Source organism: Geotrypetes seraphini, chromosome 2 (assembly GCF_902459505.1).
Source record: "Geotrypetes seraphini chromosome 2, aGeoSer1.1, whole genome shotgun sequence".
Classification (NCBI taxonomy): domain Eukaryota; kingdom Metazoa; phylum Chordata; class Amphibia; order Gymnophiona; family Dermophiidae; genus Geotrypetes; species Geotrypetes seraphini.
Window position 1 is genome coordinate 29,085,257 of NC_047085.1, and position 72,089 is coordinate 29,157,345.

Consider the following 72,089-nt stretch of genomic DNA (forward strand, 5'->3'; position numbering starts at 1 on the left):
CAGATGTATGAGAAGAAGGGAGAAGATAGTGAAAAGCAGAAAATGGAAATTAGATCTTGAAAAAGGACTCAGGAGAAACCCAACAAGAAGATGTATTAAACCAGGGGTGTCAAAGTCCTTCCTCGAGGGCTGTAATCCAGTCGGGTTTCCCCAATGAATATGTATGAGATCTATTTACACGCACTGCTTTCATTGTATGCTAATAGATCTCATGCATATTCATTGGGGAAATCCTGAAAACCCGACTGGATTGCGGCCCTCGAGGAGGGACTTTGACACCCCTGTATTAAACTTAAAGAGAGACCAGGACCAACCCCAGTAGTAAAAGAAAGGGCCCTTTTTATCAAGCTGCGCTGGTGGATTTTAGCGCAAGCTAGCGTGGCAAAAGCTTCAACGCTCATAGAATTGCTATGAGTAGCAGCTCACTTACCTGGCCGGCCTGTACTAAAACCCTTGATAAACAGGGGAAGGAAATGTTCAGACAACAAAGGCACATCAAATTTGATTTTTTTTTTTTTTTTTTTTTATTCTATTTATCATTTTAAAAATTTAACAAAATCAAAACATTTTGTACAGAAAGATTGTCAGATTGAACACAAAATAATAAGTAAATCATTAACATAATAAGAACTAAATTCTAATCGGACAATCTCAAGTCCTCAATAATTATGTGATCCAAGATATATATGAGAGTGAACTTTTAAGGAAATCAATTATAAATTCTATATAATAAAGAACAGTATCATGTGTCTGACTTGAGGAATTATTCTATTACCAAGTCCAACAATTACATAGTTGTTATTGTGGTAGTTGTTGTTATACCCTCTTTTTCCAGACGTTTCAGTGTCAGAAAAGCTGTAAGTTGAGATGGCTCAAAAAACACATACTTATTATCTCGATATCTTACTATACATTTACATGGGAAACGTAAAAAGAAAATGCCACCCAGCTGTGTAACTCCTGCTTTCAACAAAAGAAACTGACGTCTACGATTCTGAGTTTCTCTACTAACATCTGGAAACATTTGAATTTTCAAACCCAGAAACTCCTTACTCTTGTTCCTAAAAAACAATTTCAAAATCCAATCTTTATCCGGCAACAAAGCCACAGATAGTAAAAGAGTTGCTGGTTTAACCAAATCTTTATCTGATGTTTCCAAAATTGCTGTCAAATTTTGTTGAAGGTCTTGTATGTCTTGTATTTCCTGTCTCTTATCCTCCAAATGTTGGCCCCTTACGTTCATAGGCAAATAATATACTCGAGTGAGAGGAGGCAATGATTCCTCAGGAATATTAAATATCTCCATAAAGTACCTTTTTATCATCTCTCTCGGGTTTACAGATAGGATTTTAGGAAAATTCAACAGTCGTAGGTTATTAGTCCGATAGTTATTTTCCATAATTTCCAATTTTTTTCTAATACTTTGATTATCTTTTATTATTGTAGATTGAACTTGTTTAATCATTTTCACTTCATTTTCAATACCTCCCAATTTTTCTTTGACATTAGAAATTTCCTGTTTATTTTCCTCTATTGTCTGTTTTTGAATTTTTATATTCTTTTCACCTTCTTTAATTTGTTTAGTTAGTGAGTCTCCCAGTTTGGAAATTAAGTCCCAAATTGAATCAAGAGTCACTTCAGCTGGTTTCTCATATTTAAAGAAAGTCTCATGTAAAGTTGGGGAAGACTCACCTTGGCTGCCTTCTGTCTGTTGGTCTGGATTTTTTCCTCCTTCTGCTCTATCCGTTGGAACCATCTCTGGACTTAACAAAGCCATAGAGACTTCACCTTGCTGGCTCCCTGATGTTACAGCCTCATGATCAGAGAGTGCTGCTACTTCTGGCCCACTCCTTTCACATGGGGAACTCGCACTCAGCGGTGGGGAAGGTGGACTCCTCTGGTCGGGGCTCAGCGTGGTATCCAGCCCAAGGACTTCCGATCCGGCGTCACTCCACGTCGCAGAGTCCAGCGGGCGATTCCCCGAACCTACTGACTCCCTCTGAAGACGCTGAAGAAAATGTTCAATTGAAGCGAGAGGGGGGTGTTCAAGACGTCGCGAGGCTGCAGCGGCGCTCTTACCCCGTCTCTTCGGCATCGCGACTGACAAATAGTCTGATCGCTGTTGAAATATAAACAATCGTACCCTCAGCGTCTCACCAGGCACTGGTACAAATCAAATCATATATCCTGGATCTGGAGATCTCCTGTATTCGTTCCTATATTCCAATAGGCAAATCAATAATCTCCAACTCCCTGGCCCCTTCGGCCACGCCCTGCGGCCGCACGGCTGCGGCCGCAACCGCGGCGGCGTTCTGTTTTGAATTGTTGGAGACGGACCCGGGTGACGTCAGGGGTCCGTCTCTGAAGATGCCTGCTAGGAACAAGTGGTAAGAAGCAGAACTGCTGCTGCAGGAAGCCAGGGAGAGAGGCACAATCCTCTCTGATAAACTCCTCCGATGCAGGAGATCTCCCTCAAATTTGATTTTTAATATTTAGAGAAATGAGATGTCAGCTTTGAAAATGTGGAATTTTTTTTTTTTTCCTTTGCATTTTGTTCAGTACAGGAAGAAATGTCTGTTTCTCTTTGTTCCTTGCTCCACCGCTCACAGTCTGACTGCTTGAGTTTTCAATTTAATTTTTGTCTAGGTATTTATTTATAAGCTGTAGTCTCTTTTTTAAAGTTTTTTTTTTGACAGTTTCTAGTTTCCTTTTGTAATCAGAGTATTCTTTTAACACGAAAGGTAGATTCTTTGTACAGTTGTTCTGTTTTTCCTCAGCACAGATAGTGTTAGGGCCAGGGCAGGATTAACCAATAGGCCAAGTAGGCAGGTGCCTAGGGCCCGAAATGGTCAGGGGGGCCCGATAAAGGAAGGCATCAACATTGTTTTTTCCAAACGGCGATAGGCCCCTCCAGCATCGATCGTCAACGCAGACCCCCCCCCCCCCGATCGGCAACACGGGCCGCCCCCGATCAGCAATGCGGCCCCCGCCCACATCGACGGAAAGTAAGACAAGCAAGCAACGCGGGTAAGAAAGGCAACGGGAACTGTAATTGTGCAAGCGGTGCTGCTTGCCCAAAGCTTCCCTCTGACGCAGCTTCCTGTTTTCGCCTGGGCGCATGGTGGGGCGGGGCGGGGCAGGGGGCCCAGCGTACTTGGGTGCCTAGGGGCCCTCGGCGAATTAATCTTGCCCTGGTTAGGGCTCCTTTTACTAAGCTGCGGTAGTGTTTTTAGCGCACGCTGCAGATTAGCGCACGTTAACCCCCGCACTATGCGGAAAAACTAACGCCAGCTCAATGGAGGCGTTAGCGTCTAGCGCGCATGCCTGCTAAAACCGCTAGCGCAGCTTAGTAAAAGGAGCCCTTTGTATGGTTTGAGTGTCAATTTACAAGGTTTTGTGTTGCTTCTCAGTGACTGGTAGTGAAGGAGTTTAGAAACATAGAAACATAGAAATCGACGGCAGATAAGGGCCAAGGCCCATCCAGTCTGCCCACCCTAATGACCCTCCCCTGCCTTTACTTTGCGAATAGAACCCACGTGTCGATCCCATTTGGCCTTAAAATCAGGCACGCTGTTGGCCTCAATCACCTGAAGTGGAAGATCATTCCAGCGATCCACCACCCTTTCGGTGAAAAAGAATTTCCTGGTGTCACCGTGCAGTTTCCCGCCTCTGATTTTCCACGGGTGTCCTCTTGTTGCCGTGGGACCCCTGAAAAAGAAGATATCTTCTTCTACCTCGATGCGGCCCGTGAGATACTTGAACGTCTCGATCATGTCTCCCCTCTCCCTGAGTTTGTGTTGGTCTCACTGATGATTTTGTAATTGTAATTCTGTCCTGTACCTGTTGCTGGAAGTTTTATTAGTTGATTTGAGAATGTTCCATGTGAATGATTAATTGTACTCTGGGTTATTGGTTCTCAAACCTGTCCGGTGGTGTTTGGTCAGGGCCTTCACCCTACCTCCTAAAGGCCCTGAGGGCACTACTCTGAATTCTATTGGTTGAGCAGGCAACAGGCAGATGCTCAGCCAATCAAATTCAGAGCAGTACTGTCAGTGCCTTCAGTGGGGTTCGGAGAATCCCCAGCCCAAGAGTCCAGCTTTTTTGTTGTTGTTGATTTGTTTCCCTTTTTTTTTTTAATGCAGTTTGACTGGTTGAGCAGCCGAAAAATCCAACTCTTTTATTTCTTTTAACACGAAATGGTCGGCTCTACAGTCACATGACCTAATGCCTATTCTAATTCTTTCTGGAGATGTATGCATCTCTTATTTCTGTTCACAGTTGTTTGTTTATATTGTATTTTATTGTTGGTTTAAATAAACTGACACTTAAAAAAAAAAAAAAAAAAATCAAAAACTGTCAGAAATAATTGCTGCTTTTTATGGGGACAGGTAACTTTTAGGGGGGGATGGGCGGGGACAGAGGAGATTCCTCGCGGAGTCGGGTGGGACGGAGGGGATTCTGGTGGGGAAGGGCGGGATTTCTGTGCTCGCGCAACTCTCTAGAGAGGAACTCCAATTATTGAAAGGAAAGATACACACTGCATGCATATAACACAAAAGAACAGAGATAAGGAAAAAGACAGAGGTCTCTGCAGAAGTACCGTATTTTCACTCATATACCGCGCACCTGTGTAAAACGCGCACACGGGTATAGCGCGCGGGAAACTGTAATTTCTGTAAATAAATTTTTATATACCGCGCACACCCGTATACCGCGCATGCCGCCCCGACTCTCCCGTCGCAGCCCGACTCTCCTTTCGCCCGCCCCGACTCTCCTCTGGCCACCCTTTCGTCTGACCCTCTGATGTCAGAGAAAGGGCGGGACCGCCGGAAGAGGAAGCAGCGCATACGCAGGGCTCACAGAAGGGCCGGGACCGCCGGCAGAGGAAGCAGCAGGACAACGGTAGGAGCTTTTACATGATGGGGGGGGGGGGTCGGGAGGCTGTGGGGGTGCGGGTGCGTGCGAGCGGTCCTTCGAGGTGGGGGTGCGAGCGGTCCTGCGGGGTGAATCGGACGTCAGGGGGGGGGAACTATGTAAAAAAAAAGTTGTAAAACGCACTCACAAGTATAGCGCGCATGGTTATGCACGGTTTGTAAAATAGTGTATAACGCGCGCGCTATATGCGTGAAAATACGGTAACCGCTCCGTGAAACTCTACAAGGCTGGAGCAATCTAGAAAGCTTGCGCAAAAAAAGCCAACTCTTTACAGCTACCTTGAAATCTTTAATTGACGTGATGCTGGGTGTTGAGATGGGCAAGTTTTTCCACGTAAACAGGACCGTGAAGAAAAATGCTCTTCGTCTAGTTCTTTCAAAGTGGGCCTGCTTTGAGCTAGGGAGAACTAATTGGTGATCGTTTAGAGTAATGTATCGCAAACTGTGTGCCGTGGCACAACTAGTATGCCCCGAGATGCCAGCGAGGAGGAGAGTCGCCAGCTGACTGCAATGCTAAAGTAAGATGACACTCCATGAGTGAAAACAAATCGGAGAAAGATTTTTTTTTTTTTTTTTCACAGCACACAGTAAAGCTTGGAGTCAAGAACAAGGCAAGATTTACATATAAACTAGGTAAGCTTCAGCTGAGGGCCTTAAAAACATAAGACCAGCCTTACTGGGTCAGACCAATGATCCATCAAGCCCAGTAGCCCGTTCTCACGGTGGCCAATCCAGGTCACTAGTACCTGGCTAAACCCCAAAGACTAGCAACATTCCAGCATCTCAAAGAATAGCAAGATTCCGGAACCCCAATGAGAGCAACATTCCAGAGCTGAGATTGTGATGTCATAATGCCTAATTCCACAGTGCCTCAGAGTCATCCTCATCAGTGATGTTACAATGACTTGATTGTCCTATACTTTGCACATGTAAGAGCATAAGAACAGCCTTACTGGGTCAGACCAATGATCCATCAAGCCCAGTAGCCCGTTCTCACGGTGGCCAATCCAGGTCACTAGTACCTGGCCAAAACCCAAGGTGTAGCAATATTCCATGCTACCGATCCAGGGCAAGCAGTGGCTTCCACAACGAATATCGACCTCACAGGTTAGGGTTCGATCACAGAATGGCACAAGAGCCCTTGAAGTGTCCACATGTACGATTGTTCTCTTTGGGCTCAAATTTTGGCCTTCTGATTAAATGTAGCTAATATGCTTACTGCTGTATAGACTGTTGTCTTTTTTCAAAATATTTAAATAAAGACTGAAAACAGTATATATTTCTTTTTTACTTATCCTTTAATGCAGTATCTCTAGCATGCTCTAGAGCAGAGAGGACGCTGAGATAAGAGCTCCTCTGTGAACCCTTCAGAAAGCCCCTGTGAGCGAAATGGGTCCCATCGGGGCATGCTAGAGACACTGCATTAAAGGATAAGTAAAAAAGAAATATATACTGTTTTCAGTCTTTATTTAAATATTTTGAAAAAAAGACAACAGTCTATACTGCAGTAAGCATATTAGCTACATTTAACCAGAAGGCCAAGATTTGAGCCCAAAGAGAACAATCGTAGATGTGGACACTTTAAGGGCTCTTGTGCCATTCTGTGATCGAACCCTAACCTGTGAGGTCGATATTCGTTGTGGGAGTTTCCAAGTTGCCTCACTTATTCATCTTCAATATTCCTCAAGCAGTGGCTTCCCCCATGTCTTTCTCAATAACAGACTAGGGACTTTTCCTCCAGGAACTTGTCCAAACCTTTCTTAAAACCAGCTACGCTATCCGCTCTTACCACATCCTCTGGCAACGCGTTCCAGAGTTTAACTATTCTCTGAGTGAAAAAAAATCTCCTCCTATTGGTTTTAAAAGTATTTCCCTGTAACTTCAAGTGTCCCCTAGCCTTACATTACAAGGGCCCTCAAATATTACTTAATACTTAATATTATGTATGTTATTGTGTACACTACTTAGATTTTAAGTGGTTTATGAAACTTTTTAAAATAAATACTTTACCAACAATGAATAAAAATATTTGTATGTAATGGAGCATTTTATGCATACTCTCTCACAAGCATGGGAATCTGTTAAACCTAAAATTCACTTCCTACTTACAGTAATCATGAGAGACCTCTTAAATGTTATGACTTAAGAGCCACAGTAGGCTTAAATCCAGCCCTGGTGAAGCCAGATAACCCCCCCCCCTCACCTTATACAAAACCATAGCGTGGTTTTAGCGCCAGCCGTGGCGATAACAGCTTTGACGCTCAAAGGAATTCTATAAGCATCGGAGCTGTTACTTTTGCAACCAGTGCTACATACTGTGCTGCGATCTTTGTGTGTTGTACATGTATCTGCCGGGTTTATCACGCTGTTGCTTAAGTTTCTTTCAATGCTTTGTTGTTGCTGTATTGCTCGTACCTTGTTTCAAGTTGCTATAAATAAAGTTTTTAAAAAAACCTGTGCTACAGGGCAGTGAAGTTCAAAAGAACTGTGGCCAAGTTCCTGGAAGAAAAGTCCATAAATGTTTAGCCCAGAAGACTTGAGAAACTAACCTTTTACCCCTGCAGTACTGAATTAAATCCCTTCCTGTTTGAAGGTCAAAAAAAAGTGCATCCATTTTTCTTTTCCCTTTCCTTAAGCGACATGCCGGATAATAATTTTCCTCCAGTAACTGTTCCTAGCGGCTGACCCCTTCAACTCCTTCAGTGAGGCAGCCAGACTAACCCATCTCTGTTAATGTTTGGTTCAGTTATCAAACAAATCAGAGAATTGTTTAACCTGGGCCTCATTTCTATAAAATACTAGAATAATTAACCTGTCAGGGAGCGAGAGACTGTACTCTTTAGTAAATGAATCAGTAAATAACTGCATTCAAATTCTTAATGAGACATAACATTCAGAAAGATCCTTGTTAAAGAAAGTCATTGTTAATTAAAGAACTCATTCTCTGATCAAAAGTACGTGGAAACAAAAGAAAGCTTTGTTCTATTTTTTTTTTAAATTTAATATATACGACAACTTGGCTGCGCTATGGAACATTATTTGAAAACTTTAACAATGCACTTTCAAAGTATCCCAGGAACATGCCAGTTCTTTGCATAAACATACTGAAAGGATCAAATTGATATTCCTACAAACTATTTATTTAGTCAGTTTTCTATACTGTTCTCCCAGGAGAGCTCAGAATGGTTTCAGCATGTTTCCCTGTCTGGCTCACAATCTATCTAATGTACCTGGGGCAATGGGGGATTAAGTGACTTGCCAGGGTCACAAGGAGCAGTGTGGGATTTGAACCCACACTGGGTGCTGAGGCTGTAGCTTTAACCACTGTGCCACTCCAGAAATCAGAAATGTAGTAAAAGTGAGCTGAGTATAGGACAATCAAGCCATTGTGACATCACTAATGAGGTTGGCTCTTAGGCATTGGTGGAATGAGGCATTATGATGTCACAATACCAACTCTGGTTATCAAAGACTGAAGCTTTACACGCTGTTTATATATTCAGTTTTCTCTATTGTTCCCTTAGGAGAATTCAGAACAGTTTCTTATTTGGATAGTCAAGCATTTTTCCCTGTCTGTCCTGGTGGGCTCACAATCTATCTAATGTACCTGGGATAATTGGGGGATTAAGTGACTTGCCCAAGGTCACAAGGAGCAGTGTGGGTTTGAACCCACAACCTCAGGGTACTGAGGCTGTAGCTTTAACCACTGCACCACACTCTCCCCTTAGTGGAGTGGAGATCTTTTATTCCAGGGCTGCATGTAATCAGGTGTCCTCTCATTAGCTGTTCAGACCAATTTGTTTTTCATACAGAACGACAGCTATCAATACGAGAGTTCTAGCATATTTCTAAGAGGTCATCTATCACTGGGATATTTGTAGTACTGTATTTGGGAATTGCTTTGTTCCCACCTCCCTCCACGACTTTATTATGTCTGTCAAAGCATTTAGTCAACCAGTAACGAGCAGAAAACTTTTAGGCACCAAGGGAAACAAACTAATGGCTGAAAAAAAAGTGCAGACCGGGCAGACAAGGATATCATATCAGAATCCTCTACAGATCTAGGTGCATGTTTCTGTGTTCCACATTGAGCTGGCACTTAGCTAGACCCTAAGGCAATGTTATAGGGTAGCTGCAAGCCAAGGTGAAATGCCATTTCTATTCTTTCATTAACCCTACTAGGTCTGTCATTAAATATGGCAGGCTTTGCATTTTTCAATTCATATGAAAGAGCACAGATAATCCCAAGAGGCTCGATGTTTTTTCTTTCCGATTCCGAAGTTGATGAACAAGACAAGGTCAGCAATTTTCAATTTACTGACAGAATTCTATTTACCTTTAGAAGTATTAAAATGGTATTTCTAAGCCTTGGGGGTGCAAATATGACAAAAAGTGAAAGGTTTATGACAAGCATTATATTATACTTCCCTTAGTATTAAAATGCTCAGCCCCCCCCCCATCTTCCCCCCTCCTCCCCCTCCCCAACATGTACACACGATGATGGGGGGAAAAAATAAAAAAGGTTTTGTGATTAGAAAATATTTTCATAGGAAAGATTTTAATAATGCATTAGTGCCTGAACAGAATGTAGATGAGCTCTGTGTGAGAAGCAGATATAAAATAGTCGCCAGCATTCATAGCACGTTACTGCTATAAACACGGTTCCCCCGGTGTGAGCACACGCCACACCGAGTCTTTGCAAGATCTCCTATACACTTGATACCCACAGGCCGATTTTTGAAAAGGAGATGCTATAACATATGGTTAGAAACCTAGCAATTTTGATATGTGGGATTACCTTTGGAATTTGGGTGCCTTTTGGAATATTGACTTTTCATTATTGGGTTTTTTGTTACATTACATATAAGTAAACAGGCAGAGAGATGGTGGGGGGGGGGGTCAATATTTAAAGCAATTTAAATGGTCAGGAGAGGCTCCTGGCTGTCTAAATTGAATGTGTGGGACTATTCTAGGGACATTCATAGACATTTATCCAGATAGAAACATGAGAGCCGATAAAGGACAAATGGCCCATCCAGTCTACCCATCTGCAGGATCCACTATCTCTCCCTCTCCCTATTGGCTAAGGCTCTTTACACCTGCATTGGGATGTCAAAGTCCCTCCTCGAGGGCCGCAATCCAGTCGGATTTCCCCAATGATTATGCATGAGATCTATTAGCATACAATGAAAGCAGTGCATGCAAAAAGATCTCATGCATATTCATTGGGGAAATCCTGAAAACCAGGCTGGATTGCGGCCCTCGAGGAGGGACATTGACACCCCTGTCATAGAGCATTATTGTTATAGAAACATAGAAACAGTGCCGGGTTTTGAAAAGCCGTCCAAACCCCAGGGAAATCTGGACTTCTGGTAACTCAAAGCCTGTGCATACGATCAAAGTGGCTTATGCATTATATTCAGGTAATTAATTTGTACTTGGGTCAATGGAGGTTTAAAGTGACTTGCCCAGAGTCACAAAGAGGTGCGGTGAGGATCAAACCCGGTTCCCCTGGTTCTCAGGCCACAGCACTGACCGTTAGGCCTCTCTTCTACGCCACTGTGCAAATGAGGTAAGTAAAGAGCAGGGAAATGGGAAGAGGGAGAACAAATTAGATGGAAAGACAGAAAAAGTAAAATATGTTTGGACATGAAAAGCACAAAGACCTAGAAATAAGTGCCAAAGTGAAAGCTATAACAAGATGAAACAGGCATGTTGGCATTTTGAGGAATCTTAATAGACTATATCTAATCTAATCTAATCTAATCCTTAGGTTTGTATACCGCATCATCTCCACGTTCGTAGAGCTCGACGCGGTTTACAGTAGGAGAAATAGGAAGGAACTACAACAGAGGGTTAGAGGTAGAAGTGTGAAGAAAATTTAGAGGACCTGGGATTCCAAGATAAAAGAGTTTCCTTGATTCCTAAGTTGGAGGGAGACTTACATTTTTTGAGAAAAGCCAGGTTTTCAGATGTTTGCGGAAAACTTGGAGAGAGCTCAAGTTCCGAAGAGGGGAGATAAGGTTGTTCCAGAGCTCAGTGATTTTGAAGTGGAGGGAGGTCCCTAGCTTTCCAGTGTGGGAAATGCCTTTTAGCGTGGGGAAGGATAGTTTTAATTTGTGGGAGGATCTGGTGGGATTAGGGTTTGAGGAATTCCAAGAAAGAGGGATAAAGGGAGGGAGGATACCATATAGGATTTAGGTTATAAAAGTGGTCAGAAACCACTTCACAGGTCGCGGACCTGATGGGTCGCCGCGGGAGCGGACCGCTGGGCAGGATGGACCTCTGGTCTGACCCAGTGGAGGCAACTTCTTATGTTCTTATTTATAGTGGACCCTGGCGATTATCGGAAGCCAGTGGAGCTTGGCCAGGAGCGGGGAGACATGGTCAAATTTACTTTTAGCGAAGATGAGCTTGGCTGCGGCATTCTGAATCTGTTGGAGTCTGTGGAGGTTTTTCTTAGTTAGGCTTAAGTAGATAGAGTTGCAATAGTCCAATCTGGAGAGGATGATGGATTGGACAAGGAGGGTAAAATGTTTTTGATGGAAGCAGGATCTAACTTTCCTCAGCATATGAAGGCTGAAAAAGCATTTTTTTTTACCAAGGATTGGAGGTGGTCATTGAAGGACAATGTGGAATCAATGAGGATGCCCAAGACCTTATATAACTTATATATATATCACTTATATAACGCTGAAAGGCGTACGCAGCGCTGTACATTTTGACATTTAATAAACGGTCCCTTCTCTGAAGAGCTTACAATCTAACTTGGACAGACAGACGTGACATAGAGGGCAGGGGATTCAGAACCCAAGGAGTTAGGGGTTGAAAGCAGTCTCAAAGCGGTGGGCTTTTACCTTGGACTTGAAGACTGCCAGAGACGGAGCTCGCCGTAAGGATCTGGGCAGCTTGTTCCAAGCATATGGCGCAGCACAGTAAAAGGGACGGAGTCTGGAGTTGGCAAGAGCACAGATAGGAGAGACTTACCAGCTGATGGGTTGGGGGGGACATAGGGGGAGATAAGTAAAGAGAGACAGTGAGGGGCAGCTGAGTGAGTGCATTTGTAGGTCAGTAAAAGGAGTTTGAATTGTATTCGGAAATGGTTAGGAAGCCAATAAAGTGACTTGAGGTGAGGAGTAACGTGAGTATAGCAACTCTTCTGGAATACGAGTCATGCAGCCAAATTCTGGATGGATTGGAGGAGAGCGAGATGGCTTAAGTGGAAGGCCTGAGAGTAGGGAGTTGCAGTAGTCTAAGCACGAGGTGACGAGAGCATGAAGTTATTGACTGTGACAGAGGTGGGTTTTGGAGAAAGAAGAGTTTAAAAGGGAATAATAATGGGTTAGGGCAGGGGTAGGCAATTCCGGTCCTCGAGAGCCGGAGCCAGGCCAGGTTTTCAGGATATCCACCATGAATACGTACGAGATGGATTTGCATGCACTGCCTCCTTGAGATGCAAATCTATCTCATGCATATGTATTGTGGATATCCTGAAAACTTGACCTGGCTTCGGTTCTCGAGGACCGGAATTGCCTATCCTTGGCTTAGGAGGAGAGGATATCCAGGCAATGGTGGTGAACAGCATGTTCAAGTAAACTTAGGGCCCCTTGTACTAGGCTTACCATATTTCAGAATGAAGAAATATGGACGCCTGGCGCCACCCCGTCCCGCCCCCAGCTCCACCTTATTCTGCCTCCAACATGCCCTGCTCCGCCTACAGCCCCGCCCTATTCCACCCCAAGCCCCACCCCCCAAAAGCTTCATGGGTTGTTTTTTTTTTTTGCCGACCTCCAGGCCATGACTGGAGGGCCTGCAGCACGTGCTAATGCGTGTGACGTCATCTGTGCGTGGTGGTTGAATGCCCTCCAGACACAGCCAGATCTCGGGGCTTTCCGTAACCCGGACAAACTGCTGGGTTTTGGAAAGGCCATCTGGGAGCCAGTTCAGTCCTCTAAAAAGAGGACACACCTGGGTTTTTCCGGCCATCCGGTAACCCTACCTTTTACAAAACCATGGTAGTAATGCTGCCACGGTGAGTGCTACTGTGGTTTTGTAAAAGAGGCCCTTAAGAGCTCCTCTTTTAAGAAAATTAAGGCTAGATCAGGGGTGTCAAAGTCCCTCCTCGAGGGTCGCAATCCAGTCGGGTTTTCAGGATTCCATCAATGAATATGAATGAGATCTATTAGCATACAATGAAAGCAGTGCATGCAAATAGATCTCATGCATATGCATTGGGGAAATCCTGAAAACCCTTGAGGAGAGACTTTGACACCTCTGGGCTAGATGATCTTATTTAATTTCCTATACCAGGGGTAGGGAACTCCGGTCCTCGAGAGCCGTATTCCAGTCAGGTTTTCAGGATTTCCCCAATGAATATGCATTGGCAAATAGATCTCATGCATATTCATTGGGGAAATCCTGAAAACCCAACTGGAATACAGCTCTCGAGGACCAGAGTTCCCTACCCCAGTCCTATACTGTTCTCCTAGGGGAGCTCAGAATGGTTTAAATCAGGGGTGTCAAAGTCCCTCCTCGAGGGCCGCAATCCAGTCGGGTTTTCAGGATTTCCCCAATGAATATGCATGAGATCTATTTGTATGCACTGCTTTCAATGCACATTCATTGGGGAAATCCTGAAAACCCGACTGGATTGCGGCCCTCGAGGAGGGACTTTGACACCCCTGGTTTAAATGAATTTATTCAAGTTCTCAAGGATTTTTCCCTGTCTGTCTTGATGGGCTCACAGTCTATCTATTGTACCTGGAGCAATGGGGGGGATTAAGTGACTTGCCCAGGGTCACAAGGAGCAGTGGGGGTTTGAACTCACAACCCCAGCGTGCTGAGGCTGTAGCTTTAACCACTGCACCACTCTAGAGACCAAAGTATAATAAAAGTGAGCCAAATATAGGACAATCAAGCCATTGTGACATCACTGATGAGGTTGGCTCTTAGGAATTGGTGGAATGAGGCATTATGATGTCACAATAGCAGCTCTGGTTATCAGAGGCTGAAGCTTTTCATGCTATTTATTTATTCAGTTACTCAAGCATTTTTCCCTGTTTTCTGGTGGGCTCACAATCTATCTAATGTACCTGGGGGCAAATGGAGGGATTAAGTGACTTGGCCAGGGTCACAAGAAGCAGCATAGGTTTGACTTCACAACCTCAAGAGTGCTGAGGCTGTAGCTTTAACCACTGCGCCACACACTGCAGATTAAACTTTTCAGCATTAAATTCAGAAAAAAAAAGAAAGAAAGATGGTTACAAGTGTACGAATGGCAATCAAAGCTTTTCTGGCAGTATTTTGAACTCTGTCAAGCTGAATATCATCTTCAATGTCAATTACGGAATATCCACTATTGCCAGGATCCTCTTGCACTTCTTAATGTCTATGAATGTCATAACTCAGAAGGGCTAATGAAGGGATGGTTGAAAATGTCAAAACTCAATGCAACAGAAATTACTGTGGATCTGATTAGACCGACCATTAATCTCCAAGGGAGCTTTTTAATCATTAAAAAAAAAAAAAAAAAAAGACTTTTTATGCAGTACAATGAGTTTGCTTCCCCGAATAATACAATTGAAAACTGTTATGTAGTGGAAAGGAGGAACAAAACATTGAAATGTTTATAGATTTTTTCATATGCGAGAGGCACTCAACGATTTAAACTTTCCCTCCCTTCTAGGAAAGGAACTCAAGGAGGCAAGAATTTTAGTCTTTCTCTGGCTTTTAAACTTCCCCAACTATGGAATGAGCTTCCTTTAACTTTGAGATGTCCCAGCTCTTTTCAATGTTTCTGTAAAGCTTTAAAAACTTTCCTATTTGCTAAACATTTTGATAATTAATCCTTTTGTATTTTAGCTTATTTTTTAACTTATTGTTAACCGCGTCGAGCTTCCTCTGGTTGAAGTTCCGGTATATAAAGTTAAGTTTTAGTTTAATTTAGAAATATAACTTAAGATAGAAACATAGAAACATAGAAAAATGACGGCAGAAAAGGGCCAAAGCCCATCAAGTCTGCCCACTCCAGTGACCCTTCCCCCATGAGTTTGCTCACCAACCTCCTGCCCTTACCTCATTAGAGATCCCACATGAATATCCCATTTATTTTTGAAATCTGCCACGCTGTTGGCCTCAATCACCTGCCGTGGGAGTTCATTCCAATGATCGACCACCCTCTCAGTGAAGAAATACTTTCTGGAGTCCCCATGAAATTTCCCTCCCCTGATTTTCAGCGGATGCCCTCTGGTGGACGAAGGTCCCATAAGACGGAAGATATCCTCTTCCACCTCGATACGACCCGTGATATATTTAAATGTCTCAATCATGTCTCCTCTCTCTCTTCGTTCTTCAAGTGAGTACAGCTGCAATTTATTCAGCCTTACTTCGTACGGAAGATCCTTGAGCCCCGAGACCATCCTGGTGGCCATCCGCTGAACTGACTCAACTCTCAGCACATCTTTCTGGTAATGTGGTCTCCAGAATTGAACACAATATTCCAAATGAGGTCTCACCATGGACCTGTACAGTGGCATTATGACCTCTGGCATCCTGCTGATAAAACCTCTACGGATACAACCCATCATTTGCCTTGCCTTGGAGGAAGCCTTTTCCACTTGATTGGCAGTTTTCATGTCATCACTAATGATTACTCCTAAATCCCGTTCTTCCGTGGTCCTAACTAAGGTCTCACCATTTAACGTGTAAGTCCTGCACAGATTTCTTTTACCCAGGTGCATCACTTTGCATTTTTTAGCATTGAAGTTGAGCTGCCAAGTCGATGACCATTGTTCTAATAGTAGTAGGTCCTGCGTCATACTGTCAGGCATAGTGCTTTTACCTACTATGTTGCACAGTTTGGCGTCGTCGGCGAACAATGATATTTTTCCTCTGAGCCCTTGGGTCATATCACTTATGAATATGTTGAATAGGATTGGACCTAAGACCGAGCCTTGTGGCACTCCACTGGTCACATCTGATGTTTTGGATGGGGTACCATTTACCATCACCCTCTGAATTCTACCGCTCAGCCAATCCTTAACCCATGCAGCTAGTGTTTCCCCTAATCCCAGCGATTTCAACTTGTTCAATAACCTGCGGTGTGGGACGCTATCAAAAGCTTTGCTGAAGTCCAAATACACTATGTCCAGGGACTCCCCGGCATCCAGTTGTCTTGTTACCCAGTCGAAGAAGCTAATCAGATTTGATTGGCAGGACCTGACCTTAGTAAATCCATGTTGATGGGGATCACATAGATTTTCTTCATCCAGTATTGTATCAAGTTTCTGTTTGATCAGTGTTTCCATGAGCTTGCATACTATGGATGTGAGACTTACCGGTCTGTAATTTGCCGTCTCTGTCCTGCAGCCCTTTTTGTGGAGTGGAATAACGTTAGCTGTTTTCCAGTCCAAGGGGACTCTTCCCGTGCTTAGGGAGAGATTGAAGAGCACAGACAATGGTTCCGCCAGGACTTCACTCAACTCTCTGAGCACCCTGGGGTGTAGGTTGTCTGGTCCCATGGCTTTGTTCACTTTGAGTCTTGAAAGTTCGCAGTAGACGCTACTGGGCGTAAACTTGAAGTCTTGAAACGGGTCTTTCTGGCTTTCCCTTGTCTGTAAAAGTGGACCGGATCCCGGTGCCTCACAGGTAAGCACTACTACTACTGTGTTTCCCTGAAAATAAGACCTACCTCGAAAATAAGCCCTAGCATGATTTTTGGGGTAGGTCTTAATATAAGCCCTACCCCCGAAAATAAGCCTAGTCATAGGTAGCCGTACTTCCCCCCGCCCCCGCCATGCAGCCGATCCGCCGAACCTCTGCTGACCCTCCATCCTCTCCTCCCAACCGATCTCCGCCGACCACGACCATAAATACCTTGCTGCAGAGGAGCGTTGGGCCGGCAGCACTCACAGGCTGGTGCTCAAGGGTTCTGCTGCACGAGGGATGGAAGTTGGGCAAGGGTTCTGCTGCACAGGGGGATGGGACGGAGGGAGGGAGGGAAGGATGGAAGCTGGGCAAAGAGTTCTGCTGCATGAGGGAGGGAGGGAGGGAAGGAAGATGGAAGCTAGGCAAAGGGTTCTGCTGGATGAGGGATGGGAGGGAGGGATGGATGGAAGCTGGGCAAAGGGTTCTGCTGCATGAGGGATGGGAGGGAGGGAAGGATGGAAGCTGGGCAAAGGGTTCTGCTGCATGAGGGATGGGAGGGAGGGAAGGAAGGATGGAAGCTAGGCAAAGGGTTCTGCTGGATGAGGGATGGGAGGGAGGGATGGATGGAAGCTGGGCAAAGGGTTCTGCTGCATGAGGGATGGGAGGGAGGGAAGGATGGAAGCTGGGCAAAGGGTTCTGCTGCATGAGGGATGGGAGGGAGGGAAGGATGGAAGCTGGGCAAAGGGTTCTGCTGCATGAGGGATGGGAGGGAGGGAAGGATGGAAGCTGGGCAAAGGGTTCTACTATATAGGGTTGAGGATACATTGAAAATCTCAGCTCAGTGTGCAGAGGCGGCTAAGAAATCAATTTTCAAGTTTATTAAAATTTTGATATACCATCTTATCTTTTATTTCAAGGTGGTTATACATTTTAAAATAGGGCAGAAACAGATAATATAATTTAACATAACTTTAACAAAATAAACATACATGATTAGATAAAAACAATGACATACACAACTGGACAAACGGGTACAAGTGGAAAAGAAGGGAAGAACTACAATGATGAAAGAAAAGTAAGATATTAAAGGTATAAACAAAAGGGTGGGGTTAAAAACAAGTAAGTCCAATAGAAGTGGACTTGTAAAAGATAAAACGTTTAGTTTGTTGTTTTTTTTAATTTATTTATAAAAATCCTTAAAAGGACATTTACACATGAAAGGCATCTTTAAAAAGGAATGTCTTAAGGAAAGATTAAAATTTCTCAAGATTAGTTATCTCTCTTAGAGCATTTGGTTCTGAGTTCCAAAGGGTCGGTCCAGAGGAGGGCGACGAAAATGATAGGAGGCTTGCGCCAGAAGACGTATGAGGAGAGACAGGAAGCCCTGAATATGTATACCCTAAAGGAGAGACAGGGGAGATATGATTCAGATGTTCAAATACTTGAAGGGTATTAACGTAGAACAAAATCTTTTCCAGAGAAAGGAAAATGGTAAAACCAGAGGACATAATTTGAGGTTGAGGGGTGGTAGATTCAGGGGCAATGTTAGGAAATTCTACTTTACAGAGAGGGTAGTGGATGCCTGGAATGCGCTCCCGAGAGAGGTGGTGGAGAGTAAAACTGTGACTGAGTTCAAAGAAGCGTGGGATGAACACAGAAGATTTAGAATCAGAAAATAATATTAAATATTGAACTAGGCCAGTTACTGGGCAGACTTGTACGGTCTGTGTATGGCCGTTTGGAGGAGGATGGGCAGGGGAGGGCTTCAATGGCTGGGAGGGTGTAGATGGGCTGGAGTAAGTCTTAACAGAGATTTCGGCAGTTGGAACCCAAGCACAGTACCGGGTAAAGCTTTGGATTCTTGCCCAGAAATAGCTAAGAAGAAAAAATTTAAAAAAATAATAAAAAATTTAAATTGAATCAGGTTGGGCAGACTGGATGGACCATTCGGGTCTTTATCTGCCGTCATCTACTATGTTACTATGTTACTATGTTACTACTGAAAAGATAATGTTTCTTCTAGTGTTAACATGGTTCAAGGCTGGGATTACTAATAAAGAAAACAAATAGAAGGACAGGAATTATCAGGAAAGGAATGGGAAAACAAAGAAGAAAATGTTATAATGCCTTTATATTGCTCCACACCTTGAACACTTTGTGCAATTCAGGTTGCTGCATCTCAGAAAAGATATAGCGGAATTAGAAAAGGTACAGAGAAGGGCGACGAAAATGATAAAAGGGATGGGACGATTTCCCCATGAGGAAAGGCTAAAGCAGCTAGGGCTCCTCTGCCTGGTGAAGAGATAGATCAGGGGAGATATGATAGAGGTCTATAAAATAATGAGTGGATTGGGTAGATGTGTATTGCTTGTTTACTCTTTCCTAAAATACTAAGACTAGGGTCATGTAATGAAGCTGCTCAGTAGTAGATTTAAACTGGAGAAAATATTTCTTCACCCGGTGTATGTATATTTAAACTCTGGAATTCATTGCTGGAGAATGTGGTGAAAGCAGTTAGCTTAGCAGGGTTTAAATAAAGTTTGGCTACCTTCATAAAACAAAAGTCCATATGCCATTATTAAGATGGATGTGGGGAGATTTACTGTTTATTTTAAGCAGCATAAATATGTTTTACTGTATGGGATCTCGCCAGGTACTTGTGAACTGGCATGGCCACTGTTGGAAATGGGATACTGGGCTTGATGGACCTGCGGTCTGTCCCAATATGACTGCTCTTATGTTTTGATGGTCTTAACCCTACAAATCTGCAACCCCTCCCTCTCTCCTCAGGATTGCTTATAGTTCCCCCGATGATTTGGAGTTAGTTTGAAATGCAAGCCTTTGGGTTATTGATAGGATTTCTTCTACTAATACCATATCACTTAGGATATAATTTTTCAAATAGCTGTCAGTAGTTGTGCATTTGGTCTGGTCTTCAAAGCGGAAGTAAGTTTAGGCTTTTCCTTTTGAAAACTTTTATACTGTAGATTTAAAAAAAAAAAACCCCAACAACAACCCTGAGATTTGCATTAGAGAATGACACCGTGACAAAATCCATCACCGTTCCCGTCCCCGCGGATAACCGCGGGAAACCATCTTCATGTCATTCTTTAAGGAGAGAGGGAAGAATCAGAGTATGAATGGCCAGAACCACTGACCCGCAAGCTTTGCTCTGAAGAATGCTGGTGTAGAAGGACTGAGGTTGAGATAGACACTGAAGAATGACAGTCTCTGGTATCCAGAGCAGATATTGTGATGTCATAATGCCTCATTCCACCAGTGCCTAAGAGCCAATCACATCAGTGATGTCACAATGGCTTCATTATCCTTGGCTCACATAAGAATCAGAGTATGAATGGCCACAACCACTGACCCACAAGCTTTGCTTTGAAGAATGCTGGTGTAGAAGGACCGAGGTTGAAATAGACACTAGAAAATGACATGGGATTATTTCCCGCGGTTATCCGCGGGGACGGGAACGGTGATGAATTTTGTCACCGTGTCATTCTCTAATTTGCATCTGTAGTTCTGTGGGAATCTTTTTTTCTGTGCACGGTTACATTGTCATTACCTGCAACAGCATATCTTGAGGGAGGTGCCCTGCCAGCCCTTGAATCTCTGAGAATTGCTGAGATTCTATGAGAGTGTTCTCTGAGAAAGAAAGCATGGTTATAGAATTAGAGGTGGAGGGCAAATGAAGGAAAGATACTTTCATAGACTACAGCTAATACTAATAGTTAAGAAAATTACAGTAGCATCGAATGTTGCTACTCCTTGGGTTTTGGCCAGGTACTAGGGACCTGGATTGGCCACCGTGAGCTTGACGGACCATTGGTCTGACCCAGTATGGTTGTTCTTATAATGTTACGTGTGCCAAGTATAGGACAATGAAGCCATTGTAACATCACTGATGAGGTTGGCTCTGAGGTACTGTGGAGTGAAGCATTATGACATCACAATCTCAGCTCTGAAATGTTGCTCTCATTGGGGTTCCGGAATCTTGCTATTATTTGAGATAAGAACATAAGCCGTGCCTCTGCTGGGCCAGACCAGATGTCCACCACGCCCAGAAGTCCACTCACGCGGCGGCCCATCAGGTCCAGGACCTGCATAGTAATCCTCTATCTATACCCTTCAATCCCCTTTTCTTTCAGGAAATCATCCAATCCCTTCTTGAAACCCAGTAATGTACTCTATCGTATCACACCCTCTGGAAGCACATTCCAGGTGTCCACCACCCTTTGGGTGAAGAAGAACTTCCTAGCATTGGTTCTGAATTTGTCCCCTCTTAATTTTTTCCCTTAATTTGTCCCCTCTCGTTCTTGTAGTTTTCAAAAGTTTAAAAAATCTGTCCCTCTCCACTTTCTCTGTGCCCTTCATGATCTTGCTGGAATGTTGCTACTTCTTGGGATTTGGCCAGGTACTAGGGACCTGGATTGGCCACCGGGAGAACGGGCTACTGGGCTTGATGGACCATTGGTCTGACCCAGTAAGGCTATTCTTATGCTCTTAGAGTTATAGAATAATCTTTGTCACTTTCTATTTCCTTCCAAACATCTATAATTAAAAGTACAAAGGAAGGCAAGCTGATGGATGTTATTGTCTGTCAGATGCAATCATGTGACCTTGCAAATCTTCACACTTTTATAAGCTACAAATCTTAGCCTTTTTTTTTTTTTTTTTTTTTGGGGGGGGGGGGGGGTTTGCTGCAGGCAGCAACATGTTTTGCAGCTTAAGGCTTTTCTTTTTGAAAATCGTTGCCATCGCTTAGCAAGCTAAACACGAATGCATGCTAGGCAGTCTTTCAGCATAAAGCATCCTCTGACATCCATGGATGTTCTTTGCCCCCCTCCCCCAGCTCTTCCTGTCCATAAAATGAAAAACAGAATTGCTGGGTTTTTCACAGGTGGATTAAAAAAAAAAAAGGCTCAATGTGCAACTCTGGAAGCAGATACTACTAGCACCTAAGAGCATCCGTGAGTTACTGGCCGATTCCATTTCTCTGTTTTATGATTTCCGTGATAAGGCGAATGATTTGTGCTGCTTTTGGCCTCCCGTTTCTGTGAATAATGCAGAGCTTTCAGTTCTTCACTCTTCACGTATACAGTAAGTTTACTGCTGAAAGGAAAAATGCGTAGAAAAAAAAGTAGTGGAAGCCATCGAACTAAGACATGATATGAAGCTGCAAGGAGGTCACCATATAACCAAAATTTGGAAATAAGAACATAAGAGTTGCCATACTGGGACATACTGAAGGTCCATCAAGCCCAGTATCCTGTTTCTAACAGTGGCAGAAATCCAAATAGTGGCAACATTCCAGAGCTGAGATTGTGATGTCATAATGCCTCATTCTACCAATCCCTGAGAGCCAACCTCATCAGTGATGTCACAATGGCTTGATTGTCCTATACTTGGCTCATAGAAGAACATAAGAGTTGCTATACTGGGACAGACCAAAGGTCCATCAAGCCCAATATCCTGTTTCTAACAGTGGCAGAAATCCAAAGAGTAGCAACATTCCAGAGCTGAGATTGTGATGTCATAATGCCTCATTCTACCAATCCCTGAGAGCCAACCTCATCAGTGATGTCACAATGGCTTGATTGTCCTATACTTGGCTCATAGAAGAACATAAGAGTTGCTATACTGGGACAGACCAAAGGTCCATCAAGCCCAATATCCTGTTTCTAACAGTGGCAGAAATCCAAAGAGTAGCAACATTCCAGAGCTGAGATTGTGATGTCATAAAGCCACATTCCATCATTGATGTCACAATGGCTTGATTGGTCTATGCTTGGCTCACATTAGAACACAAAAGCTGCCATGCTGGGACAGACCAAAGGTCCATAAGCCCAGTATCTTGTTTCCGACAGTGGCCAACCCAGCTCCCAAGTACCTAGCTAGATCCTAAGTAGTAAAACAGATTTTATGCTGCTTATCCTAGGAATAAGCAGTGGATTTCCCCAAGCCATCTCAATAATTGTCTATGAATTTCTCTTTTAGAAAATTATCCAAACCATTTTAAAACCCTGCTAAGCTAACTGATTGCACCACATTCTCCGGCAACAAATTCAAGACTTTAATTACATGTTGTGTGAAGAAATATTTTCTCCGGTTTGTTTTAAATCTACTGAAAAGGGTGTTGGATACCTGGAACTCTTTCTCAGTGGAGGTGGTGGGGACAACTACAGTGACAGAATTTTTAAAAATGTGGGATAAAAAACAGAGAGACCTGGATTCTATAAATAGCGCCACTTGTTGGTGGCTCTTAAAATTGACCGTTGATCGCATGTCAAAATCACACGACAATGTTGGAACGAAAACTGGAAGAAAAGCCTCCAAACCTGAGTGATCAATCAATATCTATGTCACACAAACAATTACGTTTTGGTTCACAAAGGCTCCTGAGGCAGGCCTTAGAGGCCGAAACACGTGCAAGTTGAGCCACCTCACAGGACTCTGGTCGTTAGATAGACTGTGAGCCCACCGGGACAGATAGGGAAAATGCTTTGAGTACCTGATTGTAAAACCGCTTAGATAACCTTGATAGGCGGTATATAAAAACCTAATAAACTTGAAACTTGAACTTGATTTGACTAATAAAACTGCACACCAGCTATCTCCTGGACCTCCATTTATAGACAGCACAATTTGTAGAATCACGGCTTTGGAAAAGGTAAGCACCGGAAAGAGTTTTCAAGCCCTACATTTCCAGTGCCTACTTTTTATGTGGATTGCGCCTACGGAGGTGCTTTACGGCGCCTAATGCCACTTTTGGCGTTAGCTACAACTGCAGCGGCGTTAGGCGTTGTAAAGAGCATCCGTAGGCGCAAATCCGGCGCCATTTTTTTATAGGTGCCTACATTTTTTCACTTAAATGATACATTTTTTTTTTCTTTTTTAATCAGTGTTTTAAACTTATGTTAGGTGCCGGTAGAGCGCTTATTGGCGCCTAACTTACAGCTTTGAATCGGAAGCCAAGGACGGGCCTCAACGACGAGATGCAAGCACACAACGAGGGGGTCGTGAGGGCAGGATGTCAATAGACCAGCCAAGGGTGGGTTGTTCAAAAAAATCACTTTATTGATGAATAAGCCGCAATGGCTCACCACGTATTCATCAATAAAGTGATTTTTTTTTAACAATCCACCCTTGGCTGGTCTATTGACATCCTGTCCTCACGACCCCCTCGTTGTGTGCCTAACTTAAGGCTCAAAAAATGGAGAACACAAAATAATGAACAAGTAAAGAAATAACAACCAGTCCTGATTTTTCCCAAGGCCTCACTTTTAATCCAATAAATATAGCCTTTTATAGGGTAAACAACTGATTAATGGTCTTTTGGTCACATAACTAGTGCTGTGCAAAAGTTTTTAAACCGATAAAGTGCTAGACGTGCATACAAAGTAAAGCACATATCATACTCGCCCGACGGTTATCCAACCGTTTCACATTTTTCGTCAGGGGCTGTGCTTCCATACGTTATTGCACGTGAATTAGAATTGACGGTATTCATATACGCCTTACAATTAGTACCCACACAGCACAATGTTGTCAATGTTGTCAATGTTTCCTTTTGTGGGAAAAATCAGGTCTGGTTGTTATTTCTTTACTTGTTTATTATTTTGTGTTCTCCATTTTTTGAGACTTCAGTTTTTTTTGACATTTTTGTTTTCTTCATTTTTCCCGCTGATTTGCCTAACTTAAGGCACGATTAAAAAAAAAAAAATAAATATATATATATATTTATATTTTATTGCAATTTATACATATCTCATGCTTTGGAAAAACAGAATGAAACATCGTAAAAAGAAATGATCCAAATGAAACTATTTGCAATAGTGAAGCATTCAACTGAGGTTGTGGGTTCAAATCTGCTCCTTGTGACCCTGGGCAAGTCACCTAATCCCCCCCCCATTGCCCCAGGTACATTAGATAGAGTTCGAGCCCATTGCGACAAAAAGAGAAAAATGCTTGAGTACCTGAATTTGAACCACTTAGGGCTCCTTTTACAAAAGTGCGCTAGGGCCTTAACGCGTGGAATAGCGTGCGCGCTAGCCGCTATCGCTTCCTTTTAAGCAGGTGGTGATTTTTCAGCTAGCGCGTGCTAATCTTGTGTGTGCGCTAAAAACGCTAGCTCACCTTACTAAAAGGAGCCCTTAGACTATAAGCGGTATATAAATGTTAAAAATAAATAAATAATAAAAAAACCTCTTTCTTAGACCACAATAAGTAAAAGGAATGGGGGGGGGGGGGTTGAGATTGAGTGAAGAGAAACTCAAATACAGGTATTACATATCAGGAATAGACTTAAGAGCCAAGTTTCTTATTCACAAATGCTGTTCTCTACTAACTAAACTTTCTCGGCTGCCAATTTCTTCCAGTTCAGAAAGGCTCGTAACTATTCAGGGGCAGCCCCCTCCCCCCACCTATATTCAGTCCCAAATATTTTACTAGGCATTTGCAAGGGTAAGAAATAACTCCGCTCCTGTGTTTGTTTGGTAATGTCAGGGAAAATGCAAACTTTTTTACCGTGAAACAAAGCTTGAGAGTTATGAAAATATAGTCGTTGACATCCTTAAGGCACCATTTATAGAATCCATGCCAGACTACATAATTACTGTGTTTCCCTAAAAATAAGCCCTAATGTGTTTTTTGGAGCCAAAATTAATATAAGACCCGGTCTTATTTTCGGGGGATGTCTTATTTTTTTCATATACAACAATTTAACTCCCTCTTCCTCTCCTCCACCCCAATTCTTCCTCCCCCCTCCCATGTACAGCATCTTTCCTCCCCTCTCACCCATCCACTTGTGCAGCATCTTTCTATCCCTCCCTCCCATCCCCCTGTGCAGCAGAACCCCACCGACCCTCCCACCGTGAGACTGACATACCTTACCTCTGAGGCCTCCCAAAACAGCGGCGGCAACAGCGCTCTGAAAGGGCTACTTCATGGCCTTTCCTGCTAGGACCTTCCCTCTGCTGCATCACTGATGTCATCAGGGACGTGGCAGAGGGAAGCCCCCCGGCGGGGAAGGCCGTGAAGCAGCCCGTTCAGAGCGCTACCGCCACCGCTGCTTTAGGAGGCCTCGGAGCGAAGGTATGTCAGGTCTCACCGGGGCAGGGGGGGGTCACTGAATTGATGAGTCTGATTTTTTTCAGCGAATCGGGCAGCACTAGCATCAGGGATAGAGTCGGGGAATGTTGGGGACATTTGGGGGAGGGGTTTCAGGGGGGTCGATCTTAACTAGGACTTAATTTTTGGAGTAGGTCTTATTTTCAGGGATGGAATCAAAACCAAGCAAATGACAAAGAGGGGTGAAACCCGCGTGGAATGGGAGGTCCAATTCTAAACAAAGACATGATGGAAATACCCTGCACATTCTACACCAGTGGATCGCAAAGTGTGTGCCGAGATTGCAGGTGTGCCGCGAACGTGCCTCTCGCAGAGAGGGGTGCATCCTATAGTCAGTCAGCCGGTGCCGGCACCTCCCCTCCTCTCCGTGTCTCTCATTTAGAGCGCCCCTCCACTGGCGGCTCAGGGGCCTGTCCGCAGGGCCTTCACAGATGTGCAGACGTCGGCGTGATGACTTCACAAATGCACACGACATCATCGCGTCAACGTATGCACACTCCCGGGGGCCCTCCAGCCGTGGCCCCCCCCTGTTTAATGTGCCACGACTCTGGATAATTTGTGAGATGCTTTTCTACACACAGCATCAGGTACAACTCTAGCCACCTGGTTGGACAGAGTAGAGAGACCTTGCCGATCTGTTTCTGTCATCTGTTACTATGTATAATATGATGTTAAAATACCACCCAAAATAAGTGAGTGGAACTTTATAAATGTGAAAAAAACCCTTAACGTTCAATGACCCCACTTCTGTAGTAAGTAAATGAATGGAAATGCTTTTAAAACAGAGAATACTGAAATTTGTGGAATCCAGGACCCGAGGCAACATGGATTCACTAGAGGCAGGTCTTGTCAAACAGATCCGATCAATTTCTTTGATTGGGCTATCAGAGAATTGCATAGAGGGAGTGCACTAGGTGTGGTGTATTTAGATTTTGGCAAAGCCTTTGACAGTGTTCCACACGGGCATGTAATAAATAAACTGAGTGCCCTCGGGATGGTGCCCATAGTGACGGGCTGGGTCAGGAACTGGTTGAGTGGAAGGCGACAGAGGGTAGTGATCAATGGAGATCGCTCTGAGGAAAGGGATGTTACCAATGGTGTACCTCAAGGTTGTGTTCTTGGGTCTGTTCTCTTTAACATTTTTGTAAGCGATATTGCTGAAGGGATGTCGGGTAAGATTTCCCTCCTTGCAGATGATATCAAAATCTGCAAAAGAGTAGACACCCCTGATGGTGTGAATAACACAAAGAAAGTCCCAGTGAAGCTTGAAGAATGGTCTGAATGTAATGTTAAGAAATGCAAGGTCATGCATCTGGGCTGCAAAAACCCAAGGGAACGGTACAGTTTAGGGGGGGTGAAGAACTTTTGTGCATGAAAGAGGAGTGGGACTTGGGTGTGATAGTATGCGTTGCTCTAAAGGCGACCATACAGGTTGAAAAGGTGACTGCGAAAGCTTGAAGGATGCTAGGGTGCATAGGGAGAGGTTTGGCCAGTAGGAAAATGGAGGTATTGATGTCCCTGTAGAAGACTCGGGTGAGACCTCATTTAGAATATTGTGTACAATTCTGGAGATTGCACCTTCAAAACAGAATGGGGTCGGTCCAGAGGAAGGTTACTAAAATGGTCAGTGGTATTCGTCTTAAGCCGTATGGGGACAGACTCACAGATCTCAATATGTAAACTTTGGAGGAAATGTGGGAGAGGAGAGATGTGATACGTTTAAATGCCTATGTAGCATAAATGCACATGAAACACCAAGAACAACGGAAGAAAGGGGCTAGCCTTGAAATACAGCAGCACAAGAAAGAGGCAAGCGAGAGGTCTACACCATCCACCAGTTATGTTTATTAGAACACCAATAATTATCCAACAAAAGTCCTTGATCTAAACCAGTGATTCCCAACCCTGTCCTGGAGGAACACCAGGCCAATCGGGTTTTCAGGCTAGCCCTAATGAATATGCATGAGAGAGATTTGCATATGATGGAAGTGATAGGCATGCAAATTTGCTTCATGCATATTCATTAGGGCTAGCCTGAAAACCCAATTGGCCTGGTGTTCCTCCAGGACAGGGTTGGGAACCACTGATCTAAAAGATCATATGAGGTCCCAAATGTTGGACTTCCAGGAAAAGATCATATGAGGTCCCAAATGTTGGACTTCCAGGAAAGTCCCAACCAGGATCCTAGTTTCAGCAACAACGTCGCCTTCTTCAGGAGACAACAATTAAACTTGTCTACTCCAGCATTCAGAGTGAAGTCTCCTCTTTTGGTTCTATTTTTAATGCAAATATATGTTCCTTTATGTTGTCCCAATGTCAAACTGGTTCCTATTACAGTGCTACCATAGGGAACTGGGGAAGGGGGGGACGACGATGACTGCACTTCTCCGTGCATGCATGCGCATCATCTCAATGCACATGAGGCAGATCTCTTTCATTTGAAAGGAAGCTCCGGAATGAGAGGGCATAGGATGAAGTTAAGAGGTGATAGGCTCCAGAGTAATCTAAGGAAATACAGTCAAACCTCGGTTTACGAGTGTTTTGAAAGACGAGCAAAACATTCACAAAATCTGCGTCTCGTAAACCGAGCTTGATTCGTTTTACGAGCGCCCCCCCCCCCGATCCGGCATCTCCCCCGCTCGCGTCGACCCCCCCACCTCCGCGATCTAGCATCCCCCACTCACCCACCCACCCACCCAAACACATTCTCTTACCCCTATCTGGCACCGGCACCAGCACCAATGCACAGGACATGCCGGTGCCCGAAGATCTTCCCTCTTCCTTGTACTGGGCCTTGAGCATCTGCGCATGCTCAAAGCCTTCTAGTTCTCCCTCTCTCCGAGATTCTCTCTCCGAGATTTCCGAGAATCTCGGAGAGAGCTAGAACTAGAAGGCCTTGAGCATGCGCAGATGCTCAAGTCCCAGCACAAGGAAGAGGGAAGATCTTCGTGCACCGGCACTGGTATGTCCTGTGCGTTAGTGCTGGTGCCAGATAGGGGTAAGAGAATGTGTTTGGGTGGTGGGTGAGTGAGAGATGCCAGATCACGGCGGTGGGGGGGGGGGGGTGATGCGAGCGGGGGGGATGCTGGATCACGGGTGTGTGTGTGTTGACCAGCGCCGGTGGCCTCGCGGGGGGGGGGGGGGGGAGGTGGAGCAGCGCTGGTGGCCTTGGGGGGGAGTAAAGTAGAGCAGCGCCAGTTGTCACGAGAAGGGGGGAGGAGGTGGAACGAATCAAGCGAGTTTCCCTTACATCCCATGGGGAAACTCGCTTTGATATACGAGTAAATTGGTTTACGAGCATGCTTCTGGAACGAATTATGCTCGTAAACCAAGGTTCCACTGTACGTTTTTACAGAAAGGGTGGTAGATGCATGGAATAGTCTCCTGGTAGAGGTGGTGGATACAAAGACCGTGTCTGAATTCAAGAAAGCATGGGTTAGGCACGTGGGATCTCTTAGGGAGATGAAGAGATAGTGGATGTTGTGGACGGGCAGACTAGATGGGCCATTAGGCCTTTATCTGCTGTCATGTATCTCTGTTTCTATGTTCTGGTTCATCCAACAATAGGAAGCATTCCTCAGTTAAATCACTGCTGCATCAGAGAACTTTATGGACTATAACCTTTGAAACAAAAAACAAAGGGCTAGATTCACTTATCTGACTCTCCGTGCCGATCCGTGGCTGATCCGTGCAGGCCCGACCAATTCACCATACAAAAAAATTAAAATGAGGGTGATGGGAGGAACGGCCCTCTCCGACCGCACAAATCGCTAATGTGCAATCCTGACACGTGCGCAGACCATCTGCTTTCCCTGTAGATGGTCTGCGCTTGCATTTAGTGTTCATTTTTGCTGGGGGGGGGGGGTTTACTGGCCCCGACTCTCCTGCTCTGGAAGGGCAATCCCCGGTGACAGCAGCCTCTTTAAAAGCAGGCAATTATTGACTCTCCTTCTCTCTGCCTCCCTTCCCCGCAGTGCAGCCTCACTTTAAAACCACGGGTTCGTACTGCGGGGAAGAGCTGCAGAGAGCAGGAGAGTCGGGGCAGCAAGAGCAAGGCTCGGCTGGAAGGGGCAATAAACATACTCATAAGTGGGTGTCCGGTATACAAGAGGAAGAAGAGCCGCAGAGCCAATTCACAGAGGGGCAGAGAGCAGAGCGGCAGAGATGGGCTGCAGGGCTGGGATTTCAGACCGAGGACAGTCAGAAAGGATATTTGCGACTGGTCCCCAGTTGCTTCATTTGTGGATCGGCCAGCCCAGTCGGTTTCAAAAATTTCTTTAGTGAATCGCATCCCTGCCTACTTTGCATGCCGATCCCCTCATTTGCATGCATGGATCGGAATCAGATCGGCAGAAAGGTAAGTGAATCGGACCAGAGTGAAATCGGGTCACAAACCTATCGGTACATGATCGGTTTGCTTAGTGAATCTAGCCCAAATTCAGCCCATATCACATTCCACACTCACTCTGTACGGCTTTTCATTCTGGGGTTTTCACAGGAGCTGGGAGCGTGAGAAAGCCCCACCCCTTAACCCAGGGGTGTCAAAGTCCCTCCTCGAGGGCCGCAATCCAGTTGGGTTTTCAGGACTTCCCCAATGAATATGCATGAGATCTATTTTCATGCACTGCTTTCATTGTATGCTAATAGATCTCATGCATATTCATTGGGGAAATCCTGAAAACCCGATTGGATTCTGGCCCTCGAGGACCGGAGCTGCCCATGTCTGGTCTAGGGTCTAGGGGTGTCAAAGTCCCTCCTCGAGGGCCGTAATCCAGTTGGGTTTTCAGGACTTCCCCAATGAATATGCATGAGATCTATTTGCATGCACTGCTTTCATTGTATGCTAATAGATCTCATGCATATTCATTGGGGAAATCCTGAAAACCCGATTGGATTCTGGCCCTCGAGGACCGGAGCTGCCCATGTCTGGTCTAAGGTCTAGGGGTGTCAAAGTCCCTCCTCGAGGGCCGCAATCCAGTTGGGTTTTCAGGACTTCCCCAATGAATATGCATGAGATCTATTTGCATGCACTGCTTTCATTGTATGCTAATAGATCTCATGCATATTCATTGGGGAAATCCTGAAAACCTGACTGGACTGCGGCCCTCGAGGAGGGATTTTGACACCCTTGCCTTAACCTTACTTATCCAATCATTCTTCATAATCCTCTCACTGTCCAATAACTTCCCTTCCTAATTCAGCAACCACTATTCCTATGTCCTTCTTCCACTTTTTTATTTTTACTGTATTCTTTTATCCCATTTACATTCCTTGCTTTAATTATTTTAATAATCCTTTAATTAATTGTACACGTCCCCCTCCGCGTACACAGTGATAGGGGAACGGCAAGGCAGCGAATAGGGAAAAACTGTGAATAACTTTTCGTATGTTATTTGCGGTTATTCTGTAAAAAAATAAAAGACACAAAACCGCAAATAACCTGACCTGTTCCAGTGAAGAAAGTGCAGCCGGGAGCAGAGATTTTCTCTGTGCAATGCCGGGAGCAGCGATTTCCTGTAATGTAAATTGGGGGGCGTGGTCTTCGATTGAAAAACTGCGAATAACCGAAACCACGGACCGTGAATATGGAGGAGTAGCTTTCTTTTATCTTGAGAAACCATCTTCCTAAAAACCCTTAGCCCGCTTCGCTGCCTTTGAAGCCCTAACCCAGTGGTAAGCAATTCCAGTCCTTGAGAGCCGGAGCCACGCCAGGTTTTCAGGATATCCACAATAAATATGCATGAGATAGATTTGCATCTCAAGGAGGCAGTGCATGCAAATCCATTTCATACATATTCATTGTGGATATCCTGAAAACCTGACCTGGCTCCGGCTCTCGAGGACCGGAATTGCCTACCCCTGCCCTAACCCATTATTATTCCCTTTTAAACTCTTCTTTCTCCAAAACCCACCTCTGTCACAGTCAATAACTACAGAAAAAAAGTCAATGACAGTCCGCTAGGGTTACCAGACGTCCGGATCCATCCAGACACATCCTCTTTTTAGAGGGCTGTCCTTGCGTCCGGATGGTTTTTCAAAACCCAGCACTTTTGGGCTTTGAAAAGCGTCGAGATCGGGACCGCGTCTGGAGGGCATCTGCCCGTGCCCGGATGCGACTTGGTGATGTCACATGCACGCGTGCATGTGTGCGATGTCATCGCATGCACAGATGCTCTCCAGATGCTAATCCTGTGGGCCTTCTGTGTAGATATACAGGGAAAAAAAATATTGGATGTTTGTTGCTGATGATAGAGCAAGTGAGGGCAAATAACGCTTCTGAGGTTTTTCCTTCCACCATAGTGAATAAATGAACAAGCTGAAATATAAAATACAGATTTCATAGCCTCAGCCTTTGTGACTCTATATTTAGTGGAGTTTTTTTAATGTTAATTGATTTTTTTTTTTTTTTAAATATAATGTTTTTTTCAAAAAGAGACAGAGAACAATCTTCTAACCTGTGACAACCCTTTGGCATCTCTTCACAATGACATTGATTTCGAAGCTTCACGGGGAAAAAAAATCCATAGTCATTTACCAGCTCGCAGTTCCCTTTAAACATAATTAAATGAAAAAGAAAAAAAAATTACCAATGGCCCTGCCACTCGCTAATAACCAGCGAACCTACAGCTAAGTCAATTATGCACTATGAAGACAAAATAAAAGGTCAGCCCTTGCTAATACCTGTAATAGCCATCTATCAATATTTCAGTAATGTTATTAAGTTCTAATACAAATACAGGGCCTATGGAAATATTGAATGTGCCCAGGAGGAAACCTTTAAAGCTTTGCTTCTGCGCCAGGTAAGAGCCAAACGGAATCATTTTTGCATTCCTTAGTTGTGCGCTTGATTTGGACAGAAGGTCAGTGGCGGTCTCATTTCCTGCCGGGTCCTCTTATATCACTTCTCTGATCACTTCCCAGGGTACTCGCACGATTAGGAAGTGTATCATGCCTCCATTTCTCCTGTCGATGGTAAAGCTGTGTCCGATGACTCAAGTGGCTTATTGAATTTACGTATCTGCTGAAACAAGAAGGTTTAACACCTCTTGCGTGTCAAGTAGGCCATTTCTGATGCTACGAATATGGACATTTCAGCTACTTTAGAAGCCTCTACTTTAGTGGCATTTGTGGCCCTTTCCCCACATAAATTATGGCTTTTGAAATTATCCTTTAAAAACAGACACAAAGGGCTAGATTCACTAAGCAAACCGATTGTGTACTGATCAGTTTGCGACCCGATTCACTAACCTGTTTACCGCTCCGATTCCGATCCGTGCATGCACTAAAAAAAAAAAAAAGAGGGAAGCCGACTGGGCTGACCAATCCAAAATAAGCGCCTGCTGAGGACCAGTCGCTCAGGTCCTTTCCGACTGCCCTGCCTTCAGCCCCAGTCTCCTGCCTGCCCCGACTCTCCTGCTGCCCCGACTCTCCTGCCCTTCCACGCAGTGCAAGCTCGAAGTTTTAACCCACAGGCTTAAAGCGTGTTAAAACCACAGGCTTGCAAAAAAAAGAAAAAAGTTTCCTGCTGAGAGCATGCGCAGACCATCTACAGGCAAGAAAGATGGTCTGCGCATGCTCAAGGATCACTCTCTAGCGATCCGTGCGGAACGGGAGGGGAGAGGGGCGTGCCAACGATAACCCCCCATTTGCATGCAAGCTTTTAGTGAATTTGTCGGCCTGCATGCAAATGGACACAGATTGGACACGGATAGAAGGTTAGTGAATCTAGCCCAAAGAATTTTTGGGCTTTAGGATTCAAATATTTCCTGATGCGGCTCGTGAGACTCAGAAGCGGAGACATCAATTTTTAATTTTGAAATCTGGAGTCACTTTGACGGGAGGAACTTTTTTTCCTAAGGTATCCTTGCAAATGCACAGTAAATGTGTTCTTTGAACCTTGCCGATTGACTACCTTTCCTATCTTTGAAACGCCTTGAGCTCACATTAATAGAATAGGTCTTTCATATACAGGCTTTAGTTGATTTGCTTTTTCACTTTCTCTAATTTTTCTTTAAACTGCTTTGGGTATTCTTGGTTCCTATTATTATGGACTTGAGAATGTTTTGTCAACTATTTCTTTTTGACATATGTTTCTTTTTGTTAATGTAATGTGACTTTAATCATTCTTTCTGTACCAGATGTAAATGCTTGATAAAAATGGAAATTTGATTTCCACTGAACATTATAGTCAAGGATTGTACCGAAGTAGTGTTTAACTTTTTTTATTCAGAAATTATGGAAGAAGTGGACCATGTCAGATGATTTCTGCAGCTATATACCACACTATAAACTAGTACATTCATCTATGCAACAATAGAATTGCCTTCCATTATAGATTAAGAAGGGCATTTTTAAAATGACTCTTAGGGCTCCTTTTACGAAGCCGCGTTAGCGGCTTTATCGCACGCAACTTTTAGCGTGCTAACCCCTAGCCGAAAAACTACCGCCTGCTCAAGAGGAGGAGGAAGCGGCTAGCATGGCCGGCAAATTAGCGTGTGCTATTACATGCTATTACATGCGTTACACCGCTAACGCAGCTTCGTAAAAGTTCAAGTATGGATGTTTTGTGAAGTAGAGAATATGATCATTTTTGAAATCGCAAAATGTCTTCTTTTTTTTGCCCCCGAAAATGACCTTTCTAGAAGTGTTCACCCTTAGTGTGTGTCTCTCTCTCTCTCTCTTAAAAGCGTCTTGAAACAGAAAAGTTTTCAATAATTTTTTTAAAGAGGTAAGATCTTTTTCATTTCTGATATAATGTGGCAGTGAATTCCACAATTTAGGAGCCATAACAGAAAACATGTCACTTCTTCTTGTGCCCACGATTTTCAGAGGGGACCGTTAGTAAATTTAAAGAAGATGATCGTAGAGAGCGCGGGGCATTGTATGGAATAATCATTCTTGTCATAAACTGTGGTTCATTGAAGGTTAGAACTTTGAATACTAAAAATAGTATCTTAAAGTTAATACGGTGGGAAATAGGAAGCCAGGTACTTCAAGCGTTTTTCCTTATCTGGAGCAAAGGAATATTAAGTGATTTGGCCAGGGTCACAAGGAGTAGCGTGGGGGTTTGAATCCACCATCTCGTGGTGCTGAGGTTATAGCTCTAACCACTGCGCCACATTCTCCTCTAAAATTACTGCATGGAGATACAAATTAGAGAATGACACGGGGAAAAAATCTGTCCCCGTCACCGGCCCACCATCCTCTGCACCGCCCCGTCACCGTTCCCTTCACCGCCCCGTCACCGTCACCGCCATCCCTTTCACCGCCCCGTCACCGCCACTGCCATCCCATTCACCGCCCCGTCACCGTCCCCGCTGCATCCATATAAGCCTTAGTACTGTAATATTTAGCTTATTCCTTTCTTATAAATCAAAGTTCCTGCTGCTGAACTAGAGAAAGAGATGTTCAGCTGGCAGGGCTTTGTTTATAAATTTTTATCAACACAACTAATATACTATTTTATCCTAAAGCAAAAAATAAATAAATAAATATAATTTATAGCGTGCGGGTCGCCGAAAAAGAAAATCTACAAACTAAGGTGAGGAGAAGGGAGAGAGCTGGCTAAACACTAGAATCGATTGGGCAGGCGGGTGTGAGCTGCGGGGACCGCGCGATCCTTCATGCCTCACTGCGGGGACAAGACCATTCACCGCCCCGCGGGCGGTGAATGGCCTTGTCCCCGTCCCCGTCGCCGCAGCGACTGCTAGTTTTCTTCCCCGTTTTCGGCGGGTGACCCGCGGCTAAAATGCGGTGGCCGCGGGTAAACCGCCACCGTGTCATTCTCTAATACAAATCCTTTGCACTAATTGTTGTAATGTTCCTAGAATCTTTCCAGTTAACACTCAAAATATTCTACCATGCAATAAGTGTAGCAGGTAGTGGTGGGTTTTGGTGGGTTCACACAGTGTCCACCACAAGTGTAGTAGTTAGAGTGGGATATGGGCCTGGGTCTCCTTCTCTGGAGTCCACTGCACTGTTCACTAGGCTACTCCAGAAACCTGCTTGCTCCTCTCATAGGACTGGCCATAACATCTCCAGCTGTCATACAGGCAGGTATGCACTATTTCATTCACATCTTTGGGGGGTGGAAGGGGGTCAGTGACACCTGGGGGAGTGTGTGTGTGTGTGGGGGGGGGGGTAGGGGGGTCATACTTCTATATCTCCAGTGGTCATCTAGTCATTTTGGGCACCTTTTTGGAACTTATTCATTTTAAAAACAGGTTTGGCCCAAACGTCCAAATTGTGCCCTGGACATTTTCTAAAATGTTTGATTATGGTAGAAAAACGTCCAAGAAAACACCCAAAAGTCCAACAGGACAGAGAACCCATGGGTATAAAACAGTACAAAAGGAAGTGGGAACGGACAATGAGCACTCCACTGAAGATCACTGATGTAAAACCAACTTGTTTATTTCATAAAAGGACACAAGCAGAAGCTGTGGATCCGACACAGCACTGTGTTTCAGCATCTGTGGAACGCCTGCATCAGGGGTCACTGTGGCATATAAGTTCATAGATGGCAGGTCTGGGATAAAACAAAGCTCGGTCCAACTAACATGCCAGAGTAGCCAAAATCACTGAAAAGCTATGGAAGCATTTTCAAAAAGGCTTCCATAGCTTTTCAGTGATTTTGGCTACTCTGGCATGTTAATTGGACCGAGCTTTCAAGTTTATTAAAAAAAAATTTTAAACTGCTTAATCAAATTTCTAAGCGGTGTACAATATAAAATTTACATAAAAACAGATTAAAAATCAGGTATACTAGATACAACCAAAACATCTTAATAAAACCAAATGGACTTACTTCAAACATAATAAGCCAAATGGACTTATTTAATAAGCCAAATGGACTTACTTCAAACAATAGGAAAGAAAGGGAAGAACTACAATCGTTTAAGAGAAAGTGAAACAAAAAAGGAGAATACAATAGGTTAGGGTAAAAAGCGATAAAATTTTTTGGTTTGTTTTTTTTTGTCCTTAAGAGGACAATTATTGTCCAAAGGCATTCTTGGAACAAAAATGTTTTAAATTTTGATTTGAATTGTTTTATTTCGGATTCACTGCGCAAATGATTGGGCAGTGAATTCCAGAGAGTGGGGGCAGTGACAGAAAAGTTATTGGAACGCAACGTGTTGATTAATTTTAAAGAAGGTATGACGAGATTTTGTGACATTGAACGAAGCGATTTTAAAGAATTATAAGGCATTAAAAGTCTGTTAATAAACTCCAGTTGATTATTTAGTCTTGTTGTAAAGGTTAAAAGACCTGTCATCTGTGAACATATATGCCATAGTGACCCCTGATGCAGGCGTTCCTCAGACGCTGAAACACAGTGCTGTGTCGGGTCCACAGCTTCTGCTTATGTCCTTTTATGAAATAAACAAGTTGGTTTCACATCAGTGATCTTCAGTGGAGTGCTCATTGTCCGTTCCCACTTCCTTTTGTACAGAAAAACGTCCAAGTCATAAACCTACCCTAATCCCACCCAAATCACGCCTCTAACATGCCCCCTTGAGATTTAGACAAACTGAAGATGAACAACACAGACGTCTGTCTAGACAATAGGTTTCAAAAATAGTAATTTGCCACAGTTTGGTGAGAAAAAAAGTCCATCTGGCCACTTTTTGGATGTTTTTCTCTTTCGAAAATGAACCCCCTAGGTCAGCAGGTTGTTTAAGATGGCTTTGATGAATTTTATAGCTGTTGAGGGTTTTTTTGGTTGTTCCACATGCTGCCTTTTTGGTTCTATTCGAATCCAGGCTAAACGCTTGACTTGATTTTTCCTAGTGTGGGCTAACAAGGCGCACTAACCGATTTAGAGCGTGCTAATCAATTGAGCGCACGCTAAATCAGTTAGCTCGCCTTAGTAAAAGGACCCACTGCTGGGTCAGACCAGTGGTCCAACTTGACCAGCAGTCCACTCACTCAGCGAACCTTCTGGTCAAAGACCAGCGCTCTAACTGTTTAATATTTCATTGTAATTTCTCCTGAGTTAATGTGAAAATATATATTTTCCTTTCAAAGCTGTAATTTCTTTGACTTGCATTCTGACCACCGTTCTCTCTAAGCTAAGTGGGAGTTCTCCACCTACAGGGAAACTGTCTGTCCTTAGTGATTGAAAACACAATATTGAAGCACCGCCCCCTACTGGCAGCAATGCAGTTGGAGGACTCCCATCAGTTGAGAGGGAATTGTGATTATAACTGAAAATGCAAAAAAAGCCCAAATAACATAAAACTCTTAGGGGTCCTTTTACTAAGCTCCAGTATGCACCGGAGGCTACAGAAGTGCAAAAGCTGGTATTGTCCGTAGAGAAGCTTTCAGTTTTGACACCATCAATGTTACTAAAATTGCATAAAAATTACTTTCATTTTTTGGATCAGTTAAATATTTGCAACTGACGGATACAGCCATGGCCATGAGGTTTACAGCAGCCCCATCAATGGTTTGCCTTTACATTTTTATCAGCGATATTGCTGAAGGGCTATCAGGTAAGATTTGCCTCTTTGTGGATGATACCAAAACCTGCAATAGAGTAGACCCCTCCTCCCCCGATGGTGTGAATAACATGAGGAAGGACCTAGCGAAACTTGAAGAATGATCTGAAATCTGGCAGCTAAAAGGTAATGCTAAGAAATGCAAGGTCATGTATTTGGGCTGCCAAACTCAAAGGAACATTACAGTTTAGGGGGTGAAGAACTTATGTGCACAACAGAAGAGCGGAACTTGGGTACACAAGGACTGATCAGTCTAAACTAGATAAGATTGCAGAATCAGAGTAAGCCTGTTTAAGGCATGGGTCATGAATTTGTTACTGACTGAATGAATTGGAAGGATCTTTTCACCGACTGAGTTGGAAGTGATTAGTCAGGTCTCCTGAAGCAGATTCCGAAATGGGGCCATATTGAGACCCCCAAATTGTGTATCAGCTAAGTGAAGGCTTCTTCAGATCTGTGATTTTTACCTTTGTAACTAGTAAAGAACATAAGAATTGCCGCTGTTGGGTCAGACCAGTGGTCCATCGTGTCCAGCAGTCCGCTCACGCGGCGGCCCTTAGGTCAAAGACCAGCGCCCTAACTGAGTCTAGCCTTACCTGCGTACAGTCTGGTTCAGCAGGAACTTGTCTAGCTTTGTCTTGAATCCCTGGAGGGTGTTTTCCCCTATAACAGCCTCCGGAAGAGCATTCCAGTTTTCTACCACTCTCTGGGTGAAGAAGAACTTCTTTACATTTGTATGGAATCTATCCCCTTTTAACTTTAGAGAGTGCCCTCTCGTTCTCTCTACCTTGGAGAGGGTGAACAACCTGTCTTTATTTACTAAGTCTATTCCCTTCATATTTTGATCATGTCCCCTCTCAGTCTCCTCTTTTTAAGGGAGAAGAGGCCCAATTTCTCTAATCTCTTACTGTACGGCAACTCCTCCAGCCCCTTAAACATTTTAGTTGTTCTTCTCTGGACCCTTTCGAGTAGTGCCGTGTCCTTCTTCATGTACGGCAACCAGTGCTGGACGCAGTATTCCAGGTGGGGGCGTACCATGGTCCGGTACAACAGCATGATAACCTTCTCCAATCTGTTTGTGATCCCCTTCTTAATAATTCCTAGCAATCTGTTTGCCCTTTTCGCTGCCGCTGCACATTGGACAGATGGCTGCATTGACTTGTTGACCAGTACTCCCACGTGTCTTTCCTGGGGGTCTCTCCAAGTACAGCACCAGGCATCCGGCATTCATGTATAAGATTTTTCTTAGCAACCAACAAAGGGGAGAACCAACAAGGATCTGCAGTCAGGAGTACGAAGGCAAAACCAAAACAAAGAAAACTGCAGACGAGAGTACAATGATGCAGGCAAAGTTTATTATAACAATACATAAAATGCGGTTAAAAACAACACCTAAAAACAAACAAGTGGACCCGACACGGTCCGTGTTTTGGAAAACACGCCTTCATCAGGGGTCCCAAATGAAGAAAGAATGAGTTAAAACTGCAAACAAGCTATTATCTGTATAGGGAGAGCTCCGGGAAAAGAGTCTGTGCAAGTCTTGCTGAAAAGTTGAACCGCATTTTATCTATTGTTATAATAAATTTTACCTGCATCATTGTATTCTCGTCTGCAGTTTTCTTTGTTAAGATTTTTCTTAGCCACATGCATCACCTTACACTTATCCACGTTAAATCTCATTTGCCATGTCGTGGCCCATTTCTCGAGCGTGTTTATGTCACATTGTAGGTCTTCGCAACCCTTCTGCGTCCTCCCTACTCTGAATAACTTTGTATCGTCTGCAAATTTAATGACCTCGCTCGTCGTGCGGCACCCCACTCGTGACGCTTTTCCAGTCCAAGTATTGTCCATTTACCCCCCACTCTCTGTTTCCTATCCGCCAACCAGTTTTTAATCCATGTGAGCATTTCACCCTCGATTCCATGGCTCGCAATTTTTCGAAGTAGTCGTTCATGCAGGACCTTGTCGAATACCTTCTGAAAATCCAGATATACAATGTCGAATGGGTCACCCTTGTCTATCTGCCTGTTTACTCCTTCGAAGAAGTGCAGCAAGTTCGTCAAGCAAGATCTTCCTTTGCTGAAGCCGTGCTGGCTGATTCTCATCAGATTGTGTCCGTCTAGGTGATCAATGATGTGGCCCTTTATCAGCGCCTCTACCATCTTTCCCGGTACCGAGGTCAGACTCACCTTAAAATATTCAATGCCAGAGACGTGAGACGCCCTGCCACTGAATATCGAGGGTCAACTCGGCCCACAGCTGTGAGTAACTTACAAACTGCTAACCGCCATGGCATGGGCCGAATAGCGACCCCCCTAATAAATAGCTAACTGTATCTTAGAATTGCAGGGGCCTAGAACATAATAGAAGTCGTACAACATAGAGAGCTTAAGGACACGAACCGAGAAAGGAAGATGGCCAGGGTACAGGTCACCCACATAAAAAGTGATTAACATGTGCCAAGTTGCTAAGCAACTCCCCTCCCCCCCTCCCCTCAGGGTAGTAGTTAACTCTTTGCTAAGTGCAAATAATCTGCTGTCTCCTTTACATCACAATCTGCTCTCCAATCAACGAGTGAAGACGATGCACTTTGCTAAAAACAGTCCTCCAGTCTGCATACATATTTAATGCCATCTGTCTTCATGTTCTCCTGCAAGCAAAAGGAGAAAATAACTGATTAGCAAGATTATAGCAGTCTCCTTGGCCAAAAGGTAAATGTATTCTTAAGACTGACAAGGCTCTTTCTTCCAGCATGTATCAATCTCCCTTCAGACAAAGTCTTAGTGAAAGATTTATGCTTGCAGGCATTCATATGTCACAAGGGGTTTCCTGCCTAAATCCTACCCAGTCTTTCCTCCTTCCGACTGATATACAGCACTTTCCTCCTTGTCAATTAAGTTGGGTAAGTGCTTTGTGGAAGATTAAGGGGCTTCTTAGCATTTCTGTGCACACACAGAGCGGACAAGTGACTGGGCTGCCCACAGGCTTATGATGGCATGACACTGGAAACGGGGGAAATTAAACCTGGATTTTGTTGCCGTGCGCGCCGTCCTAGGGCTTACTGAATTGGGACGTGGAGCACTGTTAATATATCGCATCTAATATTCTTTTTCATCAGTAGTATGTAAAGCGGAAAAGACTGGGGGGATGTTAAGTCTGACAAATGTATCACCTGTCAGCTTGATATCAAACTGCGGTTTCATTCTTATGTTTCGGCCTGTCCTAGTCCTAGCATCTCTGTTGTGGATTACCGTATTTTCACGCATATAATGCGTGCGTTATACACGATTTTTACAAACCGTGCATAACCTTGCGCATTATACGCGTGAGCGCGTTTTACAAATTTTTTTTTTACATAGTTCCCCCTCCCCGGACGTCCGATTCACCCCCCCGCAGGACCGCTCGCACCCCCACCCTGAAGGACCGCTCGCCCACACCCGCACCCCCACCCCGAAGGACCGCTCACACGCACTCCCACCCGCACCCGCACCCCCACCCTGAAGGACCGCTCGCACCCCCACAGCTTCCCAACCCCCCCCATCATGTAGAAGCTCCTACCGGTGTCCTGCTGCTTCCTCTTGGCGGTCCTGGCCCTTCTGTGAGCCCTGCTTCTGCGCTGCTTCCTCTTCCGGCGGTCCCGCCCTTTCTCTGACGTCAGAGAAAGGGCGGGACCGCCGGAGGACAAAGCAGCGCAGACGCAGGGCTCACAGAAGGGCCGGGACCGCCAAGAGGAAGCAGCTGGACACCGGTAGAAGCTTCTACGTGATGAGGGGGGGGGTCTGGAGGCTGTGGGGGTGCGAGCGGTCCTGCGGGGGGGTTAATCGGACGTCGGGGGAGGCATCAGGCTCTCAGGGTGGGGACAGGACTTCAAGGGGGAGAGGAGAGTCGGGGCGGGCGAAAGGAGAGTCGGGGTGGCCAGAGGAGAGTCGGGGCGGGCGAAAGGAGAGTCGGGCGAGTGTGCGCGGTATATAAAAATTTTTTTACATATATTTCGGTTTCCCGCGCGCTATACCCGTGTACGCGTTTTACACGGGTGCACGTTATCTACGTGAAAATACGGTATTATATTTTTCTGGTAGTAAAAGTCAGGGTTGTTAGTGGTGATAGGCACGGGTTTGACAGGACCATACCAAATACACACTTCGTAAATGCAAGAGCCATCACTTTGCCAAAATAGCAATATTAAATTTAACTTTTATAGCTCATATACTTTAGGTACCCTAGGTCATGAAATTTCAGCTGGTGCTACCTCACTCAAAAACAATTTATACTCAGCAGTCGGAAATTAGCATCTTTGTATATATGTATTCATTGCTTTACCGGAAGCTCCTGGCTCACTGGGAGAGCTGCTGACCCGGCACCCAGAGATTGTGAGATCAAATCCCGGCATTGCTCCCTGTGACCCTGGGCAAGTCACCTAATCCTCCAGTGCCCACCACCTTGAATATTAGCATTGAAATGCCAAAGCATACAAGTCCCCATTCCCTTTCCCTATCTAGACCACACACTCTTTTCATGCATGGGTCCTTCCCTGAGGGGACAGGTTTCTCAGTCTGGTCCTCCAGGGCTCGATATTTAGAACTATTTTGTTGGCCGGGAAGGGCTCCCAGTTGGCTAAATAGCACATAGCCAGCTATCCATCAACATTCAGCGAGAGATCGCCAGCAATCTCCCACTGAATATCCCGTTCGGTGGATAGCCTGATGATCATTTAAGTTGTGCGACATAGCCGATTGCCTATATTCTTCAGTTAGCCATCTAAATTCAGCAGCCAGATAGCAGGTCTATCTTTAGCCACTATGACTTAGCCGGCCAACAGCTTAGCCAGTTGTTTCACAGCTGGCCTCCAAAAAATGGAAATCCAATGTCAGTCAACCAGGTACAGTGCTGGCATTGAATTTTCGGGTTCACTATGGACCACGGGAGACAGCTGGCTCTATCCTACAGTCTGAATATTGAAGAGCCAGTGTCTAATTGTACATAGAACTTACCTTGAGTGTAGTCACCCATCTGTTGATTCCAGTTGACTTTGTACTACCCATATTGTTCCCATCTACTGTATATAGGGTGCCCACGAAAACACTCCTTAATTTTAAATGGTTACAAAGCCAAAATTGATTGGAATATTCTTTCACCTTTAAGGCTACGGTTTCATCAACTCATAAAGTTTCATATGGTCTGTTGATTACATACACTCGACGTGCACCCCACCTGTTACTCGGCAAACATCGATGCGATAATCGAGCTCGGACCACACTCTCCAAAGCAAATCCGGCGTGATTGCGTTTCCAGCTTCAGTGATGCGTTCCTGCAGATCATCCATCGTTGCAGGTAGTAGAGGTACATACACGCTGTCTTGTACGTACTCCCGAAGGAAGAAGTCACAAATAGGAACACTTGGCCATTTTGTTGCATTGCATTGTCTGAAGGTTGTAACTTCTACACCAATTGCAGCTTATAAGGGTGAAAGTGCAAGCGATTGTGTAAGATCTTGCTAACCGTGCTTTTTGGGACATGTATTTGCTGTCATTTTATTTATAAACATATTCCAATAAGTTTTGATTTTGTAACCACTTAAAATCAAGGAGTGTTTTTGTGGGCATCCTATATATCTGTACTTAAGAACATAAGAAGTGCCTCTGCTGGGTCAGACCAGAGGTCCATCGTGCCCAGCAGTCCGCTCACGTGGTGGCCCAACAGGTCCATGACCTGTGTAGAAGTCCTCTATCTATACCACTCTATCCTCTTTTCCTTCAGAAAACTGTCCAATTCATTCTTGAACCCTAATACCGTACTCTGTCCTATCGCACCCTCTGGAAGCTCATTCCAGGTGTCCACCACCCATTGGATGAAGAAAAACTTCCTAGCATTGGTTTTGAATCTGTCCTCTTCCAACTTTTCCGAATGCCCTCTCGTTCTTGTGGTTTTCGAAAGTTTGAAGAATCTGTCCCTCTCTACTTTCTCTATGCCCTTCATGATCTTGTAAGTCTCTATCATGTCCCCTCTAATTCTCCTCTTCTCCAGGGAAAAGAGCCCCAGTTTCTCCAGTCTCTCAGTATATGAAAGGTTTTCCATACCCTTTATCAGACGTGTCACTCTCCTCTGAACCCTCTCGAGTATTGCCATATCCTTCTTAAGGTACGGCGACCAATACTGGATGCAGTACTCCAGATGCGGACACACCATCACCCGATACAACGGCAGGATAACTTCTTTTGTTCTGGTTGTAATACCCTTCTTGATTATACCTAGAATTCTATTCACTCTCATGTACTTGGCCCCTGGCTACATGGTAAGATGCCTTACTGTATTGTAGGGGCACCATATCTATGTTACGTGAATATACTAATGTGTACTTATTAGATGTTGTACTGCTACTTTGCTGACATCATAATATATTTATGTTAATTGAATGTTCTTCCATTATGTCTATTATGGTATCATTTGTATTGTCACAACAACAGAGGAATCTCCCCCACAGGTCAGTAGTACACAAAGAAACAGTGGAGATGTCCAACAATCGGTGCTCTTAATTAGCTCAATGAGTCGGCATGTACATGTTTTGAGCAACTAGGCCTGCCTCAGGAGTCTATAAATAATTAACACACAACAAATTAGACACATATACAAAGAACATAAAAGCGAATACAGGTCCTCGTCGACTTACGACCGCAATTGGTTCCGACTGACAGGTCGCAAGTCGATCTGGACGTAAGTCGGCCTATACTAACTACAGTATTTTTTACCCCTCCCCACGTACCTTTTCCCTGGTGGTCCAGCGGTGAGAGGTAAAAAATAGTTAGTATGGGCTGGGATGGGAGATGGGGGAAACGCGTCGTAAAGTAGAACCGTCGTAAGCTGCATAGGTCGTAAGTCGATGAGGACCTGTATAGGCACCTTAATGCATGGTGTATAGAAAATTATGTATAATATATATGAGTTGATAAAGAAAGAAGATTATACATAAGGTGACATTATAAAGAAAAAAAACTTTAAAACCTAAATCTACCCCACATAAAATAACCACAATGCATCTAAATTGGATAATTGAAATAAAATAATGCTAATTATAAAATATACAATATAAAATAAGTATAAATTTATTATTATTTATTTAAGTATTTACAGCCTAAGGGGCTCATAATCGAAAGAGAAAAACGCCCAAAAACCGGCCTAAGTCAACACTTGGACAAACATTGTCAAAATACGTTCAAGTGCCGATAATAAAATCGGATTTTGGATGTATTTCTAAAGGACCTAGGCCTTCATAGTGCCGTTGAACGACCAAAGCTAAATGGGGCATTTCGGGAGGAGTGTCGAGTGCGGGAGTTGGGCGAGACGTGGGCCGGCGTAGACATAGTCATACAGCATGTACAAACCGAAAGTTATACAGCACAGGATTGACGGAACTTGGACGTTGTGACTTAGACCATGTAAAAACATGGTCTAAGTCACAAAAACCCATCTAGTCACCAGATAAACACTGCAAACACATAATACAGACCCCCACACACTACCCCAGTGATCACCGACCCTCCCCCCCACCTCCATAAAAATATTAATCACACCTTTAAAATTCAGCCTCCAGACCATCATCATCTGGCCGCCTGGCATAGGAAAGCCTAGTTGTCCTGCACAGAGGCGTCTTAAGCCGTCTTGGGGGTGGGTTAGGGACCCATAGAGAGGAGGACCCTTGCCCATAAGCTCCTGTAATCACTGCATTTATACTGAAACTTGTGTACTCCCCTATACACCCCCAAAACCCTTTTGTACTAGCATATAAGTGGCTTCTGCAGCCATAAGGGCTATTAGGGTGGTAGATAAGTGGGTCTAGAGGATTCTGGAGGTGATTTGGGGGGCTCACCATGACCTATAAGGGAGCTGTAGTGAGATGATGACATGGCACCCTTTATGTGAAGTTCACAACAGTGCCCTATCTGGGTGTTCAGTCCATCACTTTGCAGATCCCTCCCACGTCCAACAGGGCTTGTTCTAGACGCTTTTGACTTGGATGAAAAGTTGGACGAAAATGTGGTATAAAGATGGACGATTTAGCGACTTGAACGATCAGATCAGCAGGACGTATACTTAGACGATTTTTGAAACAAAAAAAATTTTGGACGTATTTTTTGAAAATGTGTCCTAGGCTGTTTTTTACTTTGGACGACTTGCAACTTAGATGAAAACGGACTTAGACGTTCCTTTCGATTATGCCCCTCCACGTGTTTTATATTAAGGTACTCTAACATTTTTCCTCTATGTTCTGGCGGGCTGATTGTCTATCTACCGTATTTTTCACTCCATAAGACACACTTTTTTCACCCCCAAAAAGGGGGTAGAAAAGTGGGTGCATCATATGGAGCAAATACACCCCCCCCCACACATCTGATATCTTTTTTAACTGTCTCATGATGGACGGTAGCCTTTCTCACTGCAGGAGCACGACTTTTGCGCTTCCTGCCTGGTCCCGCGCCACTCCATGATTGGCTGCCGTCAGTTCTTTTGATTCGCAGCGAGAAAGGCAGCTGTCCAGCAGGAGACTATGCTGGACCACCATCAGTTAAAAAAAGGTACCGGGGGCTGAGGCTTCGGGTTGTGGGCTGCAGGCTTCAGGCTGCGAGCTGTGGGCTTCGGGCTTTCCAGCAACAGAAGCACCAGATGCACCTACGTGTAGAGGAGGAAAAACCAAGAAAAAAAAAATTCTGAACCAAATTTGTTTTTCTTGGTTTTTCCTCCTCTACACGTAGGTGCATCTTATGGTCAGGTGCGTCTTAGAGACCAAAAAATATGGTAACTTACCTGGGGCAGTGGAGGATTAGGTGACTTGCCCAGGGTCACAAGACGCAGTGTGGGATTTGAACCCACAACCTCAGGGTGCTGAGGCTGTAGCTCTAACCACAAAAAGTTACACAAAAAAATAGTGGACTAAGGTTCACCCGCATCTAACTTTTGGCCTGAGCATTTGTACCATGATTAGCACAAATGATTGCGCTTAAAGTTAGGGGCAGATCCTGGGCAAAAAATTTATGCAGACTGTAAAAAAATTCCAGGCAGACCTTGGGAAATTGGAAGACTGGGCATCCAAATGGCAGTTAAAATGCAAAGTTATACACATCAGGAAGAATAACCCAAATCATAGTTACCAGATGTTAGAGTCCACCTTGGGGTTCAGCACCCAAGAAAAAGATCTGGGGTGTCATTGTAGACAGTAAGATGAAACCTTCCGCCCAATGTGTGGCAGTGGCCAAAAATGCAAACAAGATGCTAGGAATTATTTTTAAAAGGGATGGTTAACAAGACTAAGAATGTTATACTGCCTCTGTATCGCTTCATGGTGCGATCTCTCTTGGAGTATTCTGGTCACCTTATCTCGAGAAAGATATAGCAGAACTAGAAAAAGTTCAAAGAGCGACCGAGATGATAAAGGAGATGGAACTCCTCTCGTATGAGGAAAGACTAAAAAGGTTAGGGTTCCTCAGCTTGGCTGAGGGGAAATTTGATTGAAGTTACAAAATCCTGAGTTCTGTAGAATGGGTACACGTGGATCGATTTTTTTTTTACTCCGTCAAAAATTACAAAGACTAGGGGACACTCGATGAAGTCACTTTTAAAACCAATAGGAGGACATTTTTATTCGCTCAGAGAATAGTTAAGCTCTGCAACGCGATGCTAGAGGTTGTGGCAAGAGTGGTTAACATAGCTGGTTTTAAGAAAGGTCTAGACAATTTCCTGGAGGAAAAGTTTTTGCCAGGTACTAGTGAAAAAAAAAAAGAAAAGAAGGTAAGTTGTTTGAATAAGATTGAATAGTTTTATTGCAAAAACAAAACAACGCCTAAGAAAAGAAATTATGAAAGACCTATGATGACATTCATGGCTATGAGTCCATAACTATATTGAACTCCTTATACTGTAGTTCAAGCTACAGATAATCTCTGTGATATTCATGCTTATTAGTAAATAAATAGAGAGCCAGCTTCTCATTTCAGTCTTTAAATATTGCTTTCTTCTGCCTTCATATTTCAATGCAATGTAGTGGTAAGTACCTTTGTAAAAGACAAATATTATTTCCAATTGTTTTAAAGTTAGATTTCTATGCAGACCCTACAAGATAGCTCCTTTTTAATTAATACAAGAGAGATGCGTTGGATTTATTGTCTGGAATCATGTACGGTTCCAGTTTTTAATTTGATTCAAATTTTTAATTAAAAAAAAAGAGAGAGAACAAAGTTAGAGCGATTATGAGGATGGGAAAATGTGAGCATAACTATTGGTAGAAAGAGATGATATTAGTGGGTTCAAAATTGCTTCGTAAGTACTGTTTTCTTGTGGTTATATTAGGTTTGCAGGAAATAAAAGGGTAATCTAATGAGTACTAATAGCCAAGAAGCACACGACTAAATGAGTTTCACATAGTTTAAAGCCTGGTGGAGTTGTAATCCACAGCAGTGTATATTTTGCTGTGAAACCAAAAAAAAAAACTAAAGTATCTCCAGGGAACTACACGCTTACAAGTCTGACAAGTCAATGCGAACCTTGTGAGAACATTTTAGCATACAAACATCATGAATGATTTAGTAGGAAGAGGGTAAAGCAGAATGGAACAACATTCAGGGACAGAGGAAGAAAGATGACAGATATAGGGAGAGAATTAGCATAGCAGAATTTGAAAAAAAAAAAAAGGAAAAAGCAAAATGCCGGCTACCAACTGGATATTTGATCATATGTTGTTAGTTTGTACTGTAGGCAGAGTGAGTTTCATTAAAGCAGCATGAAATCTATCAAGTTAAGTGTACCCCAGGGAATTATGCACCAAAAAGTTCAAAATTATGCATTGAAAAAAAAGTCACTATTACGCAAAAGTACATATTGTAGTTTTCCACATAAATAACAGGATAGAACCTGCTTACAAATTGATGCAGGTACTTTTGCAACAATTACAAGAATACATATTCCTGGAAGCAGATGCCCAGAAGCCAAACCAGGCCTATGTAGGTAGGAACATAAGAACTTTTTTTTTTTTTTTTAAATTCTTTATTCATTTTTAAACTTTCATCAAGTGTACAAAAATTCATAATAAACACTATTAATTAGACCACTTGAACATCTTATCATTATATCCTATAAATATAACTGTAACCCTCCCCCCCACCCTCCCTCAAAGCCCATCATTCATTATAATTAATAGAAAAATGGCATTTAATCAGGACAAACAGATGTTAATGGCTCCCATATTTTAATAAAATTTTTATACTTTCCATTCTGTACCGCCAATGATCTTTCCATTCTATATATGTGACATAACGAATTCCACCAGAAATTAAAATTAAGCCTACTATGGTCATAAGAACTTAAGAATAGCCTTACTGGGTCAGACCAACTGTCGATCAAGCCCAGTAGCCTGTCTTCACAGTGTCCAATCCAGGTCCAGTGGGACCGATGGAAAGGGATGCAAGAGGGAGGACTGTTGGACATGGTGGTGGAAGGAATGGAGGAAGAGATGTGGCATGGCACTGGCGAGGAGTGATAGAAGGAGAAATGTGGGCAGGGGCAAAAGATGTTGTACACAGTTCGGGAGACAGAGGGAGAAATGTTGGATGTTGCAGTAAAGAGAATTGGAGAAATGCACCCTGGATCCCTCCCTCCCTCTCTCTCTCCCTACCCCTTTTGCAGCAAGAGAAGGACAGAGAGAGATGGAGGACAGTGAAAGAGAGGGAGACATTGCATATGGGGGTGAAGAGAAGAAGAAATGCTGTGCAGGGGTGGGGAGGGGAGGGGATAAAGAATGTCCATTGTATAGTTTAATTTTGTGGTTACCATTATGTATTGTTAATAAGATTATATTGTGTGTACAGTATATGAACAATGAATGGAGTGGGTGTGGGGGTGAAGCTTGGGCAGGTCTGGGGCATGGTCTAGGGTGGAGTTTTTGGGCGCATCCCCCTACAAAAATGTGTTCCACTGCCTATGTTTATAAGGACCAGTAGTCAATTGCTCCCCTTGTCTATTATGTTCCAGCAGTCATCGATAATGTCCGCCAAGACCATTTCCATGCTGTGGAATTTTCTAAATCCTGATTGCTAAGGGGGGAAGGCATTCTGTCTGTCAACAAAGGCTAGGAGTTGTGATAGTACAGTCTTTTCAAGGATCTCGGAGATGAAGAGGAGGTTGGAGACCAGTCTGTAGTTGCTGGGTTCGTTTGGATCCAGTGTTGATGGTTGTGGTCATTATTATATTCTTAGTCTTGTTTACCATCCCTTTTCTAATAATTCCTGGCATCTTTGCTTTTTAGGCCGTCTCTACACATTGGGCGGTAGGTATCAGTGTATTGTCTACAATGATACCCAGACCTTTTTCTTGGGCGCTGACCCCTCAGGTGGACCATAACATCTGATAGCTATGATTTGGGTTATTCTTCCCCATGTGCATCACTTTGCATTTGTCCACATTATATTTCATCTGCCATTTGGATGCCCATTCTTCCAATTTCCTAACATCTGCTTGCAATTTTTCCAAGTTTCCAAGTTTATTTATCATTTGATATACCATCTATCAATAATTATCTAGACCGTTTACAATCATAAATGAATAAAAACATGTAATAAAATAAAATAAACACAGTCTGCATATGTTTTAACAACTTTGAACAGTTTTGTGTCATCTGCAAATTTAATCACCTCATGATTCCAAGTAAAACAGATTTTAAGCTGCTCATCCTAGAAATAAGAAGTGGATTTTTCCATGTTAATAATGACTTATGGACTTTTCTTTTAGGAAGGTTGCCAAACCCTTTTTTAAACCCTGCTAAGCTAACTACTTTCACCACATTCTCTGGTGACAAATTCTAAAAGTTAATTACACATTGAGTGGAGAAATATTTTCCCTGATTTGTTTTAAATTTATTACTTGGTAGTTTCATCGCATGTCTTGGGCAGGAACAAACATAAGAGGCATAATTGTTCTTCACATGACAACTATTGTTGAAAACAGGGTTACTCAAAATTCACTCTTTCATCTGCAAGAGTCTTCATGTTTATACACTCATCTTCATACCCATGTCTTTGAAACCATTTCTTGCATTTTATTGGCAGTGCATGCTTTGTGCATTTTATGGACTCTCAAGCACTTGAAAATACCTCCACACCTATGATTTTTTTTTTTTATAGGACTTTCTTACCACTTCTTGTTGGCTGCTGTTGCTGCTGCTATTGGAATGTGAGCTGAGGAAAGATGAAAGGAGAGTATTCAGTGGATTTGATTGGATTTATTGCATTTGATATACCTCTTGAACATAGGTATTAAGCGGTTTACAATACTAAATATGGACATTGAGCTACTCTTTCTGTCCCGAATAGGCTCACAATCTAATTAAGCATACAAGAAAAGACATCACTAACATCACAGTAGATCATATGATTCAGTATTGGCTCCAATGAAAATAAATAAAGGGAAAAGAGCAGAATATAAAAATACTCTGAAAAAGCTATTGTCAATTAATGTGAAATAAAAGATCCCATAGTCACTCATATGAGAAAAACTTTTGACATAAAGGGATCCTTCACATATTCATCTAAGGTGGTGTAAATCATTCAATGTAAAAATTGCAAAGAGGGATGTCACATTGGTGAAACAGGCCAGATGCTAAAAACTAGGTTCAACTTACATAATGTGACAAGGATCCCACCAGCTCTACCTTGGACCTGGGGGAAGAGCCAGTTAGCCCCAGTAGGAACTCTAAAGTTAGGATTGTGAAATACCCAAAGGCTAGGAAAAATCCTGTAAGCAGCCCTAGCCAGGTTCCTGTGCTTTTAAGAAGCATAAAAGTTCAGCCTGACTATAATAGTGCTGGGCCCTTTAAGAATTGCTGTGTCCCTGCTAGAGGGGGGAGGAGTTATGTTCTGAGAATTCATTTTCAAGAGCTTTCATTGTCAGAAGGGAGAAGAGCACGGCTGGGACAAAAAGCCATGCCAAGGCTGGGCAGAAAGCCAGTCTTCCCTTTGGAGCATGGCTCTGAGAGGTGAAATCTACCTGCAGAACTGGCTGACTGGGACATGGAGGAGCTGGGAGATACAGAAGCCAGCCATGATACAGAGGAGCTAGATGGAGAGAGTCCCATGGGATGGTCACAGGACTCTGACTTGCCAAACCTCTCAAATGAGCGCATGGTTTGTGAGTAAGGTTACAAAGCCGTGGAGTTTTTTGGGGGGGTTTCCGCTCCCCCCCTTTTTGCCTTATGCAGAGGCTTATGAATGAAGCTTTAATTGTGGGATTGGCAGGCTCACTGTTTGAACTGTGTTTAAAGAGAATGTTTGTTTTCCTGAAAGTTTGCTGCTTAATTTTGACCTGTGTAGTCTGGCTTCACTATCAAAGCTTATGCTGGGCTATGGAAGGGTACTAAGGCCTAGATTCACTAAGCAAACCGATCGTGTACCGATCTGTTTGCGAGCCCTTTGCAATCAAATTTCCCATTCACTAAAGCCTATAGCGATCCTCCTATGCAAATTAGCAAAACCCCATGAAAAATAGCCAAGCGATTGATTCACTAACAATTGCTTGGCTATTTTGAATCAGGTTTTACTATTAGCAAACCCGATTGCTGCAGATCTGTCGGTAACTGAGTTACCGTTAGGTCTGCAGGTTTTTTGACAGGCCTGCCTGTCTTTTTTATTCATTTTTTTCCATGGCACAGATATTTTGCGTGTGTTTCACAAGACAGAGAGACATACAGAAGAAAGACAGGGGGCCAGGGAGACAGATAGAATAAACACAGACAGACAGCAGAGAAAGAGAGAAAGAAACCTCCCCCTCCCCAGACAAACACTAGCCAAGGATAGAGAGAGAGAAAGAAAGAATGACAGACAGGGGGCCAGAGAGACAGACAGAAAGACATCTATTCTAGCACCCGTTAATTTAATGGGCTTAAAGACTAGTTCTATTATATTCTCAGTGAGGTTAGTGAGATTCTAATCTCTCAAGAAGGACAAAGATGTCATCTGCATATATAATGTTTCTAAGGGAGATAGATGGAAAAGTTTCAAAGTAGACATATAGAAGTTGAAAAGAATAGGGGACAGAGGTGATCCTTGCGGGACTCCGCTTAATGACTTCCAAGAAGATGACATGGTGCCATTCACATTAATAGTATATGAGTGAGATCGTAAGAATTTCAAGAACCAGTTTAAAACTGTAGAATCTCATAAAGTTGGTAAATCAAAATATCATGGTGAACAACATCAAAGGCCGCAGATAGATCAAATTGTAATAGAATTGCGAACTTATTACGTGAATGTAGTTGCTGAACCTTTGAAATTAATGAAGTTGGGTCTGAAATCGTATTGGCAAGGTAGAAGAATGGAAAATCTCTCTAAGTATGATGAAAGCTGAGCAGATATGATAGATTCTAACATTTTGGTCAGGAGAGGAATATTTGCTATAGGTTGATAGCTAGATGGCGAAGATGGGTCTTGAGGAAGAGTTAAGGGGAAGGAGAAAGACCTGTATAGATGTACAAGTACAGGCAAAGACTTAAGACCTCCATGAAACTGGAGGTGAAGACAGAGACCCCTGAAAACCCCAGATTAACAGAAATTTGACAATATATATTACAGGCCTGAAAACACTCTGAACAAACTGTCAGCACTCACATAATTTCTCTCTGCTAAAATAAGCAAGTTTCATGCGAAACTCATCTTTCACACAAAAAACTAGCAAACATCTGCTGAGTATCACAAAACAAAGTTCATTTGTGAGAATGGAAATTACCGGCATCAAAAAGGGGATTACCACATCTCTTAACCATAAGGATATAAAATTGACTACTGTGCAAATAAGTGCAGGAATGGGTGGCCCTTGCTCGGAAATTGATGATTCTTGATATTAAAAGAACATATGTCAGGAAATCTCTCCAGAAGTTTTTTGCCGATGATGTGGGTGGAGGAGATTTGAGCTTCAATGCTCTACCGTAATAATACCTGAGGCTTTTTCTTCCGTTGAGATAGTGCTCTTAAATTTACAAGTGGACCAGTTATTCCTATTTATTTACCCATTTCCACATTTTAAAATAGATAGGGAAATTAAATAAGCCATTTGGTAATCAGGACATTACGCTCAATATGACTCAGAAAAGTATAAATGTTAACCAATCAATGAGCTGATAAGAGAAATGACAATTATGAATAGCCAATAGAAATTAAGAACGTAGCATGTACTAACGTGGTCTCAAGTTGTTAAGAATGTATAAAAGGCCAGCTCACGGATGGCCTAATCAGAACAGACACCTGGTATACTCAAGCCGGCTTGACGTATATGCTCTGTTAACTCAATTGGCTGAAAGACTTGTTCTGTAAGCTGTTATTGATTACTAATAAATATATATTACTTATACCGTACATTGAGTTGTCGTGAGGTCATTGATGGAGACTTAAAAGCAGCCTAGTCTTCAGTCTAGTTCAGCTTTTTTTCAGTAATGGGGTCAGAAAAATGTGACCCATCTCTACAGAAAATAGACCTGATAGTAAGGCAGAATTTATGTCTGGTAAGAGATGAAATAGCCTGAGTGGGAATTTTATCATATATGTATGAGGGAGACGGATCCAAGACACATTTACAAGATCTTAATTTATGACACAATTTTGAAACCTGAGCCTCAGATACATACTCAAAGACTGTCCAGGTTCTGTCTACTGGGGTAAGATTAGTGTCGCTGGTCACCAGAGAACTGTAAGAAACTAATGATGGAAAATAATTTCTTATAGCAGCAACCTTTTCATTAAAAAATTAGCTAGATCATCCGTTACTGGAGAAGAAGGATGTATATACGAATCATTATTAGAAGCTAAAGTGCGCCAGATGTTAAACCAAGTACTGCTTTGATTATTGGATCTGATAATTTTATCACCGTAAAATTTTTTCCTAGCTTTTTTTTAATACTGTATTATAGAATCTAATACTGTCCTTCCAAGACTGTCTATCCACCGGAGATTTAGATTTTTTTTCCATTTACGCTCCAATACTCGGCATTTCTGCTTCAGTTCTCTATGATAAAGAAGATACCGGGGAGCCTTGCGGGAGTAGGAAACAGTCTTAGTAGATAGAGGAGCAAGAAAGCAATAAGTAGTCTCGGAAAGGTTTACCCAATTATGCCAGTTCACTTCTGAGGCATCAGGCTTAGGACAGAAAGTAAACTGATTAAGAAATTGGGTCCAGAACTGTTCACTCACAATTTTCTTGCGGAAAGTAATAGATTTTGAGGCACAGGATTATTAAACCCCAAGGTGAGACATGAACACAGGAAGACAGAAAGCACCTATAAAGTGATCGGACCAAGGGAATTGTTCCCAACGAACATCTTCGACTAAAGTTTTATAATCAGTAAGGTTGAGAATACTAATGATTTCAAGAGAGTGCCCCTTTTCATGGGTTGGAGAGGTCTTAAGAGAGGGAAAGCCCAGAGAAGTAAGAAAACTGCTGAATTCAATCACGTCCTTACTAGTGTTATTATCTAGAAGGAGATTAATATCACCAATAATCAGTAATCTTTGAAATTTTTAGGCAAGCACTTGTTATGATCTCAAAAACAAGTTCAGAAGATTTGTTCCAAGGAATTGGAGGACGATGTAATAACAAAATACCCAATGGGTGACGATGGAGCTCATCGTTGACAGTAGCTAGCAAATATTCTAATGATGTATCACTACCCTTTTTAAGAAGCTGTAAATCAAAAAATGATTTATAGAAAAGTGCCAGGCCTCCTCCTTTCCAGCAATTTCTGGATGAGAAAAGGCCTTGGTAATCATGGGAACAGAGCTCATTTTGTGTAAATAAATCATCTTTTGCGATCCAAGATTCAGTAATGCACAAGAATCCAGGATCAGGACCGGAATTGGGCAGCCCTGCCCTAGTAAGTCATTTAATATTTGAGTCTTGTTGCATGCTGATCTAACATTGCAATATGGTATTGGGACTGGAATGAGAGAGCTGAGAGCTGAGTACATACCTCACCTATAGGCTGCCTGGAAAAGTCCTTTGGCTCAGCAGCATAACCACATTGGGTTCAGGCCCACCCAGTAGCAGCAAAGTTGGTGAGGAGCCCCAAGCCCCACTAGGTAAAAAGTTCCCAAACCTCTCATTCCACATACCTTTAAAGGTCTGATCTTCAATGGCAGCGAGCAATCTGACTGATCCACGTTGCTCGAAATGACCCCCACAGTCTTCCCTCTGATGCAACTTCCTGTTTCCGCAGAGGCAGAGCGTGTCAGAAAGAAGGCTGTGGGGTCGGCGTGAACAGTGTGCATCAGGCTGCTCGCAAAGATCAGCCCTTCGAATGGTAGGCAGCGGCAGTGGGGGGGGGGGGGGGGGGAGGGACCAGATTGGATCGCCTCAGCTGGGTGGGAGAGGGAGAGATGGGATCTTCTACCCACCCAACTGGAGTCCAGGACCACCCAAAATTGGGTTTCTGGTTACACCCCTGCTTTGGCTCCCGCTGTCTTACAGATCTCTCCTTTCCCTTTTGGATGCCAAACTGAAGTTTCACAGCTGTCTTCCTGGAAAAGGATGGGTAGAAAGGGTGCCTCAGCTCTATTGTGTCTGGGTTCATTGTGAAAGGCTGTGAACACAAAAGCTGGGATGCACACAGCTCTTCTCGGGAACTATCTTAGTTGAAACTAAGATTCTACATAGTACTGGTTCTTACTCAGTCTGGCACAGACTTGTAGTTCTGTTCCTTATGGGTGGGGTTACCAAATTTTACGACCGTAAAATCTGGACCCATGCCACTCCCCCTAACCCCCAGAGCCACCCAGTTCCATTTAGCCCTGCCCTGTTCTACTCCAGCCCCACCCATAAACCTCTTCTTGTGCTCAGAGCTGCATTGGGAGGGGCATCTACGCACACGCACATGTGATTACGTCACGTGCATGCGTGCATGCAAGTGACATCACCGCATTGCATCCACGCATGCGCAGATGCTCTCCTGATGCAGTCCCAAGCTCGAAGCTTTTGAAAACCCGGACAAAGTACTGGGTATCTAGTGGGAGATTCCTCTATCCGAGGGATCTCAAAGTCCCTCCTTGAGGGCCGCAATCCAGTCGGGTTTTCAGGATTTCCCCAATGAATATGCATTGAAAGCAGTGCATGCACATAGATCTCATGCATATTCATTGGGGAAATCCTGAAAACCCGACTGGATTGCGGCCCTCAAGGAGGGACTTCGAGATCCCTGCTCTATCCCATCACTCCTTAGCACCAACTCCCATCTGGAAATGATCCAACCAGATTGGTCTATGGACCTTCATCCTTAAGCTACAGTGAACTAAGTTTTAAGACATTACAGGGTGAACTTATCATTGATGGCTACTGTTAAGTTGGGTTATTTTAACACAAGATCTCAATGAGAACCTATGCTGAAATAATCTAACTTGTGTTACAAACAAAACTGTATTAGTGGTGGCTGACATTGATAACTTATCCCTAAATATTAATCCATTCTAGAACAGATGATAAAGGGGATGGAACTCCTCTAGTATGAGGAAAGACTAAAACGGTTAGGGCTCTTCAGCTTGGAAAAGAGACGGCTGAGGGGAGATAGGATTGAAGTCTACAAAATCCTGAGTGGAGTAGAACGGGTACAAGTGGATCGATTTGTCACTCTATCAAAAATTTAAAAGACTAGGGGACACTTGATGAAGTTATAAGGAAATACTTTTAAAACCAATAGGAGGAAATATTTTTTCACTCAGAGAATAGTTAAGCTCTGGAACACATTGCCAGAGGTTGTGGTAAAAGCAGATAGCGTAGCTGGTTTTAAGAAAGGTTTGAACAAATTCCTGGAGGAAAAGTCCATAGTCTGTTGTTAAGACATGGGGGAAGCCTCTGCTTGCCCTGGATCGGTAGCATGGAATGTTGCTACTCTTTGGGTTTGGGCCAGGTACTAGTGACCTGGATTGGCCACCTTGAGAATGGGCTACTGGGCTTGATGGACCATTGGTCTGACCCAGTAAGGCTATTCTTATGGTCACTGACCCCCCTCCCATCCCCGAAAGATATGAACGAAATAATGCTTACCTGCCTGTCTGATAGCATCAGATATTATGGCCAGTTCTATTACAGCAGCAAGTAAGTTCCTGGAGTAGCCTGATGGGCGGTGCAGTGAGCTACAGAGATGGAAATTTAGGCCCATTCTCTATTCCAACCACTACACTTAGGGCCAGATCCTGTATAGGATGCCCAGTCTCATCAGCTGCCTAAGCGACTTTTGAGAATCGCACACAGGCATCCTATATAGCATCATGTCTGTCCTAATGGACAGACACCTAACCCTGCCTTATCACCCTGATTCTCTAACTGGCATCCATGTCAAAGGCACCGGTTAGAGAATTGCGTTGTCGCTGAGCTGATCGCGACAAAGGAATCTCCCTGCTGCAATCAGTTCAGTGGCCCTGGAAGGAAACCCCGTAGCTATGAAGTTGGCTGGCAGAAGGGATACCCAGTCCCTCCTGCCAGAACCCCCAAATGTCCACGGCAGAAGGAGTGCCCATTTCCTCCTACCGCCCTACCGCCATCCCCCGAAGATCTCCGGCAGAAGGGATGCCCAGTCTCTCCTGCCAGAACCCCCCTCCCCCGAATGCCTGTGGCAGGAGGAGTGCCCAATTCCTCCTACTGCCATCCCCTGAAGATCATTGGCAGGAGGGAAGCCCAGTCCCTCCAGCTGGACACCTTCCCCCCCCCCCCCGAAGATCAACAGAGCCGCCTGAGGCCAACCCCTCAGTTGGCCTCATCAGGTCTTCCCTGCCTAAAAGAGAATTCTTGGGCTGACCCAAATAAAGGTATCAGAACTTACAAAGGACCCAGTTTCCTCTAGAGCACAAGCCAACTAGTAAACCCTTGCAATATATCATCACCACAAAATATTAGCCTGTCATGGCTCCTGAAGTTTCCTTCCTACTCATTTTTCTCTTAATGTTTAAATCTATGCATGTGCATGACAGAGAGCACTTACCATGCTTTAAATGGTAAAAACTGAGGGTTTTAAAACCACTATTCCAAGAGTTCGTTATTCCAGCTTTTTCTGACTTCGACCCAGTTAATGACGACATTGCATTTAAAAGTCAAATCCTACTGTTCTTTGGTGAAGGTCAAAGGGAGAGCAGGTCATTAGATAGCAATTACTTTTTCTCTATTTCCAAAACTGATTACAGAGTATATTACATTTTAAAAAATTATGTATTTCCCCCCCTAATGTTTCAGGCTTTTGCCCATCAATCATGTTTTGCTGCAGTTGACTGAAGGTATATAATAGCTGTGTCTTACTGTTACAGTACCCTGCAGGCGACAAACTTTCTTGTATAACAGAAAAGAACTACTTTTTATTTTTTTCTGAGAAAGATTTTATTTCTTACCAAAGCATGTACACTTAATTTTCTATTCTTTCATAAAGAGGTTTATCTTTGTCTCACTGGGCTTATTTGGGGTTTTTTTTGTGAGGTTTGGGATGGAGATATGATTGAAGTCTACAAAATCCTGAGTGGAGAAGAACGGGTACAAGTGGATCGATTTTTCACTCCGTCAAAAATTACAAAAACTAGGGGACACTCGATGAAGTTACGGGGAAATACTTTTAAAACCAATAGGAGGAAATATTTTTTTCACTCAGAGAATAAATAGTAAAGCTCTGGAAGGCGTTGCCAGAGGATGTGGTAAGAGCGGATGGCGTAGCAGGTTTGAAGAAAGGTTTGGACAATTTCCTGGAGGAAAAGTTCATAGTCTGGACAAGTTCCTGGAGGAAAAGTCCATAGTCTTGTTATTGAGAAAGAAATGGGGGAAGCCACTGCTTGCCCTGGATCGGTAGCACGGAATGTTGATACTCTTTGGAGTTCTAGAATATTTTATTACTCTTTGGGATTCTGGAATGTTGATACTCTTTGGGGTTCTAGAATATTTTATTACTCTTTGGGATTCTAGAATGTTGCTACTCTTTGGGGTTTTGCCAGGTACCAATGACCTGGATTGGCCACTATGAGAACGGGCTACTGGGCTTGATGGACCATCGGTCTGACCCAGTAAGGCTAGTCTTATGTTCTTATGGAGGGGGATGGTAAAAAATCATTGCAGCTACTACCATACACATCTCTTATCTGTTTGTATTTTTTTTCTCACCAACTTTTGTGTGGTTATATACAATATGGACAATACGCAGGAATAGTAGCAAATATTTTATTCAGGGGTATAGCCACATGGTGTCTGAGCCCAAACCCCTCCCCCCTTCACCACACACACATTTTGGACTCAAGCCTCTTCCAAAACTGCAGCACCAGATCATGGCTCGCAGGGATAGTTTTGATGAGCTGTAGTGAGCTTTGACGGAGACTCCAGTAGATGCACAGTACTGGGCAGAGCTCTGGGGTTTCTGGCCCAGAAACATCTAAGAAAAAGAACAATTTAAATCAAATCATTAAATTATAGAGAGTGTATGTTTGGGCAGACTGGATGGACCATTCAGGTCTTTATCTTCCGTCATTTACTATGTTACTATATATAAATGGTGGTAGTAGTAGTAGTGTGCCCTTATGTGGATCATTCCATGCCCTGAGGCTATTTTTACTGCGGCTGTAAACTTTCAACTTTCTATTTATTTCAGGTTGTCGTTAGCATAAATTACCATAGGAGCACTTGCCATCTATTTCGAAGGCAGTAAGGACTCCTACCCTGAAGGCCTGAGTCTATATATAGTGCGTCTACATTGTTCTCAATCAACTGCGGTTCTCAATCAACTGCTAGGCACGCTTAGTAGAATCGCGCCTACAGTTTTGTACACTAAATACATAGGAGAAGCTCACATACCATAGATAAATATTCTCTAAACTTTTTGCGGAGAAAATAAAGGCAAAAGAGATGGCGTTTGTGAAATATAAAAATACCCAAGAAGAGGAGTACAGAAAGGTCTACCGGGTGAAACTGAAAGAAGCCAAGCGCAAAGCGCAAGCGGAATGTAAAAAAAGGGAGACAACTTTTTTTTCAGATATATTAGGGAAAGAAAGAAGAAGAAAAATGGAATTGCGAGACTAAAAGATGATATATATCAATATGTGGAGAGTGATGTGGAAAAAGCAAATATGTTACATAGTAACATAGTAACATAGTAGATGACGGCAGATAAAGACCCGAATGGTCCATCCAGTCTGCCCAACCTGATTCAATTTAAATTTTTTTTTTTTTTTTTTTTTTTTCTTCTTAGCTATTTCTGGGCGAGAATCCAAAGCTTTACCCGGTACTGTGCTTGAGTTCCAACTGCCAAAATCTCTGTTAAGACTTACTCCAGCCCATCTACACCCTCCCAGCCATTGAAGCCCTCCCCAGCCCATCCTCCACCAAACGGCCATATACAGACACAGACCGTGCAAGTCTGCCCAGTAACTGGCCTAGTTCAATATTTAATATTATTTTCTGATTCTAAATCTTCTGTGTTCATCCCACGCTTCTTTGAACTCAGTCACAGTTTTACTCTCCACCACCTCTCTCGGGAGCGCATTCCAGGCATCCACCACCCTCTCCGTTAAACAAATACTTCTGTGTTCACGGAAGAAGATCCTGGAGAAGGACCAAGATTGCCTGCCAAAGTTACACACGAGAATGGAGTAGATACTGTGTCATTCACAGAAGAAAGTGTTTATGAACATCTTGAAAAATTGAAGGTGGACAAAGCGATAGGACCAGACGGGATCCATCCCGGGATATTGAGGGAGCTCAGAGAGGTTCTGGCAGGTCCTATTAAAGATTTGTTCAACAAATCTTTGGAGACGGGAGTGGTTCCTGGGGTTTGGAGAAGAGCAGATGTGATCCCTATTCACAAAAGTGAATGTAAAAGGCTTCAATAATCCAATCAAAAGTTCCAAAATATTATGCTACACTGAAAAGTATCATCCCGATATTGTATTTTACCAAGAAACTCATCTATCAGTGATGGAATCTTCCAAAATTTGTCCCAATTGGTCCTATCCACCTCTTTTTTCACCGGCTGACTGCAAGAAATGGTGTCATCACTCTGATACGTAAGAGGCCTGACATACAGATTCTATACATTGATACACTGGGTAGATGGATTAAAGTAGATTTGTCTATTGACACTTTTATACTTACATCTATAAATAACTATGCTCCAAATAGTGATGACCCCATATTCTTTCAATCACTGACTGATATGATACCCCCTGGATCCTAGGAGGAGATTTCAATCAAATCATGGATATGAAAATGGACAGGAAATCTCAAGCACAATATAAACAAACTAAAGCCTGGACTAGTATATAAGATTTACTATGTATAACGAAAATGATTGATATATGGAGAGTACAGATGAGAGTACATTCACCTTTTACTCTCTTCCTCACTCATCTTATTCCAGAATAGACTATTCCTCTCGAGTTATTCCCTAACCTCTAAAGTGGAACTTGCTGAAATTCATCCTATATCAATCTCGGACCATGCATCTATCCTTCTCACCTTCAAAGACATCGGTAGACCTATCCCTAAAGGTCTTTGGCGTTTTAACTCGTCCCTCTGCTCAGATCCGCTATTTGTAGAGCACACCAACAAACATATTGTGGAATTTTTTGAATCAAATAAAGTAAGTGATACCTCTTGGCACATCACATGGGATGCCTTTAAAGCATATATAAGAGGTATTATAATTGCATATGTTGCAAAGGCAAACAAGAATGCACAAGTAAATATAAAACAACTAGAACAACAAATTCAAAAGACAGAGCGGCTACATCTAGCTAGCTTAGGTAATCCAGAGATACTATCCGCCCTTCATAAACTAAGATATGAATACAATCTTGCTCTGAGCACAAAGGCAGCTAAAGAAATATTTATGAAATCTGCCTGTTATTATTCCACAATGAATAAGTGTGGTCATCAACGTAATAATTATCTGAAACTTCGATGGGAGAAAACGGCGATACCTGCTATAAAAGACCATGAGGGAAAGATTGTTGTAAATACCGAAGATATATGCTCTCAGTTTCATACCTTTTACACGGAACTATATACTACTGAAAATCCGAACCAGGATCTATGTGATGCCTATTTACAACATTTACCACACCAAGTTCTTCAGGAAACAGACTCTGAGAAATTGACAGAACCGATTCTTTCCTCAGAAGTAGAATCAGCGATTCTCTCCATGTCCAAACACAAATCTTCAGGTTCGGATGGATTGACAGTTGAATTTTATATCACATTCTTTGATGTTTTACTACCAGTATTGTTGTGATATTTCTCTCATCTAATAGAAGAGGCGGCTGCATTTGGCTCGTTCACAGAAGCTCTGATCATCGTTCTGCTCAAACCAGACAAAGCCCCATTACTAGTACAAAATTACAGACCGCTGTCACTAATTAATGTTGATGCCAAAATCTTTGCAAAGATCTCGGCGATCATATTGAATGAAGTTCTTCCACAACTCATCCATACAGACCAAAATGGATTCATGAAAGGAAGGCTATCCAATGACAACAGCAGACTTTTCGCACATATCCTCACTCAAGCTCAAGATATGAAAGATCCATTAGTGGCAATAGCCTTAGATGCTGAAAAGGCGTTCGACCGCATAGAATGGGCCTTTCTTTTCAAAGTAATGAACTGGTTTGGTATTCCTGATGGCTTCATTAATATGGTCAGAAAATTATATTCCAACCCTACTACTAAACTTAGAATTAATGGTATGTTCTCGGCCTCCTTCAGACCATCAAGAGGAACAAGACAGGGCTGTCCCCTATCTCCCTTGCCTCTTCTAATAGCCATACGCTACAATCCCAATATTATTGGATTACAACATGATGACTTATCTATCAAACTGTCTGCATATGCAGATGACGTCCTCTTCTACTCAACTCTGGATTCCATCCCACATATCCTAGACATCATTACCCACTACTCTTCTATATCTGGATACAAACTCAACAATACAAAAATGGAGGTTATGTCACTAAACTCTATACCTTGCGGTGATGTTATACAACAGATGGGTCTTAGATACACCCCAGACAAGCTGAAATATCTTGGAATATCCTTTGCTCCCACCACTGAGGACACCAGATCTTATGCAGTGGAACATATCCTACAAATTATCAAGAAGATCACTACACAATGGTCTCCATTAAAGCTTTCTTGGTGGGGCAGATTGGACTCTATTAAGATGGTACTGTCTCCTAAAATCACATATATATTATCAATGTTACCTTTTCTTCTTCCTCTCAATACCTATTCTAGGATGGAAGCTTTAATGAATGACTTTCTATGGAATCATAAGGTCCCTAGAATAGCACTGAAAAAGCTAAAATGCTTAAAAAATAACAGTGGAGTGAACTTTCCGAGTATATATGATTATCATATAGCATTTTTGTGCAGACAGGGCTCACAATGGGTACTGGCCCCTGATTATCAGAAGACACCTACATGGCTGAAATTGGAACAAAACTTGTATAACAAAGATTTGTTACGACAAATCTTATTTCCCCACCTACATCACTGAAAGGTAACGCTATTATGATGTCCACGTCTTCAGCCTTTAGAGAATTAGATGCTCTTGCGGATCTACAATGGAATATGTCTACATCAGCTTCCATATGGCTTAATCCACAAGTAACTATTCAAGGAAAACATATTGAATGGAAGTCTTGGATCAAACTTGGTATATGGTCTATATCTCAGTTGTTTAGAGACAATAAGATGCTCAACTTTGCAGATTTAGCCGCTGAATTTCACATTCTGTCTCATCAATTTTATCATTGGATTCAACTACAACTCTCAATCAAAGCTTTATTCAACAATAGTTCCATTTCACATATGACCCCCCACAATATTAGACTGGTGTGCTCAGCTGAGATTGAAACATGGTAAGGCCTCTGCCTGGTGCAAAATGCTTCAGAAACACAAATATACCCCCTCCTTGGCGATATATGATATTTGGGCTCATGATACTTCTACTACTCTCCCTCTTTCTGCTTGGGAAAATATCTGGCTTACTTCATTTCGAGGATTACAATCAGCAACTAATAAACGTTCTCTTTCTATATCATCGAGCATACTGGACTCCACACAAACTGTCTAAAATCTCCACAAATAATTCAAATTTATGTTGGTCTTGCTCTGCTCAGATTGGTACCCTAGATCACTGATTCCCAACCCTGTCCTGGAGGAACACCAGGCCAATCGGGTTTTCAGGCTAGCCCTAATGAATATGCATGAGAGAGATTTGCATATGATGGAAGTGATAGGCATGCAAATTTGCTTCATGCATATTCATTAGGGCTAGCCTGAAAACCCAATTGGCCTGGTGTTCCTCCAGGACAGGGTTGGGAACCACTGCCCTAGATCATATGCTATTTCATTGTAATCTTTTACAACCTTATTGGTCAGAAGTATGGTCCACAATTTGTACCATATTGTCTATCACTATTCCTATTACATTTTCGATTGTAACTTTTGGTGGCTCTGCAATATTTCTGATGTTAAACAAATATGAGGATAAATTGTTAAGGTGTCTCCTACTCGTTGCTATCAAAATAATTCTTTCTCATTGGAACGACTTTACGAATCTGAATCATAATGAATGGTGGAACACTGTTTGTCTTTTTGCAAAATATGAAAAGACTGTAGCTATCAACATGAATACTATATCTTCATTCAATAATACGTGGCAGAGAGTACTAGATTATTGCATCAATATTCACATCTGAGTTATTATCTCTCTTTAGTGTACTCAATTTTTTCACACCGCTCCTATTATTTTGTCACACATCTCTGTATGCCTTCAAATTGATTCTACATGCCTGCAAGATTGTAAAATGTTTTTTCTTTCTTGTTGTTTGCTTTTTGTTGTATTATGTTTATGGAAATTCTAATAAACATTATTGAACTTAAAAAAAAAAAAAAAACCTAAAAGGTTCGCAAATAAAAATTCCAATGAAGTTGCTCCAATAACAATGAAAAGCTGGACTTGCAAAATGTTCCTTACGTTAGAGTCCTTTCAATAAGAAGAAAAGCAGTTCCAGGTGTATCCAAGATATATTTGCTATACTCCAAAGGGATACTTCCCGTATTTAGTAAAGCAGAATATTATCTCTTGCTTCAATGTATCACCGCTGGTCACATAAACAATGTACTCAGCCAGCCCGACACAGAACGGCGTTTCGCTGAATCGGCGTCACCAGGAGCTGTAACCGCTTCAGGCTTTCATATCTTCCTGCATCTTTAATCCTCTTAATTTAACTGGGAGGGCAGAGTCAAGCATCGGACAATATTAATTTGGTGTACAGTAGCGATGTCGGCTCTCCTTCCATATCAACATCGAACAGATAGTCTTAGTTTTGAGTAGAAAATGGGAACTGAGGCTATGCTTCTGAGGAACACGTCAAAAAGGAGCAGCAGCAGCAAGGCTTTTACACCTTTGTACTAACTCAAAATTACCAAAGAGATGACAAAAGAAGAAATGGTTTTGTATAGGCACGTGAAATGTAGGCCAGAATCTTGCAAGCCTGCATTTCAGATGCCTACCTCATGCATTCAGAGGTGCATAGCGATGCCTGAGCAAGCATAACACAACTTCCGGTGCAAACCACACTTCCACCTGCCTTATACGTGCTTAGATGTCACTATGCGCCTCTGTACGCCCAAAATGGGCACGTAATTGCAGTGTGCCTAATTTATTTTTTTTAACATGCTGCTCTGCTAACGGCTAGTTAGGTGGCGGTAGCGTGTATACCACTGCCTAACTTTAGCGAGCGTTATAGGGAATCAGGCCCTATCTGTGCGCTAACTAGTTAGCATAGCGCAGGGGTGCCCAAAAGGTCGATCATGATCGACCAGTAGATCGCAAAGGCAATGTGAATCGATCGCAGAGCCCATCCCGGGCTCCGTGATATACCTGCGTTGCCTTCGCATTCTCCCTGCTTCCTGATGCTGTAAACAGGACAGCAGAAGGGCCGGGCCCACCAGCCTTCCCCCTTCCACCCTGAAGTCAATTCTGATGTCAGAGAGGAAGTTCCGGGCCAGCTAATCACTGGCTGGCTGGCCCGGAACTTCCTCTCCAACATCAGAATTGAAGGTTGGGGGGGGGGGGGAGAGAAGGCTAGTGGCCCGGCACTTCTACTGTCTTGTTTATGGCATCGGGAAGCAGGGAGAGCTCAGAACTCAGCAGTGGTGGCTTGGGAGTCTGTTCCCCGATAGCTGCGGCAATGGCTTGGGGGGGGGCAGGGAGAAAGAAAGACAGACGGGGCAGGGAGACAGAAAGAAAGACAGAAAGAAAGAAGGGGGCAGGGAGAAAGAAAGGGGAGGGGCAGGGAGAGAGGAAGAAAAGTTGTGGGAGGGAATGAGGTCTGGAAGAGAGGATGCATACAGGAGGCTGACAGAAAGGAAGAAATATTGGATGCACAGTCAGAAGAAGAAAGTGCAACCAGAGACTCATGAAATCACCAGAAAACAATGGTAGGAAAAAATATTTTATTTTCAACTAGCTGATGCCCCGGCGTTGCACGGGTATTTAATTATAGCAATAACACTGTAAATGGATTCAAATAAAGATACTTTATAGTGGTGAATGAAATTATTTTTTTACAGCTTTATAAAAAGTACAATATTCAAATTATAATGTGAAATATTTGACAAAATGAATACAATACAACTAACACAAAACTTGATTATAAACAACATTTTTAGTTTCACCTCCAGGAGCAAGAACATATAAATTCTTGGGTGAAGAGACCCCCAGAACATATCACCCCAGGTAGTGAGGTATCTGCATACCAAGTTTCGTTCAAATCGGTCAAGCCGTTTTTGATTTACTGTGAGAATGGCAGCTGTTTACATGTTTTCCATTGACATGAATGGGTGAAATCTGATTTTCTGTTTGTAGCACCGCCCACGTGTGCAGGTGGGCCGCGAGACCCCCAGAACATATCACCCCAGGTAGTGAGGGATCTGCATACCAAGGTTCGTTCAAATCGGTCAAGCCGTTTTTGATTTACTGTGAGAATGGCAGCTTTTTACATTTTTTCCATTGACATGAATGGGTGAAATCTGATGTTCTGTTTGTAGCTCCGCCCACGTGTGCAGGTGGGCCGCGAGACCCCCAGAACATATCACCCCAGATAGTGAAGGATCTGCATACAAAGTTTCGTTCAAATCGTGCAAGCCGTTTTTGCGTTGGCAGCTTTTTACAATTTTTCCTTTGACATGAATAGGTGAAATCTGATTTTCTGTTTGTAGCTCCGCCCACGTGTGCAGGTGGGCCGCGAGACCCCCAGAACATATCATCCCAGGTAGTGAGGGATCTGCATACCAAGTTTCGTTCAAATCGGTCAAGCCGTTTTTGCGTGATCGCGGCACATACACACATACACACACACATACACACATACATACCTCCGATTTTATATATATAGATTTAGTGATCAAAATATATCCGTTTTGAGAATTTATAGCTGTTTGTCTATATTTTGCACTATGGCTCCCTTTTACTAAACCGCAATAGCAGATTTTAGCGCAGTGAGCCTATGAGCGTCGAGAGCAGTGCAGGGCATTCAGCACAGCTCCCTGCACTAAAAAACACTATCGTGGTTTAGTAAAAAGGGAGGGGGTATATTTGTCTATTTTTGTATAGTTATTACTGAGATGACTTTGCATAAGGTCATCTGCCTTGACCTGTTTGAAAAAATACCCGGAATAAAAATGATAATTAACATTTTCTCTGCGTACAGTGTGCTTTGTGTTTTTTTTTTTTATTTTATTGTTGGTAGATCATTTTGACTTGGTCATTTTAAAAGTAGCTTGCAAGCCCAAAATGTGTAGGCACCCCTGGCATAGGGTAATGTAGATATGTAAACTGTTAGTGCAAGAAGGCCCCTGACACATCCCTTAAAAATTCCCCAAAAATATTTATAGCGTGGTTAGCATGAACACATGCAAAAACTGATGCATGATGCTTCAGCATAAAGAATGACAAGGGGAAAAATTTCTCTCCATCCAAGTGAGTTTTGTCACTGTCCCTGCCCCCTTTCCTGCAAGCTCTGCCTTAACCGCACAAGCCTCAAACACATATGATTTTAAAGTGTTTGAGGCTTGTGCAGATGAGGACAGAGCTTAGGCATTGGTGGAATGAGGCATTATGACATCACAATCTGAGCTCTAGAATGTTGCTACTTATGATTTTAAAGGGTTTGAGTCTTGTGCAGATGAGGAGCTTAGGCATTGGTGGAATGAGGCATTATGACATCACAGTCTGAGCTCTAGAATGTTGCTACTTATGATTTTAAAGAGTCTGAGGCTTGTGCAGATGAGGACGCAGCTTAGGCATTGGTGGAATGAGGCATTATGACATCACAGTCTGAGCTCTAGAATGTTGCTACTTATGATGTTAAAGGGTTTGAGACTTGTGCAGATGAGGGCAGAGCCTGCAGGAATGGGACGGGGCAGGAAAAGAACTCGCCTGGATGGGCTGGGAAAATGAGTTCCTGTGGGGATGGGGAATAATTTGTTCGTGTGTCATTTTCTACTTCAGCACATTGCGCATTAGGCCATTGTTGCTGCATTAGGCGTGTGTTAGCGCCTAACGCAGCTTAGTAAAAGGACATCATAGCCGTAATCCCTGACCATCCTATTTTTTTTCTTAGCAAATGTTTAGCATTTGCAAATAAATGATGCCATGCCACATTATCCAATCCATATTTTATCAAACTTCTGACTAGTCATTTGGGTAAGTTCCGGGTTGTTCTGTGCAGAAAGGTTGGTTTAAGAAAATCCAATTTTTCCGAGAAATAAGGCGCAGTCGTATGTGTATGAATTTCCTACAGAATGCATGAAATACCATCTACAAATAATTGATAAGTAGTCGTGATTAAAATATATTTTGCACACTTCCCTTGAGATGAACCTTTATAGGCCAAAACACTGCCATGTCAGGATTTTGATGAAATATGGATTTGATAACATGGTCTGGCATAATTTTATTTGTAGATTTTTTTTTTTTTTTAAAAAGGAAAACTATGGATAAAAATCTGAATTTTATTTTTTGGGCTCATGATTATATGGGATGCAATAAAATGTGATATATGGGGACCCTATAAATAAAGGACACAATAAAATTTCAAAGAGCAAGAACAAAGTTTTATTGGTGTACTTGCTGTGATTAAAGTGTTCATATGCATACATAAAGGCCCTCTTTTACTAAGCTCCGATAGTGTTTTTTTTTACCACGGCCCAGGGCCCTAAATGCTCCGGCGCTGCGCTGAGCATCTGAGCAGCGCCGGAGCATTTAGCGCTTCAGGCCGCGGTAAAGACCTCTATCACAGCTTGGTAAAAGGAAGGGGGGGGGGGGGGGAAGAGTTTAAAAGTATGGAAAACCATGGGGACCTTTTACAAATCGTGCGCTAAAAAGTGGCCTTAGCACACTCTTACGTGAGTCTTTCCTGCACGCTCAGGCCATTTTTTAGCGCAGCGGTAAAGTGGGCGGTTTTTAAAAATTTTTGTTTTAATGGCCAGGTGCTAATGTTGCTCTTAGCTGAGTGGCCATTAAAAAAGATTAGCACGGGAGCCCTTAGCAACACCTATTTTGTATGTGGTAAGGGTTTCTGTATTAATTACATGCTAATCAGTTAGCAGGCGCTGACGGAATACTACAGAAGTGTCCACTATCTGCCCCCAGACACGTCCCCTCCGCAGTACAAATGAAAATCATTTTTGCTGTGTATGGTATGCACACGCAGACCCAGTACTTAAGTTTCAAGTTTCAAGTTTATTAGGATTTTATATACCGCCTATCAAGGTTATCTAAGCGGTTTTACAATCAGGTACTCAAGCATTTTCCCTATCTGTCCCGGTGGGCTCACAATCTATCTAACGTACCTGGGGCTATGGAGGATTAAGTGACTTGCCCGGGGTCACAAGGAGCAGCGCTGGATTTGAACCCACAACCCCAGGGTGCTGAGGCTGTAGCTCCAACCACTGCGCCACACACTCCCCCATAGTTTAGCTTTTCCCCCTAGCGTCCCGGCCTTACCTGGTGGTCTAGCAGGCTTTCGGGGCAGGAGTGATCTTCCTACGCTCCTGCCCTGTGAAGATCGCCAATAGGAAATGGCTGTGGGGAGTTCCCGTCGTAGTCTCGAGAGACTACGGGAACTCATGCATCTAAATTTTGTGGCGTATTTCGACTGGACCCCAGAAGAAGGTCGTTCATAACCGAAACACCACTACTCTTTGCTGTGTGTTATATGGATTGACCTTATTTAGACTGCATCACTTTTATTTGTGAAGAACATCTATTGAAACTTTTAGATCAAGAACATCGTTTCCACAATTTCCTCTTGCTTTTGGCTTCCCCTTTTTTTCCGTGGAATTATTTGGTGATCTTGTTGCTTTTGGAATACTGACACTCGAAGGTTCAGGCTGAATGCTCTCTCCCCCACTTTTTAATCATCCTTCTTAGGGCTTCAGCACATGCACTAATTGTAGTGATGAATCTGTTAAAGGCCTCATACTTACTGCAGGATGCCTGAGCACGCCCCCCCGGTATGCTCTTTTAAGCTTCAGTACACACATGCTAATGCTTACCACAGCTCGGTGAATGGACCCCTGAGATTCATTCTCTTTTCTGTTTGTCTGTCTCCTCTGTCAGTCAATTCATCTGCCTCTCAATTCAGATAAAATACATTTAAAAAAAGTTAAAATACGAGGGCAAATAAAAGTAACATTTAACGGCTTTAACAGAAGTAACTGTGAACGATTGAAAATATAATTTTTTCCACATTGACCCTATGCAAGATGACACATTTGTTGTATGGTTCAGCTAGCTTCTGCATTCCTGCAGGGAAGATGTTTTTCGGCT